General features: G+C 47.3%; 1 protein-coding gene across 2 annotated transcripts; it reads right to left on the reverse strand.

The window, feature by feature from the left end:
- Positions 1-5,820: 5,820 nt before the first annotated feature.
- RING1 (ring finger protein 1) lies at positions 5,821-42,397 on the reverse strand. Of its 2 annotated transcripts, none has more exons than XM_082264306.1 (7): positions 42,241-42,397; positions 21,649-21,738; positions 18,694-18,854; positions 18,261-18,476; positions 11,324-11,623; positions 11,056-11,233; positions 5,821-6,767 (listed from the first exon to the last, which is right to left on the reverse strand). In XM_082264306.1, the coding sequence occupies exons 2-7, from the start codon at positions 21,724-21,726 to the stop codon at positions 6,666-6,668; spliced, it is 1,035 nt and encodes a 344-aa protein (XP_082120432.1). In that variant the 5' UTR covers positions 21,727-21,738; positions 42,241-42,397; the 3' UTR covers positions 5,821-6,665. The 2 variants fall into 2 exon arrangements, with proteins under 2 accessions (XP_082120432.1, XP_082120431.1); XM_082264305.1 differs by having other exon boundaries at positions 21,637-21,738.
- Positions 42,398-72,089: the final 29,692 nt, after the last annotated feature.

Consider the following 72,089-nt stretch of genomic DNA (forward strand, 5'->3'; position numbering starts at 1 on the left):
CTTCTGACTTTTCATATTAGGACACTTACCTGTCCTGGAGTCCAGCGATGTTGGCACCGCAGCCGATGTTTCCATCGGATGTCGGGTGCTGCCGCCGCCATGGTAGGTAAGGGAGACCGGCAGTGAAGCCTTACGGCTTCACGGGTGGGTCCCTACTGAGCATGCGCGAAGTGCGCTGTGCATTCCAACTGGCTCGGCGGAGGGAGAAGCAGGAGGGGGCCAAACTTCCGAGGGACGGCGCAGGGCAAGATTACCTGTCAAAAACATGTACCCTTTCCCCCCTCCCCCCTGAAAGGTGCCAAATGTGACACCGGAGGAGGGGGGGAGCAAAAGAGCAGAAGTTCCACTTTTAGGTGGAACCCCACTTTAAATCAATTTATATAGCATGAATCTTCAATCCAGACAATCAGTCCTTAATGTGCTTGTGTCTTCTTATATTATTTCCACCACACCTAGTAAGATATCCACCACCAAATATGTTGGAAATCACTCACCGAACCTACAGATGTATCCCAGAAAAAAAAAATATCATCAAAAAGTTAATTTATTTCAGTAATTCAAACATGAACAGTCGTGTCATACCAGTGTAAACCCGGCCTTACACATGAGCACTGGCATACTTATTTGTTATCTACACACTTAAAGCGGAGTTCCAGCCATTTACTCACCTGTCCAACGGTCCAGCGATGCGGCCGCCGGAAGCCTCGATCCTCTCCCTCGGCGCCGGCATCACTGCTGTGGGCACCCGGCTGTTACAGTTTGCGGCTTCACAGCCGGGTACCCACTGCGCATGCGCGAGTCGCGCTGCGCGCCGTGATTGGCCGGCAATCTTCTGGGACCTCTGACGTGTCCCAGAAGATTGCAGGGAGGGAGGGGGAGAGGAGAACTTCCGCTCAGGGCGCCGCGGCGCTCCGAGCGGAAGTGGGAGCGGGTACCTGTCAAAACTAGGTACCCGCTCCCCCCCCCAAAAAATGACATGCCAAATGTGGCATGTCGGGGGGTCAGGACTCCCTAAAGCGGAAGTTCCACTTTTGGGTGGAACTCCGCTTTAAATGTTGAATAATATTTATGTATATCGCAGGTCAGCACTTTACTGTGATTGAAGCATTGTAAATATTTAATTTAAATTTTTTTCTGGATCATAGCATGTTAGCATTTTTTTAAGGAAAATACAGTATCTCACAAAAGCAATTACACCCCTCCCATTTTTGTAAATATTTTATTATAATACAATTTTATTGTAAAGTAGTGAGTGTACAGCTTGTATAACAGTGTAAATTTGCTGTCCCCTCAAAATAACTCGGCACACAGGCATCAATTTCTAAACAGCTGGCAACAAAAGTGAGTACACCCCTAAGTGAAAATGTTCAAATTGGGCCAAATTAGCCATTTTCCCTCCCCGGTGTCATGTGACACGTTAGTGTTACAAGGTCTCAGGTGTGAATGGGGAGCAGGTGTGTTAAATTTGGTGTCATCACTCTCACTCTCTCATACTGGTCACTGGAAGTTCAACATGGCACCTCATGGCAAAGAACTCTCTGAGGATCTGAAAAAAAAAATTGTTGCTGTACATAAAGATATGCTGGTAGGTTAATTGGATCCTGTATAAAAAAAAAAATTGGCCCTACTGTGAATGTATGTGAGTTAGGGACCTTAGATTGTAAGCTCCTTGAGGGCAGGGACTGATGTGAATGTGCAATGTATATGTAAAGCGCTGCGTAAATTGACAGTGCTATACAAGAACCTGAAAATAATAAATAAATAAATAAATAAATAAATAAAGATGGCTTAGGCTATAAGAAGATTGCCAAGACCCTGAAACTAAGCTGCAGCACGATGGCCAAGACCATACAGCGGTTTAACCGGACAGGTTCCACTCAGAACAGGCCTTGCCATGGTCGACTACAGAAGTTGAGTGCATGTGCTCAGCGTCATATCCAGAGGTTGTCTTTGGGAAATAGACGTATGAGTGCTGCCAGCATTGCTGCAGAGGCTGAAGGGGGGGGGTCAGCCTGTCAGTGCTCAGACCATACGCCGCACACTGCATCAAATTGGTCTGCATGGCTGTCGTCCCAGAAGGAAGCCTTTTCTAAAGATGATGCACAAGAAAGCCCACAAACAGTTTGCTGAAGACAAGAAGATTAGGACATGGATTACTGGAACCATGTTCTGTGGTCTGATGAGACCAAGATAAACTTATTTGGTTCAGATGGTGTCAAGCGTGTGTGGCGGCAACCAGGTGAGGGGGACAAAAGGCAAGTGTGTGTTGCCTACAGTCAAGCATGGTGGTGGGAGTGTCATGGTCTGGGGCTGCATGAGTGCTGCCAAAAACTGGGGAGCTACAGTTCATTGAGGGAACCATGAACAACAACATGTACTGTGACATACTGAAGAAGAGCATGAACCCCTCTCTTCGGAGACTGGGACACAGGGCAGTATTCCAACATCATAACGACTCCAAGATGACCACTGCCTTGCTAAAGAAGCTGAGGGTAAAGGTGATGGACTGGCCAAGCATGTCTCCAGACCAAACTCCAATTGAGCATCTGTGGGGCATCCTCAAACGGAAGGTGGAGGAGCGCAAGGTCTCCAACATTCACCAGCTCCGTGATGTCATCATGGAGGAGTAAAAGAGGACTCCAGTGGTAACTTGTGATGCTCTGGTGAACTCCATGCCCAAGAGGGTTAAGGCAGTGCTGGAAAATAATGGTGGCCACACAAAATATTGACACTTTGGGCCCAATTTGTACCTTTTCGTTTAGAGGTGTACTCACTTTTGTTGCCAGCGGTTTAGACATTAATGGCTGTGTGTCGAGTTATTTTGAGGGGACAGCAAATTTACACTGTTATACAAGCTGTACACTCACTACTTTACATTGTAGCAAAGTGTAATTTCTTTAGTGTTGTCACATGAAAAGGTATAATAAAATATTTACAAAAATGTGAGGGGTGTACTCACTTTTGTGAGATACTGTAGGTGTACATTTTTGAAAATATTGATTTGTACATTCGTTTGTTTTTTTTTTTTTAAATAAGAGCACGAGGGGTTTGGGTTCAACTCCGCTTATCGCATGTAACGGATTATATGCAGACAGCTGTGGCACGCATATCAGTGATTTTTACAGGTATCCTGTCTGCAGCTGACCACACACCCCCCGCTGCAGGATTACGCTGATTCTAGGTTCTGCATGGCCTCAACCCGCTAAATGAATTTGGCCTTATTTGTCAAGAACCATGCAAAAGTGAAACACTTTTTTGGTGGAGCGAACGCTAATGGTTACCATTGAGCCATGGTATAGTTAGTAGTAGTTATCACCTTCAACTGGACTTGTATAATGCTGAAGGCATTTTGGAGCTTACCCAAGGCGCTTCTTCAGTTCACTGGAACATTAGAGAACGAATACAGTTGATTGTGAGTAACTTCTGCTAGATTTTAATCCCTTCAACCCTTGAGCCTGTCCACATTAAGGAGGGAAGCTCCCTCTAGAACACATATGTCAAACACAAGTTCCACGAGGCCTTGTAATGTGGTCCTCCCACCCAGTTTTGCATGCTGAACGTGGCGGATTGCCATCCCACCGCCTACAACTCTTGCGCTCCTGCTCCCCGCTGTCACATGTAAGCACAGAAATCTTCAGCTATGCTCTCAGTGGCTCCCAGAACTATCAGATCCCTACACACACTCACGGTGGGGACAGATCTGAGAGGGAGAAGAAAATCTCCCTGTAAGGTGAGGCAAAGCCGCCTACACAGGAAGGTATTAGAGATGGGCAAGGTAGGAGAGAGATGCAAGGAAGCTTTGTGGGGGGGGGGGGGTTTAGTTGGGGTTGTACACTGTGCATAGCACACTCTTGTACTCTGTACACCCCTGCACTCTGCACGTAATGCAGTTCTGAACCCTGCACTCTGTACATAGTGCACCCCTTAACTCTGCACTCTGTGCATAGGACACTGCTGGACCCGCACTCTGTACATAACGCACCCCTGAACCCTGCACTCTGTACATAACACACTTCTGATCTCTGAACATATAGAGTGCAGAGTTCAACATTACACTACATACAGAGTGCAGGATTCAGGATTACACTACATACAGAGTGCAGAAGTGTGTTATGTAAAGAGTGCAGGGTTCAGGATTATACTACACACAGAATGCAGAGTTCTGGATTACACTACATACAGAATGCAGAGTTCAGGATTACACTACATACCGAATGCAGAGTTCAGGATTACACTACATACAGAGTGCAGTGTAATCCTGAACCCTGCACTCTGTACATAGCACACTTCTGAACTCTGCACTCTGTATGTAGTGTAATCCTGAACTCTGCATTCGGTATATAGTGTAATCCTGAACTCTGCATTCGGTATATAGTGTAATCCTGAACTCTGCATTCGGTATGTAGTGTAATCCTGAACTCTGCATTCGGTATGTAGTGTAATCCTGAACTCTGCATTCGGTATGTAGTGTAATCCTGAACTCTGCACTCTGTATGTAGTATAATCCTGAACCCTGCACTCTGTACATAACACACTTCTGAACTCTGCACTCTGTATGTAGTGTAATCCTGAACCCTGCACTCTGTATGTAGTGTAATGTTGAACTCTGCACTCTATATGTTCAGAGATCAGAAGTGTGTTATGTACAGAGTGCAGGGTTCAGGGGTGCGTTATGTACAGAGTGCGGGTCCAGCAGTGTCCTATGCACAGCACACTCCTGTACACTACACCCCTGCACTCTGCACGTAACGCAGTTCTGAACCCTGCACTCTGTACATAGTGCACCCCTTAACTCTGCACTCTGTGCATAGGACACTGCTGGACCCGCACTCTGTACATAACGCACCCCTGAACCCTGCACTCTGTACATAACACACTTCTGATCTCTGAACATATAGAGTGCAGAGTTCAACATTACACTACATACAGAGTGCAGGGTTCAGGATTACACTACATACAGAATGCAGAGTTCAGGATTACACTACATACAGAATGCAGAGTTCAGGATTACACTACATACAGAGTGCAGAGTTCAGGATTACACTACATGCAGAATGCAGAGTTCAGGATTACACTACATACAGAGTGCAGATTTCAGAATTACACTACATACAGAGTGCAGAGTTCAGGATTACGCTACATACAGAGTGCAGAGTTCAGGATTACACTACATACAGAGTGCAGAGTTCAGGATTACACTACATACAGAGTGCAGAGTTCAGGATTACGCTACATATAGAGTGCGGAGTTCAGGATTGCACAACATACAGAGTGCAGTGTAATCCTGAACCCTGCACTCTGCACATATCAAACTTCTGAACCCTGCACTCTGTACATAGCACACTTCTGAACCCTGCACTCTGCACATAGCACACTTCTGAACTCTGCACTCTATATGTAGTGTAATCCTGAACTCTGCACTCTGTATGTAGTGTAATCCTGAACACCGCACTCTGTACATAACACACTTCTGAACTCTGCATGTTGTGTAATGTTGAACTCTGCACTCTGCATGTAGTGTAATGTTGCACTCTGTATGTAGTGTAACCCTGAACCCTGCACTCTGTATGTAGTGTAATGTTGCACTCTGTATGTAGTGTAACCCTGAACCCATCACTCTGTATGTAGTGTAATGTTGCACTCTGTATGTAGTGTAACCCTGAACCCTGCACTCTGTATGTAGCGCACCCCAGATACAACCAGCCCTTTGAGAGAAGCCATATTACTGATGCGGCTCCTAAAGAAAATTGAGTTTGACACCCCTGCTCTAGAACAACCTTGACCATCATCAACTATAAAACAAACTGTGGTCTGATAGCATGCTGGAACATGTAGTCCTTCAAGCACTAAAAAAGGCATTAAGTTGCTTCGTCCTGCTGGAAGGAGTTCACAATATTATTTTCAATAAATGATTAGCTTATTCTTCTGGACACTGAACACAGACCTACATAACATTTCATGTCAAACAAAAATATGTATTTACTCAAAAGCATTGTAACCTGCACAGCTTACACAAAAAAATCCCCTGATTCCTACTAAGAAAAGACTTTCATTCCTGCGTAGGAAAAATAGAGAAACACAATATTTAGACTGAGTACAGAAAGTAGATATATTGCTGCTGTTTACGTTTTTCTTTTCTCCACCTCGGCATGAAAAGGCAAATAAAAACCTAAAAATTAAACTGTTCTAGTAAAAAAGACTGTTACAAGCTTAGGAAAATACCAGCGCAATATAGTGAACGGTATATAAATTATTATAATCCCACTAAGAACCGATGAGCTGCGGGGGTGAAAGAAGTTTGCAGGAGGCAAAACAAATTGTCTTCATGGGACTTTACCCCCATTAAACACGATTTATGGAGTAGCACTTGAAGCCTATAGCAGGGGGTCCGATGAATGGCTTGACTTCTGCCTAATTGTGCTCCTGAACTATGCAGAGTGAGGAGGACACCGCTTGCTTCTGGTCAATAACAGTAATCCACACAATGACGGGGAGCTGGCGAACCGTCTCCTAGGGTGGCCCCATTTTCCCCGTAGGTCCCTTTCTTGGTGCCTCTCCACAAAAGTTTGGCTGTAGAATCTTTCTACGGTGGGACTGTGTGTGAGGAGAACCGTCTCAAGGTTTCCAGTCAGTCTATCTTCTCACACCTTGAGGGGGTCACCCCCTTATTTCTGTTCCTTTGTGGGAGCATAATACAACTCCAGAGGCTTGCTCACCTTCCAGTACTTCTCATTAACAAGCTCCAGGGTTAATGATCCATTCAAAGTCTGAGGAAGAAATAAACATAAAAAAAGAGTTTGTGAAATAAGAAAATACCGCATTTGCGGCGTATAAGACGACTGGGCGTGTAAAACAACCGCCTAATTTTCAGGTTAAAATTAGGGATGCACCGATTCGACTTTTTTGGACCCGATACAGATATCTGCCGTTGTGAAATCGCCGATACCGGAACCGATCCAGAGCTACACACAAAGCAAGCGGCTGCAGTACAGAGAAAAGCTGCTGCTTCATGTGTACGGCTCCTCCATTCACAGGCGGAGTGCATCTGATATCACTCCGCCTGTGAGCCGGACCTATACAGGAAGTAGCGGCTCCCATCCCATACTACTACTGCACCTAGTAAGGGATGGCTGAGCCGTTACCAAGCAAAAACCGGATCGGCCAGTGGATCGGTCAATGTTACTGATCCCCTGATCCATTTAAAATGGCCATATCGGCGCCGATATCCGATTCGAATATCGGATTGGTGCATCCCTAGTTAAAAATATAGGTTTTGGGCTATACTCGCAGTATAAGAATACCCCCTTTCTGTACTTTAAAGGAGTATAAAATGTGAGGACTACTTTACATGGCCCCAAACGAACGTCCCTATTAATCTCTCAATCCGCTGGATGTGCGGTAATAATGGTTGTACCGTAGCCGAGTAAAAAATGTGAGGACTACTGTACTTTACATGGCCCGAAATAAACGTACCTATTAATCTCCAAGCAGGGTAAGTACACAGGGTGTAATCTCTCAACACGCTAGATGTGCGGGAATATTGTACCGGTATGTACCGTAGCTTCGGCTACATACAGGATACCGCGCTGAGCCAATCACAGTGAGCGATGTATTCTATTATTGAATACAAAGCCATCTCGGATTGGCGGAGTCAGAGAGAGTAACATCATCAGCCCGCCTCTCTGACTCCGCCAATCACAGTGAGTGATGTATTCTATTATTGAATACAAAGCCTGCTTAGATTGGCGGAGTCAGAGAGGCGGGCTGATGATGTTACTCTCTCTGACTCCGCCAATCCGAGATGGCTTTGTATTTATTAATAGAATACATCGCTCACTGTGATTGGCGGAGTCAGAGAGGCGGGCTGATGATGTTACTCTCCCTGACTCCGCCAATCACAGTGAGTGATGTATTCTATTATTGAATACAAAGCCTGCTTAGATTGGCGGAGTCAGAGAGGCGGGCTGATGATGTTACTCTCTCTGACTCCGCCAATCCGAGATGGCTTTGTATTTATTAATAGAATACATCGCTCACCGTGATTGGCACGGTATACTGTATGTGGCGGAAGCTACGGTACATACCGGTACAGTATTCCCGCACATCCAGCGTGTTGAGAGATTACACCCTGTGTACTTACCCTGCTTGGAGATTAATAGGTACGTTTTTTTCGGGCCATGTAAAGTACCGTAGTCCTCACATTTTTTACCCGGCTACGGTACAACATACATTATTACCGCACATCCAACGGGTTGAGAGATTATTAGGGATGTTCGTTTTGGGTCTCACATTTTATACTCTGCGTATAAGAGGACCCTCCTGTTTTTGGGGGATGAATTTAAGGTTAGAAAGTCATCTTATACGCTGGCAAATATGGTACGTGTCTGCAATGATGTGTAGTAGTTTAACCACTTGCCGATCGCACAATGTAGTTTTACTGCTACAGTGCAGACTGGCTACGCAGAATCAGGGATTCTGCTCTTCCTGGCAGGGGGCGATCACCAGCACGCACTGATTGCCAAGAACGATGACAGGACAGAGCTCTGTGTATGGAAACAAGGCAGAGCTCTGTCCTGTCAGCAGGGATGTGCTTGATTTTGTTTCCCTGCAAAGCAGGGAATAAAAACCAGAACATCCCTAAGTGAAAGCAGCACATACAGTACACATAAACACTGGTTAGGCACCCTAGATGTTTAGCCAGTTCCCAGCCACTGTCATTAGTACAGTGACCTTGCATATTTTAAGCTCTGATCACTGTATTAGTGTCACTGGTTCCCGCAAAGTGTCAGTTACTGTCCGATTGTCTGCTGCAATATCACAGTCCCACTGTCGATGATTGCCACCATTACTAGTATAAAGAATAAAAATTCCATAAATAATTTCCATAGTTTGTAGACGCTATAACTTTTGCGCAAACCAATCGATGTACATTTATTGGGATTTTTTTTATCAAAAATATGTAGCAGGATATATATTGGCCTAAATTTCTGACAAAATCTGATTTTTATTGGATAGGTTTCATAGTAGAAACTTTTTTCAAAATTTTGGGTCTTTTTTTGTGTATAGCGCAAAAAACAAACAAAAAAAAACATAGTGGTGATCACTAAAAGAAAGCTCCATTTGTGAGAAAAAAAATGACAAATTTAATTTATGAACAGTGTTGCATGACTGCGCAATTGTCAGTTAAGTAACGCAGTTCCATATAGCAAAAAATGGCAACCCCATGTGCATCAAAACAAAAAGCCTGTCCCTTGCCAGCAATGCTGCAGAGAAAGACTGTTGCTGATGTTCCTGCCAGTCCCTCTGCTTTCCTATTAAAAACTGACCACACTAAGTAAAGAGCACACCGTGGTCAGTTCTCTAGCTGTGCCTGCTCTCCTCCAATGATCAGGCTTGTCCTGACGCCCCTGATACGGTTTCTCCTCCCACAGCTCTTATGCAGCTGAGAACAGAGGGAATTTTGATCACTAATAAAAAAGGAAAAAGGTATTTATGTTTTTTTTAAAATCAATACAAAAATGTTTGCCTTTCATTTCTTTGTTAAATTGAATGGGTTGTTTTAGAAGGTGATCGTTTACAATCACTTTAACATACACATCACAAAAGTTGCAAGGATGACCGATTTCTACCAATTAGAGTGGTTGTAAAAGCTCAAGGTTTTTAGGTAAAAAACCTTCTGTGTGCAGTAGCAGCAGCAGCCCCCCCCCCCCCCATCTCAAAACAGCGATGTGCACGAGAGCCTCGGCTCTCCCAGGTCTCTCTCTCCCTATTGGTTGAGACAGCAGTGGTAGCCATTGGCTCCTGCTACTGTCAATCACAGCCAATGAGTCAATAAGGAGAGAGCAAGGGCGGGCCAAGCGGCGATCTGTGTGTGAATGGACACGCGGTGCAGCGGCTCGGGAGCCCCCATAGCAAGCTGCTTGCTATGGTGGCATTTAGCAGGAGCGCTGGCGGGGAAACTGAGGAGGATCAGGGCTGCTCTGTGCAAAACCATTGCACGGAGCAGTTAGGTATAACAGGTTTGGTATTTTTAAAAAATAAAAACAGAACCTTAAGAGCCCATTCACATTAGCGCGACTTGTCAGCCTGACAAGTCGCGGTATGTCGCGGTCCATTGAGTAGTACAGGACCCGTTCTAATAGGAGCGACACAAGTCGCTCCGACTTAGAAAAAGGGTCCTGTACTACTTTGGGGCGACCTCGGAGCGACTTGCATAGACTTCCATTATGTGAAGTCTCTGCAAGTCGCGCCGAAGTCACGGTGCACGCGACTTCACAGGTCACCCCCCGAAGTCGTGTCGCCTCAATGTGAATGGGCTCTTATGCTTAATGTACACGGGACGTTTTCAAAAGTCCTTTGAACGCTGGAATTTAAAGGACGTTTAAAACGTCCGTTGTGTCGCGTTTGCATGCCGCGTTTATCGGGCGTTTGCGCTCAGATCCGTTTTTTAGAGGTCAAAAGATCATTCCCCTTTAAACAGTAAAAACGCAAGCGCTAAACGCGGGTGACCGCGTTCGGTCACGTTTTGCATTTGAAACGCCGGTAAACAGACGTTCTGAACATCCTGAACGCAAATAATTGCTTTCCAAAAAATGACACTGAACTCAACTGCCTCTAAATGACTGTAAACGACCCTGTGTCCATGGACAGATAAGATAAGATAACATAGAGGAGGGTTTAGGGGCTTCTGAAAAAAATGCCCAATTGCTCCTAAACGTCCGTTTACAAGTAGCAGTGTACATGCGGCCTTAATGTCACTTGAAGGCCAGGTTCACATACGTGCGAACTGGATGCAGTGAAATTCGAATGACATGGGAGTGTGACCGGCTCTCAATGGAGCTGGTTCATAAATGTCCGGGGCGGCCATGGTGCGGTTTCCGAAAGGGTCCTGTGCGTTTTTGGGTACAGTTCAGGTGCGAATTCAGGCTACAATTTGGACCTGAATCACACCTGAACCGGTGAACAGAAACGCACCGGACCCCAGGCTGGAAACCACGGCTGCACATATGTGAACCCAACCTAAGCATTTCTCAACCACCAAATGCATATTCTTACCGTGTATTGTCCACCGGCAGCCCCCGCGCAGATATAAATTGTGTATTGCTTCTCGCTGACCTCTCCCAGTGACACGGCCTCTGTTCCTCCCTGCTGAGCCTGTTCCTCCAGAGCAATCCGAAGAGCCAGATACTTGGAAAGATGATCAACTGTGGCATTTGCTGTTGTCTTTACAAACCTGCAGAGAACCACCAGCCTGTTCAGATCTATACTGGTTAATGTCAGGATAATGCAGGAAAAAACAGTAACAGATTTTATGAGCTCTCACCTGGTTTGACTGTAACTGTCTTTCTCCACCAGCAATGGGTGGGCCCGGAACACCAGTTCTATTTCACTACCAGGCTCTCCCGTTCCCTGTGGGTCTGGACTTCGTACTCCACCTTCATGTGACAGATCTGGTTCTGCCCCAGAATCCTCTGAAGCTCGGGACCTCTTGCGGCTTGGCCCGGCCTCCTGGTTGCTATGTACCGATGGATTACTAACGTGAGAGCGACTGTCGCAGTTATCCTCTCCACCACTGAAAGTAGTGTTGTCTGACTCGTGTGGGTGTTTCCTGACCCTCTGTGCCCTTTACAAAGGAAGAAAGGAGATAAAAAACTTAAAGGAAAAGGAAATGGGGATTAAAATGAACCAAGATACAATATATATGAATTACTAGGTTTAGCATACATTGTGCAAATGATAACCACTTACTGACCACCCTATAGCAGATTTCCTGCTAGAGGGCAGTCGTTCTGCGCAATATCACTTATATATATATATATATACATATACACACACACGTGATTCCACACTCCTGCCTAGGGGGCATGCACATGCGCGCAGCTTCTGCTGTGATAAGTCATCTAGTGGGTGTCGGCCAATTGGATGTCCACCGGCACCCGCTGATCGTCAGGAAGACACACAGGACAGAGCTCTGCCTATGTAAACAAGGCAGAGCTCTGTTCTGACAGTGGGGATGTAATGGATTTTCCATCACATCTCTTTGTGAAAGCACCTCATAAAGTACACATAAACACTGGTTAGGCACACATTTAACCCTTTGATTGCCCTAGATGTTTAACCCCTTCCCAGCCAGCGTCATTAGTACAGTGTATATTTTTTAGCACTGATCACTGTATTAGCGTCACTGGTTTCCCCAGTGTCAGTTAGTGTCAGAATGTCCGCCACAATATTGCAGTCCCGCTATAAGTCGCCGATCGGCGTCATTGCTGGTTTAAAGTAAATAAATAAAAATTCCAGTATATGTACCATACATTTTAGACGCTATAACTTTTGCGCAAACCAATATACACTTATTGGGATTTTTTTTTTACCAAAAACATGTAGCAGAATACATATTGGAATACATTTAGGATCCTTTCACACGGGCGCAACCGCTGAGGGAGTCCGTTCTGCTCAGTGGGGGATAGACCTGCCGATCCCTGCTGAGCAGGCGGATGACCGCTTAGTCTCCGCTGTGTGTGCGGAGACGGAGCTGTCAGATCCCCACTCTCCTCTATGGGGAGATCGAATGAGAATGGACCGCATGTCCCCTCTCATCCGAACCGATCCATCAGACGGATGGAAAATAGGGTTTCCATCCGTTCGGATTTCACGGACAGGGTTGGAATCAGATAGCAGCGGGTATCAGCGGACATGTCTCCGCTGACATCCGCTGCCCTGTAGGGATGCATGGAGCACCCGATCCGGTTCGCCTGAAAATCTGACAGGCAGATCGGATCGTCCGTGTGAAAGGGGCCTTATGAGGAAATTCGTTTTTTTATTGGACGATTTATAGCAGAAAGTAAAAAATATTTTTTTTTTCTTCAAAATTGTCAGGCTTTTTTGTTTATAGAGATAAAAAGAAAAACCGCAGAAGTGATCAAATACCACCAAAAGAAAGCTCAATTTCTGGGAAAAAAAGGACATACATTTTGTTTGAGTAGAGTGTCACATGACTGCGCAATCGTATGGTAAAGTAACGCAGTGCCGTATCGCCAAAAAAATGGCCTGGTCATGAAGGAGGGTAAATCTTCCAGAGGTCAAGTGGATAAACTGGCAGTGAATTTGTAATAGTTGTGTAATCATTGTTCGGGTACAGGCTGAGGTTGTTTCTGGAGCAAGTCTAAAGGCCCGTACCCACGATAGGAAAATCGTAAGTAAAATTTCGTCCGACGAACGATCTGCTGATTTTTGGATTGTTAGTATATTGCTTTTGACAGCCGATAACAAATTTTTGTATGACAAAAACTGTATGTGCAGGCTACAACCATAGGTGTGCGCAGCCTATTGCATTAGGGTGTGCACCCCAAAGCTCAAACCTGTGTGTGTGTGTTTGTGTATTAACAGTATGTATATATATATATATATATATATATATATATATATATATATATATATATATATATATATATATATATATATATACACATATATATACACAAACCGACACACACACTTATGAATAAATGTGAACAAACATTTAATAATTTATAAAAACATGGACGGTGTCAGTAGGGCAGTGGGCCCTGGACAATAGGGGGAATCTGCGCCGCACTGGGTGATTAGGGTGTGCCCAGGCACACCTGGCACACCCCCTGCGCACGCCTATGGCTACAACATTTTTATCGTACACGAACAGACCGTCTGATTTCCATTTAATTAGTACAGTTTTTGGGGGAAAAAAAAAAATCTTAAGACCAAGATTAGACATGCTCAGAAACTAAAGAACACAAAACAATTCAACAGATGACATCACTTCTGAAGTTGAATTCTGCCGTACGGGAATTTTCGTATGACCGTAACCTCTTCACTTTCCATATGAGACCAGCATGCAACAAAAAACTAAAGAAAATTCGTCCGATAATCTGACTGTGTGTACGAGGCTTAAGTGTCCGACTGCAGTGTAGTTTGAAGAGAGGTCATTGAGCTAGCTGTGGTCTCTGCCAGGAGTATCTGGAACACCAAACTGGCTGAACTGTACTACTATGGCCTGACGAAGTGGCCAGAATTGCAATCTGCATTGAGTCGCTTACTACCAGCCATGCCGCCATACCTGTGCTAGCCAGGGGAGGCACCAGCTCACCTTCTTTACAGGCTGAAGTTGAGATTCAGGGTTTCCAGGAGAGTAATAAGGACCAGTATACATGTTGTGTATTACTTACCATGATAGTGCATGCTTGGTGGTCATCTTTTGGTTGTTGTTTATACTCGCCTGTACATCATTTGACCTGGGCCGCCAAGCTTGTGACTCAGAGAAGGCCCCTCAGTAGCAAATCATATGGCTTATCAGCAGACTGGTATTAGTTAACAATATGGGGTTTAATTTTAATAGGGTAAGGGGGGGGGGGGGGGGGGTAAACCTAGTTTTTTTTTTTTAATTTTTATTATTAAATAAAACAAATCATGATATACTTATCTGCTCTGTGTAATGGTTTTGCACAGAGCAGCCCCAATCTTCCTTCTTCTCAGGTCCCCTGCCAGCGCTCCTGGCTCCTCCCTCCTGTCAAGGTACCCCATAGCAAGCTGCTTGCTGTGGGGGTACTCGTGCGTACTTGCTCCCGAGCCCTGCTCTGTGTTTTCATTGACACACACAGCATGGCACAGGCTGCCCCCTTCTCTCTCCTCACTGGCTGTGATTGACATTGGCTCCTGCTGCTGTCTCTGAGCCAATCAGAATCAGAAATAAAGAGATTATTCTCCCACTCTACAAGACTCTGGTCCGGCCACATCTGGAGTATGCTGTCCAGTTCTGGGCACCGGTCCTCAGGAAGGATGTGCTGGAACTGGAAAGAGTCCAGAGAAGGGCAACAAAAATAATTAGGGGAATGGAGGACATCAGCTATGAGGAAAGACTACAAGCACTGAACCTATTCTCTCTGGAGAAGAGACGATTGAGGGATATGATATCAATGTACAAATACTGTACTGGAGACCCTAGCATAAGGAACAAACTATTCAGAGAGAGGAGATACAATAAGACACGTGGCCACTCACTAAAACTAGAGGAAAGGAGGTTTAACCTTAAAATGCGCAAGGGGTTCTTCACTGTAAGAGCGGTAGGGATGTGGAATTCTCTTCCACAAGCAGTCTGTCTTTTTTCAACCTCACTATGTAATAAAAGAGAGAGATGATACTCTTGTGCACGTCCCTGGATCAAGATCAGGCTCAGAGTGTGTATAAGGGATTGTTAGGAAAAGAGCAGACCACAGAGAGTTTTTTTTTCTTTAACCTCTTGCAGACCAGTCTTCTTATGCCACTTTTTGTTTACAAGTTTACCCACTTGCCTACTGGGCACTTTCACCCCCTTCCTGCCCAGGCCAATGTTCAGCTTTCAGTGCTGTCGCGCTTTGAATGACTATTGCGCGGTCATGCAACACTGTACCCAAACAAAATTTTAATAATTGTTTTTTTGCTAAACAAATGAAAAAAGACAGAAAGTTTTGAGAAAAAAAAAAAAAAGGTTTTCTTAGTTTCTGTTATAAAATTTTGTAAATAAGTAATTTTTCTCCTTCACAGATGTGCACTGATGAGGCTGCACTGATCGGCACTGATGTGCACCGATGAGGCTGCACTGATAATCACAACACTGATGATTAGAGCCCTGATTGTCAGTACAAATGTCCCCTCCCAGATACAATTCAACACTGCTACACATTTGTGGAAAGTTATGCTTGCTAAGTCTGATAAATTGCTGCACATTTTCACTGGTAAGTTGCACACTTGCAGAGCACTTGAAGCACAAGTTCTAGTTGACACTTCTCCAATTTGTAGCAATGTTGCGTGGCAAGTCTCTAGCAAGAGCAAAGTTGCAATTGGTGAGTCTACAGCAGGAGCTCTGCAAGTCTACAGCGTGAAAAATTGTGACCCCCTGTGGTGGGATGACTGTTCCAAAACATAACTGAACCAGAACTTTCAGCAGACCTGCAAAATGTTTGCAAACAAAGTTGATCTGGAGTCATGCAATGCGGAGTTGCTGCAATTGTGCAACAAACGCGTGAAGTCTGGCAAGTCTAACAATAGCTTAGCAAGTAATTTTCAAACATGCAGCACAATTGCTTGCTATCCGGGCTGTGTGGATTTGCCGATTATCAGCTCTCCTCCCCTCACGCTCTGTCAAAGAGAAGGGAGGATTGCCGATAACCAGCAAATCCTGTTGAAGTGGTTGTAAACCCACATTTTTTGACATTTACCTATAAGTAAGCTTATATTAGGGCTTACCTATAGGTGCTATAAATTTCTCCTAAACTTGCACCGTTTAGGAGATATTTACAGTGCATGCAGCCGATGACGTCATCGGCGCATGCACTCTGAAGGAACGGCCACCCGTGCCATTCCTTCAGAGCCCAGTGCCGTGACATCGGCTCCCGCGCCGGAGTGATGTAGTCGCGCCTCTGGCCAGTCTGATGGCCGTAGGACACGAACAAGGAAGCAGGGCGGCCGGACATGTCGGCCGCTCTGTCGCTGAGCGAGCGGCACTGCGGGGGATTCGTTTTAAGGTAAGTACTTCATAATGAGCTAGTGTGCGATGCATACTAGCTCATTATGCCTTTGTCTTTACAGGTTTTTTTTTTCTCATTTTTTTTAGGGCTTACTTACTCTTTAAATCTATGATCAGCTGTGATTGCCACAGCTGATCACATGGTAAAGAGCTGCTGTGATTGGCTCTTTACCCTGATCTGTGATGAGCTGGGTCCGAAGTAAGCAGCTGTCACAAATCACCGACGATGTGTGCCAGAGGGTGCACAGGCAGTGTGAGCATGTGAGGATGTCATGTGACATGCAACGTGCAGCTGTGCTGTAGCTGTCATTCCACTATAGTGCGGTTGCGAAGTAGTTAAATCAGTATTTTTTGCTAGAAAATTACGTAGAACATTATAAATTTTTTTAAGAAACCCTAGGGAATAAAATGGCGATTATACAATTTGTTTTTAGAAGAGACCCTAGGGAATAAAATGGGAATTATACAATTTGTTTTTAGCAAAGACCCTAGGAAATAAAATGGCGATTGTAACAATTTTTTAGGTCACACGGTGATTACTCTTTGATCACCTATGGGACCAGCCGGCCGCACCATCGGATCGTTTCTCGGGCGCACCGGAGGAAACTGTAAGCCCGAGAAACACAGTCAAGCAGTGGGAGAGGAAGGATGTCACCTCTCACCGCTTGGAAAGCTTTTATGAGAAAGCCAGCCGCTGGCTGCTAAAAAAAACGATACCGGGGGTTATGGCTGATATCTTCAGTCAAATTCACAGTAAACCACTTGCAAACCGCAAGGTATATAGAGGTATTGCGATCGGCAAGTGGTTAATGCAAAGAATGCATTAAGGTAAAAAAGCTTCTAGTTTTACAACCACTTTAACCGCTTGCCAACCACACGCCGCCTTTTTACTGCGGCAGTGTGGCTCTCCCAGGCAAACCGGCATAGGGCTACATCGGTAGCTTGGAGGCAGCTAGGGGACGAGCGTGCGCCGCCAGCGGCGTGCTCCCACCCCCACTCGGCAGTGGGGAAGCCAATGCACGGGTCAGATGGCTCCGATTGCCGCCTGACACCCGCGATCGTTCCCCGCTGAGAACCTGCAATGATCACAGAGCCCCTGTGATCCTGCTATATAGGATAACAGGTCTCTATGATCATTTCACAAGCCACGCCCCCCCCCACCGTTAGAATCACTCCCCTAAGCTCACATCTAACCCCTTGATCACCCACAATGTTAACCCCTTCCCTGCCAGTGTCATTATTACAGTAACAATGCATATTTTTAGCACTGATTACTGTAGTAATGTCATTGGTCCCCCCAAAAGTGTCTAAAATGTCAGTTAGGGGTCCGATCTGTCCGCCGCAGTCCCGCTAAAAATCGGAGATCGCCGTAAAATCACTAGTAAAAAAAAAAAAAAAAAAAACAATAGAAATTACATAAATCTTTTCCGTAGTTAGTAGACGCAATAAAACTTTTGCGCAAACCAATCAAAATAGGCTTAATGCGATTTTTTATACCAAAAATATGTAGCAGAAAACAAATTGGCCTAAGATGTTAAAAAATACAGCATCACACGACCACGCAATTGTCCGTTAAAGTAACGCAGTGCCAAAATGCAAAATATGGCCTGGTCATCAAGGGGGAAAACCTTCCGGTCCAGAAAGTTATTTGACAGCAGGACAAAGTCTTAGAACAATGAAAATACCCCTCCCCACCCCATAAAGTGCTCCTTCCATCATGTACCTGTTCATTGCTTGCATTTTAAGCCCCTCTTCAATGCTGCTGCTTAGGGCATGTGGATTATGCATCCGACTCAGCTTTGCCAGGACTCGATCCTGGTGGGCCTCATACTCGTCTCTGCTTGGGTAGATCTTGGAAATTAAAGCATCAAAGTTAGGGTCAGGGCGAAGGGAGCGTTTGGAGACCAGCTTCTTCCTGCATGTGGGGCATTCCTTGTTCCTGAAGGAAAGAGACATGTTGTCATGCTACTAATACAGATATCACATGGATTTGTTCTGCTATTTCCAACATACAGACGGTTTTTGTTCTGCTATTTCCAACATACAGAAAGCTAAAGCCATAAAACCAAACCGTCACTTTAATCACAAAGGTATAAAATTTCCAAGGTCATGAAGGAGCTCAACTGCAAGCTGAGTGTGGTTGTGAAGACACTGACCCGCTGCGTAGGGCAGTCACGATGCAATCTGAGCAGAAGCGGTGGAGGCACTCTTTGGTTGTCATTGTGTTCTTTAACATGTCCAGGCAGATAGGACACATGAGCTCACTATGAAGGCTGCGTGGGGACACGGCTATCTCTGTACCGTCCATGATGGCTTCCTAGGAGGACAGAGAGAAAATGGTAAATGCTCAGAGGCTGGCTCCCATGACTCCCATCCATAAGGTGTGGAAACCCAAGGGGGATCAGACCTGCTAAGTGTACAGGGAAACCCATATGGGAGGTGGTCATACTCCGTGTGTCTATCCTTTCCTGCCCCCCTGTCTCCTCATGATCCTTCCTCTTCCCCGTCTACTCTATACAGCCCCCCCCCCCCCTCTCACTAGCCAGACCATCAGTCTAAGGAAGCTGGAAAAGTCCCTGCTGCACTTAAATTAGTAGTCCACCTTAAGGCCCTGTTCACACTGGGGCGATCCGACTTCCAGGGGCGACCTCCGAGGTCGCGGTGCGAGCAGCGCGCCGCGACCTCGGAGTGGCCGGCACGGACTTCATAACATTGAAGTCTATGACGGTCGCTCCGGGTCGCCCCAAAGAAGCTCCGGACTGTTTTTCTAAGTCGGAGCGACTTGTGTCGCTCCTATTAGAACGGGTCCGCAGCTTCCCTATGGAAGGCGACCTACGGCCACCTGTGAGGTCGCCCCAGTGTGAACGGGGACTTACACTAAAATCCCTGGGTCAACAGATATCCACGATCTAACACTGACCTATCGAGCCCTGTAAAGAAGAAATCAGTATACTTACCTTTTTTGAAGCCGATCCGACCCGATCCCATGCTGAGCTGTCAGTCGCGGCTTCACTGTGGAGGCGGGTGCATAGGACACATCCGGCAACAGAAGCCCAATAGTAAGTCTATGGGTGACGCCACTCCCCATTCATTTCTCAGCCGTTGTCGGCCGTGTCCTCTGCAGAACTTCCCTCGCTGGCGACCGGATCGGATCGTTTTCAAAAAAGGTAAGTATACTGATTTCTTCGTTACAGGGCTAGATAGGTTACTGTTAGATCGTTGATGTCTACAGATGCAAAGGTTTTAGTTTCAAGATGGACACTTTAAGGTAAGAAAGCACCAGGGCTATAAGCCAGGATGCCACCCAGAGGGCCTGGCAATGACACCTGGCCAATGGGGACGTTATGACCAAGCCACTGCACCCTGGCTTTGGACGACCACGGGTTCCCCCATAAATAGAACCAGCTCTCTACCCAGCATTTTACAAGCCCAAAAATGTCTTTGGCAATAATTAACCTGCTGCTGACCGCCCGCCGCAGTTATACGGTGGCAGTCAGCCGCTCCTGGGCAAATCGCCGTAACTGTACAGCGCTCGCTCTCAGGAGGCGAGCGCGCGCCGCCGGCAGTGCGCTCCTGCCCCCGCTCATCAGCGGGGAAGCCGATGCAGCGAGCAGGCGGCTCTGATTGCCGCCTGACACCCGCGATCGCTCCCCGCTGAGAGAGAAGAACGGTCAGCAGTTGTAAACACAGCCGTCCGTTCTTCTACCTGGAATGATCACAGAGTGCCTGTGATCCTTCTATATAGGATCACATGTCTCTATGGTCATTTCACAAGCCACGCCCCCCACAGTTAGAATCACTCCCCTTGGCTCACATTTAACCCCTTGATCACCCCCAATGTTAACCTCTTCCCTGCCAGTGTCATTATTACAGTAACAGTGCATATTTATAGCACTGATTACTGTAGTAATGTCACTGGTACCCCCAAAAGTGTCAAAAATGTCAGTTAGGGGTCCGATCTGTCCGCCGCAATGTCGCAGTCCCGCTAAAAATCGCAGATTGCCGTCATTACTAGTAAAAAAAAAAAAAAAAAAAAAAAAAAAAAAGACAAATCTTTCCCGTAGTTAGTAGATGCGATAACTTTTGCGCAAACCAATCAAAATATGCTTATTGCGATTTATTTTTTTACCAAAAATATGTAGCAGAAAACAAATTGGCCTAAAATGTTAAAAAATTTAGATTTTTTTATTTTATTTTTTTGAGAATGTGAAAAATATTGTTTTTTTTTTCAAAATTGTTGCTATTTTTTTGTTAATAGCGCAAAAAATAAAAAAAATAAAAATCGCACAGGTGATCAAATACCATCACAAGAAAGCTCTATTTGTAGGAAAAAAAGGACATCAAATTTTATTTGGGTACAGCGTCGCACGACCGCGCAATTGTCTGTTAAAGTAACGCAGTGACGAATCGCAAAATAGGGCCTGGTCATTAAGGGGGCAAATCCTTCCGGTCTTAAAGTGGTTAAAATACTTGCAGCATGGGACCATTTACACACTCTTTAAACTCACTAAACCTCTCCCTTTGATTGTTTATAAGTTATTATAGAGGTTAGCCTAACTATCGTCCATACCATATACGTGTTTGAGTGCCGGTTCACATTTGTGCGATCACAGAGATCGCATGTAATTCGGAGCGCACTGCTCCTAAAATTACATGCGATCTCTGTGCAGTGCAAATTCAGCCATACAGTTTGTATGGCTGAATTTGCACAGCAATCGCACTAAACACGCACAGGACCCTTTTTTTTGTCCGCAGCAGAATCGGAACGCATGGTGGTTCACACTAGTGCGATCCGATTCTGTGCGAACTTACAGATCGCACTGCGATATGCGATCTGATCTGGGGGTGTCGTTAACTTTGAATTGAAACCCCCAGCGTATAGCATATGGCAGTGTGAACTGCCAGGGGTGCGGATGTGATGCGGGAAGACGCTGTATATTCGCAGCGTTCCCACATTGCCGATATGTGAACCGGGACTGAATATACATTTTTGATATTTACATACACGTATAAAACTCAATAAAATCTTTATAGGGAAAAGAAAAGAGCTGACAAGGTCAGAAGAAAAGCAAAGAATCTGAGGATATATTGTTACGCACACATTGTGGTACCTGTGGGGTACGGTGCAGCTCATACAGACTCAGCTCCCATGTTTTACTGGAGCACTGTGCGCTCACAGGGGTCGCCATCTTGTCGCCAGTCTACAAAAGAAAAGAGACCACATTACACTGCAGTAAGCAACAGTTTTAAAAACAAACTAAATTTATTGTTAAAAAAAAAACGAAATATATGTTCATCATTCCTGTGGTTGGGTGACAGTTTTCTAACCACTTGCCGACTGCCGCACGACTATTTACGGCGGCAGTCAGCCCCTCACAGGCAAAGCGACGTAGGTCTACGTCGCTAGCCTGTGAGGGTCTAGGGAGCGAGCACGCGCCGATCCCGCTCAGTCACGGACCCCCCCCCCCCCCCGCGCCTGTGCCCGGCAGACCCGACGTCCGCTGGGCACTCGAGATCGTCCGTTACACCGGGAGAAAGGCAGGCAGCTAATGTAAACAAAGAAGCCTGTCATTCTCCCCTGTGTATGAATGGAGATCATACGGTTCTGCTATGTAGGACCGTTGATCTCTATTCTTACACATCAAGCCACATCCAATCACAGTAAGAAACACGCCCCTAGGGACACACATAACCCCTCCCTCTCAAAAAAAGTTAACTCCTTCACTGCCAGTGTCATTTTTACAGTAACAGTACATATGTATAGCACTGATTACTGTAATAATGTTACTGGTAAACCCAAAAGTGTCAAAAATGTCAGTCAAGGGTCCGATCTGTCCGCCGCAATGTCGCAGTCCCGCAAAAAAAAAAAAAAAAAAAAATCGCAGATCGCCGCCATTATTAGTTAAAAAAAAAACAACAAAAATGACAAAAATCTTTCCCTTTGTTAGTAAACGCAATACCTTTTGCGCAAACCAATCAAAATACGCTTTTTGCGATTTTTTTTTTTACCAAACATATGTAGCATAAAACAAATTGGCCGAAAATGTTAAAAAATTTAGATTTTTACATTTTTGTTTTGGGAATTTCATATAATAAAATGTGAAAAATATTGTTATTTTTGCAAAATTTACGCACTTTTTTTGTTTATAGCGCATGATCAAAAAAATCGCACAGGTGATCAAATACCACCAAAAGAAAGCTCTGTTTGTGGGAAAAAAAAAGGACGTCAAAAAACGTTTAGGTACAGCGTCGCACGACCGCGCAATTGTCCGTTAAAGTCACGCAGTGCCGAATCACAAAATAGGCCCTGGTCAGGAAGGGGGTAAAATCTTCTGGGGCTTAAGTGGTTTACAATGGAGTGTTTGTCACCTGGACTACAATGGAAACGTTATATCTGTACATTAATATCAAACAAACTATGCGGGGGAAGGAATCCCCTGTGCAATCGCTCTCCTAAAGCCCAACTCCAGCGAAAACTTTCCTGTTTCTAGTATTGGAAAGAGCCGGAAACATTGACCAGGTTTTTAGCATCATCTGTGGGGCCCCACTGGAGGCATCTCCTCAGTTGGTAGACATTGATGCAGAATTCTTTGTTTAGTAGAATTAGGAAAGGTTAGAATGTTGAATCAAATGTTGTTTTCTATAAAAAATAAGTAAACGTGAACACAGTGCCTTGAAAAAGTATTCATACCCCTTGAAATCTTCCATATTTTGTCATGTTACAACCAAAAACGTAAATGTAACTTATTGGGATTTTATGTGATAGACCGACACAAAGTAGCACATAATTGTGAAGTGGAAGGAAAATGATAAATGGTTTTCAAAATGTTTTACAAATAAATATGTGAAAAGTGTGGCGTGCATTTGTATTCAGCCCCCTTTACTCGGATACCCCCTAACTAAAATCTAGTGGAACCAATTACCTTCAGAAGTCACCTAATTAGTAAATAGAGCCCATCTGTGTAATTTATTCTCAATATAAATACAGCTGTCCTGTGAAGCCCTCAGAGGTTTGTTAGAGAACCTTAGTGAAAAAACAGCATCATGAAGGCCAAGGAACACACCAGACAGGTCAGGGATAAAGTTGTGGAGAAGTTTAGAGGAGGGTTAAGGCCCGTACACACGTACCGATCGTCGGCATACAAACGTCGGTGGACGAAGGATCTGCCGATTGTACGCGTGTTAGTATGGTGCCTCCGACAGATGTCTGCGCACAATCCGCGGACAAAAGTCTTTCTTGCAAACATGAAAATGTTTGTATGCCGACACCAGAACGGACGATTGTTCGCCTGTCAGTACACAATTCGGCCGACAGACCGCAGATTTGCAAGACTGGGCATGCTCAGAAAATAGAAAACACAGGGAAAGTTAACCATTACATGACATCACTTCTGCAGTCGGCGGACAAAATTCTTGTGCTGTCCTTGTGCTGTCTTTGCACTTTTCAGCAGACACCGACATCCCGGGGAGAAAAGAGGAACATTTGTATGCCGACCATCGGTACGTGTGTACGGGCCTTTAGGGTATAAAAAATATCCCAAGCTTTGAACATCTCAATCCATCATCGGAAAATGGAAAGAGTACGGCACAACTGCAAACCTACCAAGACATGGCCGTCCACCTAAACTGACCGGCCGGGCAAGGAGAGCATTCATCAGAGAAGCAGCCAAGAGGCCCATGGTAACTCTGAAGGAGCTGCAGAGATCCACAGCTGAGGTGGGAGAATCTGTCCACAGGACAACTATTAGTCGTGCACTCCACAAATCTGCCCTTTATGGAAGAGTGGGAAGAAGAAAGCCATTGCTGAAAGAAAGCCATAAGAAGTCCTATTTGCAGTTTGCGAGAAGTCATGTGGGGGACACAGCAAACATGTGGAAGAAGGTGCTCTGGTCAGGTGAGACCAAAATATAACTTTTTGGCCTAAAAGGAAAACGCTATATGTGGCGGAAAACTAACACTGCACATCACTCTGAACACACCATCCCCACTGTGAAACATGGTGGTGGCAGCATTATGTTGTGGGGATACTTTTCTTCAGCAGGGACAGAAAAGCTGGTCAGAGTTTATGGGAAGATGGATGGAGCCAAATACAGGACAATCTTAGAAGAAAACCTGTTAGAGTCCGCAAAAGACTTGAGACTGGGGTGGAGGTTCACCTTGCAGCAGGACAACGACCCTAAACATACAGCCAGAGCTACAATGGAATGGATTAGATCAAAGCATATTCATGTGTTAAAATGGCGCAGTCAAAGTCCAGACTAAAATCAAATTGAGAATCTGTGGCAAGACTTGAAAATTTCTGTTCACAGACGCTCTCCATCCAATCTGACTGAGCTTGAGATATTTTGCAGAAGAATGGGCAGAAATGTCCCTCTCTAGATGGGCAAAGCTGGTAGAGACATCCCCAAAAAGACTTGCAGCTGTAATTGCAGGGAAAGGCGGTTCTACAAAGTATTGACTCAGGGGGGTGAATACAAATGCAGCCACACTTTTCACATATTTAAAATATTTGTAAAACATTTTGAAAACCATTTATCATTTTCCTTCCAGTTCACAATTATGTACCACTTTGTGTCGGTCTATCACATAAAATCCCAATAAAATACATTTACGTTTTTGGTTGGAACATGACAAAATGTGGAAAATACTTTTTTTTAATAAAGGTACCCCAGCTGGTTTAAAAGATAAATACACTTCTCAAAGTGCACTTCTCCTTTTTGCCCCTTCACCCTGACCTAATAAAATTACATAGTTTGCGAGGTCGAAAAAAGACATCCGTCCATCCAGTTCAACCTATGATGTGTGTTTGCTGCTAACCGTACATTGTATACCCCTGTATGTTGTACATTGTATATCCCTGTATGTTGTACATTGTATACCCCTGTATGTTGTACATTGTATACCCCTGTATGTTGTACATTGTATACCCCTGTATGTTGTACATTGTATACCCCTGTATGTTGTACATTGTATACCCCTGTATGTTGTACATTGAATACCCCTGTATGTTGTACATTGTATACCCCTGTATGTTGTACATTGTATACCCCTGTATGTTGTACATTGTACACCCCCTGTATGTTGTACATTGTATACCCCTGTATGTTGTACATTGTATACCCCCTGTATGTTGTAAATTGTATACCCCTGTATGTTGTACATTGTATACCCCTGTATGTTGTACATTGTATACCCCTGTATGTTGTACATTGTATACCCCTGTATGTTGTACATTGTATACCCCTGTATGTTGTACATTGTATACCCCTGTATGTTGTGGTCTTTAAAGTGCCCATCTAATAGTTTTTTGAAACTATCGATGCTCCCTGCTGATACGACTACTTGTGGATATTAAGGCCCCTTTCAAATGTGTGTGACTTGTCCTACAATTTGGGGCTGCAAGGTCACATGACAAGTCGTACTCCATGATTTCCAATGAGTACCTTTCATATCTGTGCGACTTCAAGTTGCAACAACTTTAAAGTAGTCCCTGCACTACTTTGCTCCAAATTTGATGCATTTTGAAGTCCATAGACATAGGCATTGCTTCAAGTCCAGTCAAAATCGCAGCGAAAAAAAATTGCAGTACAATTGCTGCAAAATCGCGCAACTTTTAGGTTACACAAGTGTGAAAGGGGCCTAAGAGTCGGTTCACACTATGGCGACACGACTTCGGGGGCGACTAGTGAAGTCGCCGTGCACCGCATTTTCGGCGCGACTTGCACAGACTTCACATAATGGAAGTCAATGCAAGTCGCTCCGACTTCGATCAAAAGTAGTGCAGGAACCTTTTTCTAAGTCGGAGCGACTTGAGTCGCTCCTATTAGAACGGTTCCCATAGCACAGAATGGAGCACGACTTGTCAGGCGACCAAGTCACCTGACAAGTCGCGGTAGTGTAAACCGGCAGTTAAGCTTCATTTTTTTTTTTATTAAAATACCAAACTTGTTATATTTACCCGCTCTGTGCAATTCTAAATACTTTGGGCTGTCTACTTTCCAAAAAGGGGTCATATGTACTGTTCTGGTATTTTAGGGCCTCAAGAAATGAGATAGGCCGTCGGTACATCAGGATTGATCAATTTTCAGATTACACCATAGTTTGTGGACTCTAACTTTCACACAAGCCAATTATTATACACTTATTGGAATTTTTTTTTTTACCAAAGACATGTAGCAGAATACATTTTCGTTTACATTTATGAATAATTTTATTCGTATTGAATATGTTTTATAATAGAAACTAGAATTTTTTTTTTTTTTTTTATAAAAAAGGCAGTCTTTTTTTTGTTTATAGTGTAAAAAACACTACACGCAACACGCAACAGGAGAGCAGACAGTACAGTTACAATACAATTCAATACAGAGATATCAGGGACCTCTGCACATTGCAGCTTACAATCTAAAAGCCAGGATAGTACAACTACAACCCCAAAAATGACCCCTTTTTTTGGAAACTGAATACTCTAAGGCAGTGTTTCCCAACTCCGGTCCTCAGGGCACACTAACAGGCCAGATTTTAAGTATTGGGGAGATGCAGACTAGTATACTGCAATCACTGAGCAGCAAATTATATCACCTGTGATGTATTTCAGTTTTCTTGCAAACCTGGCCTGTTAGTGTGCCCTGAGGACTGGAGTTGAAAAACACTGCTCTAAGGCATGGGTGTCCAACCTTTTGGCATCTCTGGGCCACATTGAGTGTAGAGAAATTTTCTCGGGCCGCATATAAAATATAAACTATAGTTAAGGTATATATAATAAAACGCCGCCGTGCCCTTCCCGCGCTGCTGCCCCCCCCCCCCCCAGGCACTAATTTAACACAACTAGAGGATGATCCCTTCTGAGGCAGCCTCTGCCTACAGTTAGTTGGAAGCCGTTGTGGCCGTGCCCCCGACCCGACTTCCTTCTTCCCCATCAAAAAAAAATAAATTGTCAGGGGGCAGTGGGCCGCATTGCCTGGGGCTCTGGGCCGCAGGTTGGACATGCCTGCTCTAAGGCATACTTGCCAACTGTCCCAGTTTTGCCGGGACAGTCCCGGCAAATAGGAGCCTGTATCGGGTAATTTACATTGTCCCAGCAATGTAAATATTTACACTTTGCACTTTATTTATATTTACATTTTTTTGTATGGTCACACCTGAGCACATTTCACACTTTAGAATTGCAGGGAATTGTGATGAGAATGTTAAACTTTAGGCAGAAGTAGTGCAGCTGAATGAGAGAATTATTCCAACTCTGCTACTTTGGCCTTAAGTTTGAAATTCCCTTTTCCATTTCCTGTAATTCTCTCTTTATTGAGTAGACCCTATAATCTGATGATAAGTAGGCGGAGATTAGTTATGTGGAGTGGGCGGAGCTTCAGGGAAGTGGGTAAGTAATTGATAGCTGTGCTGCAAAGTGTCACTGGAAATTTTTTTCAAATGTTGGCAACTATGCTAAGGTAATCTCAATTTTTGCCACATTTTTTGGGGGGAAATGAGGCCAAATGCCGGTATTGAGGGGGTTACAATAAAAGGCAGGTCATACACAGAGAGAGGAGAGGATGAATGTGCTGCTTGTGCTCTAAACTAATGATTCATTCATTGGTTCCTCCGTCCTCTGCCGTGACAGGAAGGGGCGGGGCTCTTCAATGTAAACACTCACTGGAATATGAACGGGATGATCTTTGTTTTTTGGTGATCACAGGGAAAGTACAACCCCATTCCAAAAAAGTTGGGACACTGTGTAAAATCTACATGAAAACAGAATGTAATGATTTGCAGATCTAGTAAACACATTTTTTTTTCACAATAGAAAACATCAAATTTTGAAATGTATGGCAGCAACAGCCAGGTCTCAAGAAAGTTGGGACAGGGCAACAAAAGCTGGCAGGGTAGGTGCTACTAACAAGGAAGAGCTGGAAGAACATTTTGCAACTAATTAGGTTCATTGGCAACAGGTCAGTAACATGATTGGGTATAAAAAGAGCATGTCAGAGAGTAAGAGTGCCTCAGAAGGAAAGATAGGCAGAGGGTCACCAATTTGTCTACGTCTGCAATTGTGTACATTTATTCTTTTATTTTATTTCAGGAACTTCTATAGTGCTGACAATTTACACACATATACAGTATCTCACAAAAGTAAGTACACCCCTCACATTTTTGTAAATATTTTATTCTAACTTTTCATGTGACAACACTGAAGAAATTACACTTTTGCTACAATGTAAAGTAGTGAGTCTACAGCTTGTATAACAGTGTAAATTTGCTCTCCCCTCAAAATAGCTCAACACACAGCCATTAATGTCTAAACCGCTAGCAACAAAAGTGAGTGCACCCCTAAGTGAAAATGTCCAAACTGGGCCCAATTAGCCATTTTCCCTCCCGGGTGTCATGTGACTCATTAGTGTTACAAGGTCTCAGGTGTGAATGGGGAGCAGGTGTGTTAAATTTGGTGTTATCGCTCTCACTCTCTCATAATGGTCACTGGAAGTTCAACATGGCACCTCATGGCAAAGAACTCTCTGAGGATCTGAAAAAAAGAATTATTGCTCTACATAAAGATGGCCTAGGCCAGTGATGGCAAACCTTGGCACCCCCAGATGTTTTGGAACTACATTTTCCATGATGCTCATGCACTCTGCAGTGTAGTTTAGCATCATGGGAAATGTAGTTCCAAAACATCTGGGGTGCCAAGGTTCGCCATCACTGGCCTAGGCTATAAGATTGCCAAGACCCTGAAACTGAGCTGCAGCATGGTGGCCAAGACCATACAGCGGTTTAACAGGACAGGTTCCGCTCCGAACAGGCCTCGTCATATCCACAGGTTGTCTTTGGGAAAAAGATGTACGAGTGCTGCCAGCATTGCTCTGCATCAAATTGGTCTGCATGGCTGTCGTCCCAGAAGGAAGCCTCTTCTAAAGATGATGCACAAGAAAGTCCGCAAACAGTTTGCTGAAGACAAGCAGACTAAGGACATGGATTACTGGAACCATGTGCTGTGGTCTGATGAGACCAAGATAAACTAATTTGGTTCAGATGGTGTCAAGCGTGAGTAGCAGCAACCAGGTGAGGAGTACAAAGACAAGTGTGTCTTGCCTACAGTCAAGCATGGTGGTGGGAGTGTCATGGTCTGGGGCTGCATGAGTGCTGCCGGCACTGGGAAGCTACAGTTCATTGAGGGAACCATGAATGCCAACATGTACTGTGACATACTGAAGCAGAGCATGATCCCCTCTCTTCAGAAACTGGGCCGCAGGGCAGTATTCCAACATGATACCGACGCCAAACACACCTCCAAAATGACCACCGCCTTGCTAAAGAAGCTGAGGGTAAAGGTGATGGACTGGCCAGGCATGTCTCCAGACCTAAACCCTATTGAGCATCTGTGGGGCATCCTCAAACAAAAGGTGGAGGAGCACAAGGTCTCTAACATCCACCAGCTCAGTGATGTCATCATGGAGGAGTGGAAGAGGACTCCAATGGCAATCTGTGAAGCTCTGGTGAACTCCATGCCCAGGAGGGTTAAGGCAGTGCTGGAAAATAATGGTCGCAACTTTGGGCCCAATTTGGACATTTTCACCTAGGGGTGTACTCACTTTTGTTGCCAGTGGTTTAGACATCAATGGCTGTGTGTTGAGTTAATTTCAGGGGTCACCAAATTTACACTGTTATACTTACTACTTTACATTGTAGCAAAGGTGTAATTTCTTCGGTGTTGTCACATGAAAAGATATAATAAAATATTTACAAAAATGTGAGGGGTGTACTCACTTTTGTAAAATACTGTAAATTGTCCATTCACATTAGTCCCTGCCCTCAAGGAGCTTACAATCTAAGGTCCCTAACTCACATTCATACATATACATACTAGGGCCAATTTAGATAGGAGCCAATTAACCTACCAGCATGTCTTTGGAGTGTGGGAGGAAACCGGAGTACGCGGAAGAAACCCACACAGGCACAGGGAGAACATGCAAACTCCATGCAGGTGGTGCCTGTGGTTGGGATTCAAACCGATGACCGAAGTGCTGCTAGGTGGAAGTGCTAACCACTTAGCCACCGTGCTGCCCCTAATATCAAAAGATTCAAAGGATCTGGAGAAATCTCTGTGTGGAAGGGACAGGGCGAAAAACGCAATATTAGATTCCTGTGATTTTCAGGCCCTCAGGCGCAGTGCAATAAAATCAGGCATTAATCTGTGATGGTGTATATCAGGGGTCTCCACACTATGGACCTCGAGTTGTTCAGGAACTACAATTCCCATCATGCCTTGTCATGACTGTAAATGCCAGTTTTACGAAGCATCATGAAACGCGTAGTTCGGCAAAAGCTGGAGGTCCGTAGTTTGGAGATCCCTGGTGTATATATTCTCTAGCACTCCATGGATCTACAATCACTGTCCATAGCATTTTTATTGGAGAGAGATCACATCATAAAGACAAGTACGACAGTTCGGAGTCGTGCAGGACCTGAAAAAGGGGTCCTGGGCGACTCCGAACTGTTGTACTTAAGTGTTTATGATGTGATATCTCTCCAATAAAAATGCTATGGACAGTGATTGTAGGTCCATGGAGTGCTGGCGAATATATACAACTATCTTGACGTTTCCAGGATCCAGATGGTAATCGCTACAGCACCGACCATTGATGAGCCTTGTTTTCCAGGAATATAGACATGACTCAGAAATACTTCCAAAAATCACTGCTTATGAACACAGTCCACTGTGCCATCCAAAAATGCAGGTTACAGCTCTATTATGCAAAGAAGAAGCCATATCTAAACAAGATCCAGAAACGCCACCATCTCCTCTGAGCCAAAAGCTCATTTAAAATGGTCTGTTACAAAGTGGAAAAAGTGTTCTGTGGTCAGACAAATCAAAATCTGACATTCTTTTTTTGGCAACCATGGGTGCTGCATCCTCCGGACTAAAGCAGGTCATACATGTTGCAAATTTCTTTGGTTGCAGGATTTGATTCCCCCATCAACACAGTGTTGACAGGGGAATCCCTCCTGCTGAGTCATTGTATTCTCCCGGCAGGGGAAGCCATCCCAGCTGGGAAAAGACAGAGATTTTATTGCTAGCAGCTATACAAGTCACTAGTGATAATTGCATGCAGGATCCTACAGGCTGGTTGTACCCAAGTTTTTCAATTGGTCAACTTGGTACATTTAGCCTGCCCATACATGGATGGAATCTTCCTGCAGAACCAGCCGAGATTTGAACCGTCTACGGCCAACCTAAAGAGAAGAGGGACCTTCTGGCTTGTAATCAGCGGTCAATTCAAAAGCCTGCATCTCTGAGGATATGGGGGGGATAAGTGTGTACAGAATGGGAAACTTGCACATCTGGAAAGGAACCCTCAATGCTTAGAAATATATCCAGGTTTTAGAACAGGATATGCTCCCATCCAGATGACGTCTTTTTCAGGGAAGGTCTTGTATACTTCAGCAGGACAATGCTAAGCCGCATACTGCATCTATGACAACAGCATGGCTTTTCAGTGGAAGAGTCCGGGGGCTTAACTGGCCTGCCTGCAGTCCAAACCTTTCACCAATTGAAAATATTTGGCTTATCTTGAAGCATAAAATATGACAAAGACGACACAGGGCTGTTGAGTATTTCTCAATCAGGCAAGAATGGGACAACATTCCTCTCCCACAACTCCAGCAACTGTTCTCCAGAGTTTTCAGATGTTTACAGAGTGTTGGTAAAAGAAAAAAGGCTGCTCTACTGTGCTAAACACGGCCGACCCAACTTTTTTGAGATGTCTTGCTGCCATCAATTTTAAAATTACCTTTTTTTCCCCTAAAGTGATATTAGACCCCGTTCAGACTGGGGCGACTTGTCAGGCGACTTGGTCACCTGACAAGTCGCGGTGGGTCGCCTGCCATAGATTAGCACAGGACCCGTTCTAACAGGAGCGACACAAGTCGCTCCGACTTAGAAAAAGGGTCCTGTACTATTTCGGGGGCGACCTGGAGCGACCTGCATTAACTTCAATGATATGAAGTCCGTGCATGTCGCGCCGAGGTCGCGGTGCACAGGTCGCCCCGGCAAGTCGGGTCGCCCCAGTGTGAACGGGGTCCTAAAGTCTTGTTTTTTGTTTTTTTTTCTATAAAAATAACAAACATGTTATACTTACCTGCTCTGTGCAGTGGTTTTACAGAGCCCTAATCCTCCTCTTCTCAGGTCCTCCGCCGATGCTCCTGGTCCCTCCCTCCTGTTGGGTACCCACACAGCAAGCCGCTTGCTATGGGGGCACCCGAACCAAGCCATTCAGACACAGAGCCGAGGCTCGGCCCTGACCCCTCTCTCTACTGATTGGCCCACTGACAGGCGCAGCAGGAGCCAATGGCGTAGCGCTGCTGTTTTAGCCAATGAGGAGGGAGAGATATGCACAGTCAAGGCTCTTGTGCAACATCATTGGATTGAGATGGACCTCAGATAAGTATTAGGGGGGCTGCTGCACACAGAAGGTTTTTTTTTATCTTAATATATAGAATGCATTAAATTAAAAACCTTCTGACTTTACAACCTTTTTAAAATATTCCATTGTCTCAATTTAAACACTTGATGTTTTCTATTTTCTATTGTAAATAAAATAGGAGTTTATATGATTTGCAGATGTTACACAACGTCCCAACTTTTCTGGAATTGGGGTTGTATACTGAGCCACTCAGATGGCCTCTGTACACGGAATTACTAAAACTGGAGTGCACAAAATCTGCTGCAGCTCAGCATAGAAACCAATCAGCTTCCAGGTTATTTTGTCAAAGCTTAACCACTTCACGCCCGCGCTATAGCCAAAAGGCGGCTACAGCGCAGGCCTAAAATGCCAGGACGACGTACCTGGACGTCCTCCTATTCTCGGGCTTAGACGATTTGTACCATCCTGCAGCAGGGAGACGGTTATCAGGATTAATGTAGCAATGTCACACAGAACTGATAATGTTCAAACTCATCCGTTCATCACATCACTGGACTGATCTGTGTATGGGTGGCGCTATGGAGATTGTACTATATTCAGATTGTATTGGCTGCTCTCAGCAGATTGTAACATGTATGTAGGGAAAAGAGCAAACTGTGTGCTCAGCAATAAACACAATGTAATGTATACATTCAGCAGACTGTACAGTCAGATTGCAGGGTGTACTCTCAGCAGACTGTACAATCAGATTGCACCCTGTATTCTCAGCAGACTGTACAGATTGTACGGTGTACTCTCGGCAGACTGTACACTCAGATTGTACAGTGTACTCTAGGCAGACTGTACAGTCAGATTGTATGGTGTACTCTCGGCAGACTGTACAGTCAGATTGTACGGTGTACCCTAGGCAGACTGTACAGTCAGATTGTATGGTGTACTCTCGGTAGACTGTATGGTCAGATTGTACGGTATACTCAGAAGACTATACGGTCATATTGTACGGTGTACTCTCAGCAGACTGTACAGTCAGATTGCACCTTGTACTCTCAGCAGACTGTACGGTGTACTCTCAGCAGACTGTACAGTCAGATTGTACGGTGTACTCTCGGCAGACTGTACAGTGTACTCTCGGCAGACTGTACAGTGTACTCTCGGCAGACTGTACAGTGTACTCTCGGCAGACTGTACAGTGTACTCTCGGCAGACTGTACAGTCAGATTGTACAGTGTACTCTCAGCAGACTGTACAGATTGTACGGTGTACTCTCGGCAGACTGTACAGATTGTACGGTGTACTCTCAGCAGACTGTACAGATTGTACGGTGTACTCTCAGCAGACTGTACAGATTGTACAGTGTACTCTCGGCAGACTGTACAGTGTACTCTCGGCAGACTGTACAGTGTACTCTCGGCAGACTGTACAGTGTACTCTCGGCAGACTGTACAGTCAGATTGTACAGTGTACTCTCAGCAGACTGTACAGATTGTACGGTGTACTCTCGGCAGACTGTACAGATTGTACGGTGTACTCTCGGCAGACTGTACAGATTGTACGGTGTACTCTCGGCAGACTGTACAGATTGTACAGTGTACTCTCGGCAGACTGTACAGTGTACTCTCGGCAGACTGTACAGTGTACTCTCGGCAGACTGTACAGTGTACTCTCGGCAGACTGTACAGTCAGATTGTACAGTGTACTCTCAGCAGACTGTACAGATTGTACGGTGTACTCTCGGCAGACTGTACGGTGTACTCTCGGCAGACTGTACAGATTGTACGGAGTACTCTCAGCAGACTGTACAGATTGTACGGTGTACTCTCGGCAGACTGTATGGTGTACTCTCGGCAGACTGTACAGATTGTACGGAGTACTCTCTGCAGACTGTACAGTCAGATTGTCGGTGTACTCTCGGCAGACTGTACAGATTGTACGGTGTACTCTCGGCAGACTGTACAGTCAGATTGTACGGTGTACTCTCGGCAGACTGTACAGATTGTACGGTGTACTCTCAGCAGACTGTACAGATTGTACGGTGTACTCTCAGCAGACTGTACGGTGTACTCTCAGCAGACTGTACAGATTGTGCAGTGCACTCTCGGCAGACTACAATCAGATTGTACGGTCAGACTGTACCGTGTACTCTCAGCAGACTGTATGGTCAGATTGTACGGTGTACTCAGCAGACTGTACGGTCAGATTGCACAGTGTACTCTTAGCAGACTGTACAGTGTACTCTCGGCAGACTGTATGATCAGATTGTACGGTGTACTCAGAAGATTGTACGGTCAGACTGTACGGTGTACTCTCAGCAGACTGTACGGTCAGACTGTACGGTGTACTCTCAGCAGACTGTACAGTCAGATTGCACCCTGTACTCTCAGCAGACTGTACAGTCAGATTGTGCGGTGTGCTCGCGGCAGACTGTACAGTTAAACTGTATGGTGTACTCTTGGCGGACTGTACAATCAGATTGCACCCTGTATTCTCAGCAGACTGTACAGATTGTACGGTGTACTCTCGGCAGACTGTACAGTCAGATTGTACGGTGTACTCTCGGCAGACTGTACAGATTGTACGGTGTACTCTCGGCAGACTGTACAGTCAGATTGTATGGTGTACTCTCGGCAGACTTACGGTGTACTCTCGGCAGACTGTACAATCAGATTGCACCCTGTATTCTCAGCAGACTGTACAGATTGTACGGTGTACTCTCGGCAGACTGTACGGTGTACTCTCGGCAGACTGTACAGATTGTACGGTGTACTCTCGGCAGACTGTACAGATTGTACGGTGTACTCTCGGCAGACTGTACAGATTGTACGGTGTACTCTCGGCAGACTGTACAGATTGTACGGTGTACTCTCGGCAGACTGTACAGATTGTACGGTGTACTCTCGGCAGACTGTACAGATTGTACGGTGTACTCTCGGCAGACTGTACAGATTGTACGGTGTACTCTCAGCAGACTGTACAGATTGTACGGTGTACTCTCAGCAGACTGTACAGATTGTACGGTGTACTCTCAGCAGACTGTACAGATTGTACGGTGTACTCTCGGCAGACTGTACAGATTGTACGGTGTACTCTCAGCAGACTGTACAGATTGTACGGTGTACTCTCGGCAGACTGTACGGTGTACTCTCGGCAGACTGTACAGATTGTACGGTGTACTCTCGGCAGACTGTACAGATTGTACGGTGTACTCTCGGCAGACTGTACAGATTGTACGGTGTACTCTCGGCAGACTGTACAGATTGTACGGTGTACTCTCGGCAGACTGTACAGATTGTACGGTGTACTCTCAGCAGACTGTACAGATTGTACGGTGTACTCTCGGCAGACTGTACGGTGTACTCTCAGCAGACTGTACAGATTGTACGGTGTACTCTCGGCAGACTGTACAGATTGTACGGTGTACTCTCGGCAGACTGTACAGATTGCACGGTGTACTCTCGGCAGACTGTACAGATTGTACGGTGTACTCTCGGCAGACTGTACGGTGTACTCTCGGCAGACTGTACAGATTGTACGGTGTACTCTCGGCAGACTGTACAGATTGTACGGTGTACTCTCGGCAGACTGTACAGATTGTACGGTGTACTCTCGGCAGACTGTACGGTGTACTCTCGGCAGACTGTACAGATTGTACGGTGTACTCTCGGCAGACTGTACAGATTGTACGGTGTACTCTCAGCAGACTGTACAGATTGTACGGTGTACTCTCGGCAGACTGTACAGATTGTACGGTGTACTCTCGGCAGACTGTACAGATTGTACGGTGTACTCTCGGCAGACTGTACAGATTGTACGGTGTACTCTCAGCAGACTGTACAGATTGTACGGTGTACTCTCAGCAGACTGTACAGATTGTACGGTGTACTCTCAGCAGACTGTACAGATTGTACGGTGTACTCTCGGCAGACTGTACAGATTGTACGGTGTACTCTCAGCAGACTGTACAGATTGTACGGTGTACTCTCGGCAGACTGTACGGTGTACTCTCGGCAGACTGTACGGATTGTACGGTGTACTCTCGGCAGACTGTACAGATTGTACGGTGTACTCTCGGCAGACTGTACAGATTGTACGGTGTACTCTCGGCAGACTGTACAGATTGTACGGTGTACTCTCGGCAGACTGTACAGATTGTACGGTGTACTCTCGGCAGACTGTACAGATTGTACGGTGTACTCTCAGCAGACTGTACAGATTGTACGGTGTACTCTCGGCAGACTGTACGGTGTACTCTCAGCAGACTGTACAGATTGTACGGTGTACTCTCAGCAGACTGTACAGATTGTACGGTGTACTCTCGGCAGACTGTACAGATTGCACGGTGTACTCTCGGCAGACTGTACAGATTGTACGGTGTACTCTCGGCAGACTGTACGGTGTACTCTCGGCAGACTGTACAGATTGTACGGTGTACTCTCGGCAGACTGTACAGATTGTACGGTGTACTCTCGGCAGACTGTACAGATTGTACAGTGTACTCTCGGCAGACTGTACAGATTGTACGGTGTACTCTCGGCAGACTGTACAGATTGTACGGTGTACTCTCGGCAGACTGTACAGATTGTACGGTGTACTCTCGGCAGACTGTACAGATTGTACGGTGTACTCTCAGCAGACTGTACAGATTGTACGGTGTACTCTCGGCAGACTGTACAGATTGCACGGTGTACTCTCGGCAGACTGTACAGATTGTACGGTGTACTCTCGGCAGACTGTACGGTGTACTCTCGGCAGACTGTACAGATTGTACGGTGTACTCTCGGCAGACTGTACAGATTGTACGGTGTACTCTCGGCAGACTGTACAGATTGTACGGTGTACTCTCGGCAGACTGTACGGTGTACTCTCGGCAGACTGTACAGATTGTACGGTGTACTCTCGGCAGACTGTACAGATTGTACGGTGTACTCTCAGCAGACTGTACAGATTGTACGGTGTACTCTCGGCAGACTGTACAGATTGTACGGTGTACTCTCGGCAGACTGTACAGATTGTACGGTGTACTCTCGGCAGACTGTACAGATTGTACGGTGTACTCTCGGCAGACTGTACAGATTGTACGGTGTACTCTCAGCAGACTGTACAGATTGTACGGTGTACTCTCAGCAGACTGTACAGATTGTACGGTGTACTCTCAGCAGACTGTACAGATTGTACGGTGTACTCTCGGCAGACTGTACAGATTGTACGGTGTACTCTCAGCAGACTGTACAGATTGTACGGTGTACTCTCGGCAGACTGTACGGTCAGACTGTACGGTGTACTCTCAGCAGACTGTACAGTCAGATTGCACCCTGTACTCTCAGCAGACTGTACAGTCAGATTGTGCGGTGTGCTCGCGGCAGACTGTACAGTTAAACTGTATGGTGTACTCTTGGCGGACTGTACAATCAGATTGCACCCTGTATTCTCAGCAGACTGTACAGATTGTACGGTGTACTCTCGGCAGACTGTACAGTCAGATTGTACGGTGTACTCTCGGCAGACTGTACAGATTGTACGGTGTACTCTCGGCAGACTGTACAGTCAGATTGTATGGTGTACTCTCGGCAGACTTACGGTGTACTCTCGGCAGACTGTACAATCAGATTGCACCCTGTATTCTCAGCAGACTGTACAGATTGTACGGTGTACTCTCGGCAGACTGTACGGTGTACTCTCGGCAGACTGTACAGATTGTACGGTGTACTCTCGGCAGACTGTACAGATTGTACGGTGTACTCTCGGCAGACTGTACAGATTGTACGGTGTACTCTCGGCAGACTGTACAGATTGTACGGTGTACTCTCGGCAGACTGTACAGATTGTACGGTGTACTCTCGGCAGACTGTACAGATTGTACGGTGTACTCTCGGCAGACTGTACAGATTGTACGGTGTACTCTAAGCAGACTGTACAGATTGTACGGTGTACTCTCAGCAGACTGTACAGATTGTACGGTGTACTCTCAGCAGACTGTACAGATTGTACGGTGTACTCTCGGCAGACTGTACAGATTGTACGGTGTACTCTCAGCAGACTGTACAGATTGTACGGTGTACTCTCGGCAGACTGTACGGTGTACTCTCGGCAGACTGTACAGATTGTACGGTGTACTCTCGGCAGACTGTACAGATTGTACGGTGTACTCTCGGCAGACTGTACAGATTGTACGGTGTACTCTCGGCAGACTGTACAGATTGTACGGTGTACTCTCGGCAGACTGTACAGATTGTACGGTGTACTCTCAGCAGACTGTACAGATTGTACGGTGTACTCTCGGCAGACTGTACGGTGTACTCTCAGCAGACTGTACAGATTGTACGGTGTACTCTCGGCAGACTGTACAGATTGTACGGTGTACTCTCGGCAGACTGTACAGATTGCACGGTGTACTCTCGGCAGACTGTACAGATTGTACGGTGTACTCTCGGCAGACTGTACGGTGTACTCTCGGCAGACTGTACAGATTGTACGGTGTACTCTCGGCAGACTGTACAGATTGTACGGTGTACTCTCGGCAGACTGTACAGATTGTACGGTGTACTCTCGGCAGACTGTACGGTGTACTCTCGGCAGACTGTACAGATTGTACGGTGTACTCTCGGCAGACTGTACAGATTGTACGGTGTACTCTCAGCAGACTGTACAGATTGTACGGTGTACTCTCGGCAGACTGTACAGATTGTACGGTGTACTCTCGGCAGACTGTACAGATTGTACGGTGTACTCTCGGCAGACTGTACAGATTGTACGGTGTACTCTCAGCAGACTGTACAGATTGTACGGTGTACTCTCAGCAGACTGTACAGATTGTACGGTGTACTCTCAGCAGACTGTACAGATTGTACGGTGTACTCTCGGCAGACTGTACAGATTGTACGGTGTACTCTCAGCAGACTGTACAGATTGTACGGTGTACTCTCGGCAGACTGTACGGTGTACTCTCGGCAGACTGTACAGATTGTACGGTGTACTCTCGGCAGACTGTACAGATTGTACGGTGTACTCTCGGCAGACTGTACAGATTGTACGGTGTACTCTCGGCAGACTGTACAGATTGTACGGTGTACTCTCGGCAGACTGTACAGATTGTACGGTGTACTCTCGGCAGACTGTACAGATTGTACGGTGTACTCTCAGCAGACTGTACAGATTGTACGGTGTACTCTCGGCAGACTGTACGGTGTACTCTCAGCAGACTGTACAGATTGTACGGTGTACTCTCAGCAGACTGTACAGATTGTACGGTGTACTCTCGGCAGACTGTACAGATTGCACGGTGTACTCTCGGCAGACTGTACAGATTGTACGGTGTACTCTCGGCAGACTGTACGGTGTACTCTCGGCAGACTGTACAGATTGTACGGTGTACTCTCGGCAGACTGTACAGATTGTACGGTGTACTCTCGGCAGACTGTACAGATTGTACAGTGTACTCTCGGCAGACTGTACAGATTGTACGGTGTACTCTCGGCAGACTGTACAGATTGTACGGTGTACTCTCGGCAGACTGTACAGATTGTACGGTGTACTCTCGGCAGACTGTACAGATTGTACGGTGTACTCTCAGCAGACTGTACAGATTGTACGGTGTACTCTCGGCAGACTGTACAGATTGCACGGTGTACTCTCGGCAGACTGTACAGATTGTACGGTGTACTCTCGGCAGACTGTACGGTGTACTCTCGGCAGACTGTACAGATTGTACGGTGTACTCTCGGCAGACTGTACAGATTGTACGGTGTACTCTCGGCAGACTGTACAGATTGTACGGTGTACTCTCGGCAGACTGTACGGTGTACTCTCGGCAGACTGTACAGATTGTACGGTGTACTCTCGGCAGACTGTACAGATTGTACGGTGTACTCTCAGCAGACTGTACAGATTGTACGGTGTACTCTCGGCAGACTGTACAGATTGTACGGTGTACTCTCGGCAGACTGTACAGATTGTACGGTGTACTCTCGGCAGACTGTACAGATTGTACGGTGTACTCTCGGCAGACTGTACAGATTGTACGGTGTACTCTCGGCAGACTGTACAGATTGTACGGTGTACTCTCAGCAGACTGTACAGATTGTACGGTGTACTCTCAGCAGACTGTACAGATTGTACGGTGTACTCTCAGCAGACTGTACAGATTGTACGGTGTACTCTCGGCAGACTGTACAGATTGTACGGTGTACTCTCAGCAGACTGTACAGATTGTACGGTGTACTCTCGGCAGACTGTACGGTGTACTCTCGGCAGACTGTACAGATTGTACGGTGTACTCTCGGCAGACTGTACAGATTGTACGGCGTACTCTCGGCAGACTGTACAGATTGTACGGTGTACTCTCGGCAGACTGTACAGATTGTACGGTGTACTCTCGGCAGACTGTACAGATTGTACGGTGTACTCTCGGCAGACTGTACAGATTGTACGGTGTACTCTCAGCAGACTGTACAGATTGTACGGTGTACTCTCGGCAGACTGTACGGTGTACTCTCAGCAGACTGTACAGATTGTACGGTGTACTCTCAGCAGACTGTACAGATTGTACGGTGTACTCTCGGCAGACTGTACAGATTGCACGGTGTACTCTCGGCAGACTGTACAGATTGTACGGTGTACTCTCGGCAGACTGTACGGTGTACTCTCGGCAGACTGTACAGATTGTACGGTGTACTCTCGGCAGACTGTACAGATTGTACGGTGTACTCTCGGCAGACTGTACAGATTGTACGGTGTACTCTCGGCAGACTGTACAGATTGTACGGTGTACTCTCGGCAGACTGTACAGATTGTACGGTGTACTCTCGGCAGACTGTACAGATTGTACGGTGTACTCTCGGCAGACTGTACAGATTGTACGGTGTACTCTCAGCAGACTGTACAGATTGTACGGTGTACTCTCGGCAGACTGTACAGATTGTACGGTGTACTCTCGGCAGACTGTACAGATTGTACGGTGTACTCTCAGCAGACTGTACAGATTGTACGGTGTACTCTCAGCAGACTGTACAGATTGTACGGTGTACTCTCGGCAGACTGTACAGATTGTACGGTGTACTCTCAGCAGACTGTAATCAGATCAGTAGGTGTATATAGTCATGGTTCTGGTTTCCAGGCCCCAGCAGCGCCCCTCCCCCACATGTACAGTCCTCGGTGGTGTCTCCGGTAGTAGTGAACACCGGCTAGCTCCTCTCCCTATTGGAGCACAGAATTCCCGGTGCAGCCCTCCCCCTGGCACCACACACACACGCCAGGCCTGCAGCCACCACAACGTCCCCCGTCCCTCTCTGGACCACTTACGTCACGTTAACCCCGGTACTCGGTGCTGAACGGCGATAAAAACAGGAAACGCGCCGTCTTCCGGCCGCACGTCACTTCCGGCGGGCCGCGACAGACAGGCGAAGAACAGGGCTAGCAACAGCGGCCCGGTCAACCACGCCCATTGGTTGATGACAGCCAATCGGTAGGCGGTAGTGGGCAGCCACGTGTAACACGCCCACTCCGCTATCTCAGCGTCACAATCCCGCCTGTGGAGGCGTGTCTTATCATAAAAAGGCGGGAACTGAATATAGGGAATGAGTGTAAAGAGAATCTGTCACCGGTGATCTTTACTTCAGTCACATAAATAGCGTTGAATGATCAGAAGTCTGATCTCCCTTATATATCTCCTGTCATATAATGGCCACTTCACTCATCTATAATAAAGAATACTGATATAAGTCTGATCTTCCTCATGCCCTCCTGTCAGATAAGCATAACTCCCACCTGTTCCTTATTTGGAACAAAGTCCCTTTTTCCTCCTCATTTTGGTCTGATCTATATAGTTACTAGGCCTGCGGAATATAATCGCCGAATCGATGCATCGCGATTCTGCATCGATTCGGGGTGACTGCAAAATCGATTAGCTAATGACGTCGGGGGGGGGGGGGGTTGTCTGTCAGTGAAGAAGTGTCATGGCGGTGCAGGCGCTTGATGAGAGTGGCGGCGGCGGTCGGGCTTGTAGAACACGGAGCTCTTCGCGGGAGAGGAGGAGAGCGGAGCTATCAGTGCTCTGGCTCCGGGAGGGTTCGGGCGGCCGCGGCCTTCCCAGCCGGAGATGTGACGGTGGAGGATGAGGAGGCCATGTCCAAACCGGAGGAGAAGTGGGAAAGCGGCAGAGGCAGGTGAGGGGGCGGACAAGGGGAGCACACTGAGGGAGAGGGGGAGCACCGGAGATTCTCCAACCCGGCTATCCCTGAGGGGACCCCCATCCAGTGCCATGTATATAATATACTGTATATCACATCCCTGATATCCCTGAGGAGACCTCCATACACCAGTGGTGTATGGAGGTCTCCTCAGGGATATCCAGGATGTGATATATACATGGCGGTGTATGGGGGTCTCCTCAGGGATGTGATATATACATGGTGGTGTATGGGGGTCTCCTCAGGGATGTGATATATACAAGGTGGTGTATGGGGGTCTCCTCAGGGATGTGATATATACATGGTGGTGTATGGAGGTCTCCTCAGGGATGTGATATATACATGGCGGTGTATGGGAGTCTCTTCAGGGATGTGATATATACATGGTGGTGTATGGGGGTCTCCTCAGGGATGTGATATATACATGGCGGTGTATGGGGGTCTCCTCAGGGATGTGATATATACATGGCGGTGTATGGGGGTCTCCTCAGGGATGTGATATATACATGGCGGTGTATGGGAGTCTCTTCAGGGATGTGATATATACATGGTGGTGTATGGGGGTCTCCTCAGGGATGTGATATATACATGGCGGTGTATGGGGGTCTCCTCAGGGATGTGATATATACATGGTGGTGTATGGGGGTCTCCTCAGGGATGTGATATATACATGGTGGTGTATGGGAGTCTCCTCAGGGATGTGATATATACATGGTGGTGTATGGGGGTCTCCTCAGGGATGTGATATATACATGGCGGTGTATGGAGGTCTCCTCAGGGATGTGATATATACATGGCAGTGTATGGGAGTCTCCTTAGGGATGTGATATATACATGGTGGTGTATGGGAGTCTCCTTAGGGATGTGATATATACATGGTGGTGTATGGGGGTCTCCTCAGGGATGTGATATATACATGGCGGTGTATGGGGGTCTCCTCAGGGATGTGATATATACATGGCGGTGTATGGAGGTCTCCTCAGGGATGTGATATATACATGGCGGTGTATGGGAGTCTCTTCAGGGATGTGATATATACATGGTGGTGTATGGGGGTCTCCTCAGGGATGTGATATATACAAGGTGGTGTATGGGGGTCTCCTCAGGGATGTGATATATACATGGTGGTGTATGGAGGTCTCCTCAGGGATGTGATATATACATGGCGGTGTATGGGAGTCTCTTCAGGGATGTGATATATACATGGTGGTGTATGGGGGTCTCCTCAGGGATGTGATATATACATGGCGGTGTATGGGGGTCTCCTCAGGGATGTGATATATACATGGCGGTGTATGGGGGTCTCCTCAGGGATGTGATATATACATGGCGGTGTATGGGAGTCTCCTCAGGGATGTGATATATACATGGCGGTGTATGGGGGTCTCCTCAGGGATGTGATATATACATGGCGGTGTATGGGAGTCTCCTCAGGGATGTGATATATACATGGCGGTGTATGGGAGTCTCTTCAGGGATGTGATATATACATGGTGGTGTATGGAGGTCTCCTCAGGGATATGATATATACATGGTGGTGTATGGGAGTCTCCTCAGGGATGTGATATATACATGGTGGTGTATGGGGGTCTCCTCAGGGATGTGATATATACATGGCGGTGTATGGAGGTCTCCTCAGGGATGTGATATATACATGGCGGTGTATGGGAGTCTCCTCAGGGATGTGATATATACATGGTGGTGTATGGGGGTCTCCTCAGGGATGTGATATATACATGGCGGTGTATGGAGGTCTCCTCAGGGATGTGATATATACATGGCGGTGTATGGGAGTCTCTTCAGGGATGTGATATATACATGGTGGTGTATGGAGGTCTCCTCAGGGATATGATATATACATGGTGGTGTATGGGAGTCTCCTCAGGGATGTGATATATACATGGCGGTGTATGGAGGTCTCCTCAGGGATGTGATATATACATGGCGGTGTATGGGAGTCTCTTCAGGGATGTGATATATACATGGTGGTGTATGGAGGTCTCCTCAGGGATATGATATATACATGGCGGTGTATGGGGGTCTCCTCAGGGATGTGATATATACATGGTGGTGTATGGGGGTCTCCTCAGGGATGTGATATATACATGGCGGTGTATGGGAGTCTCCTCAGGGATGTGATATATACATGGTGGTGTATGGGGGTCTTCTCAGGGATGTGATATATACAAGGTGGTGTATGGGGGTCTCCTCAGGGATGTGATATATACATGGCGGTGTATGGGGGTCTCCTCAGGGATGTGATATATACATGGCGGTGTATGGAGGTCTCCTCAGGGATGTGATATATACATGGCGGTGTATGGGGGTCTCCTCAGGGATGTGATATATACATGGTGGTGTATGGGGGTCTTCTCAGGGATGTGATATATACAAGGTGGTGTATGGGGGTCTCCTCAGGGATGTGATATATACATGGCGGTGTATGGGGGTCTCCTCAGGGATGTGATATATACATGGCGGTGTATGGAGGTCTCCTCAGGGATGTGATATATACATGGCGGTGTATGGGGGTCTCCTCAGGGATGTGATATATACATGGCGGTGTATGGGAGTCTCTTCAGGGATGTGATATATACATGGTGGTGTATGGAGGTCTCCTCAGGGATATGATATATACATGGTGGTGTATGGGAGTCTCCTCAGGGATGTGATATATACATGGCGGTGTATGGAGGTCTCCTCAGGGATGTGATATATATACATGGCAGTGTATGGGAGTCTCCTCAGGGATGTGATATATACATGGTGGTGTATGGGGGTCTCCTCAGGGATGTGATATATATACATGGCAGTGTATGGGAGTCTCCTCAGGGATGTGATATATACATGGTGGTGTATGGGGGTCTTCTCAGGGATGTGATATATACAAGGTGGTGTATGGGGGTCTCCTCAGGGATGTGATATATACATGGCGGTGTATGGGGGTCTCCTCAGGGATGTGATATATACATGGCGGTGTATGGAGGTCTCCTCAGGGATGTGATATATACATGGCGGTGTATGGGAGTCTCCTCAGGGATGTGATATATACATGGTGGTGTATGGAGGTCTCCTCAGGGATGTGATATATACATGGCGGTGTATGGGAGTCTCCTCAGGGATGTGATATATACATGGCGGTGTATGGAGGTCTCCTCAGGGATGTGATATATACATGGCGGTGTATGGGAGTCTCCTCAGGGATGTGATATATACATGGTGGTGTATGGAGGTCTCCTCAGGGATGTGATATATACATGGTGGTGTATGGGGGTCTCCTCAGGGATATGATATATACATGGTGGTGTATGGGGGTCTCCTCAGGGATATCCAGGATGTGATATATACATGGCGGTGTATGGGGGTTTCCTCAGGGATGTGATAACATGGCCATCCCGGATATCCCTGAGGAGACCTCCATACACCGCCATGTATTTATCACATCCCTGAGGAGACCCCCATACACCACCATGTATTTATCTTTAAAAGCAAATGAAAATAAAAATGATTCTCTAATGTGACTGCTTGATTGTTTGTTTGTTTTGATAAAGTTTTGAAAACCATAGGGCAGTGGGCTGGGCATGGGCATTGGGTAGTAATCGTGATGCATCGCGGAATCGAATCGTTGCCCTAATAATCGTAATCGAATCGTGAGGTAAGTGAAGATGCCCAGCCCTAATAGTTACAAATAAAATGCACTTTTAAGTTTCAAAAAGTGTTTCCCGTTGCAAAACCTTTTATCCAATTTCTAAATTGTTGCATTTGTAAATTGCAAACGTCAATATTCAGTGGGTACGGAAAGTATTCAGACCCCCTTAAATTTTTCACTCTTTGTTATATTGCAGCCATTTGCTAAAATCATTTAGGTTCATTCTTCTTCCTCATGAATGTACACATAGCACCCCATACTGACAGAAAAACACAGAATTGTTGACATTGTTGCAGATTTATTAAAAAAGAAAAACTGAAATATCACATGGTCCTAAGTATTCAGACCCTTTGCTCAGTATTCATTAGAAGCCCCCTTTTGATCTAATACAGCCAGGAGTCTTTTTGGGAAAGATGCAACAAGTCTTTCACACCTGGATTTGGGGATCCTCTGCCATTCCTCCTTGCAGATCCTCTCCAGTTCTGTCAGGTTGGATGGTAAACGTTGGTGGACAGCCATTTTTAGGTCTCTCCAGAGATGCTCAATTGGGTTTAAGTCAGGGCTCTGGCTGGGCCATTCGAGAACAGTCACGGAGTTGTTGTGAAGCCACTCCTTCGTTATTTTAGCTGTGTGCTTAGGGTCATTGTCTTGTTGGAAGGTAAACCTTCGGCCCAGTCTGAGGTCCAGAGCACTCTGGAGAAGGTTTTTATCCAGGATATCCCTGTACTTGGCTGCATTCATCTTTCCCTCGATTGCAACCAGTCGTCCTGTCCCTGCAGCTGAAAAACACCCCAACAGCATGATGCTGCCACCACCATGCTTCACTGTTGGGACTGTATTGGACAGGTGATGAGCAGTGCCTGGTTTTCTCCACACATACCGCTTAGAATTAAGGCCAAAAAGTTATATTTTGGTCTCATCAGACCAGAGAATCTTATTTCTCACCATCTTGGAGTCCTTCAGGTGTTTTTTAGCAAACTCCATGCGGGCTTTCATGTGTCTTACACTGAGGAGAGGCTTCCATCGGGCCACTCTGCCATAAAGCCCCGACTGGTGGAGGGCTGCAGTGATGGTTGACTTTCTACAACTTTCTCCCATCTCCTGACTGCATCTCTGGAGCTCAGCCACAGTGATCTTTGGGTTCTTCTTTACCTCTCTCACCAAGGCTCTTCTCCCCCGATAGCTCAGTTTGGCCGGACGGCCAACTCTAGGAAGGGTTCTGATCGTCCCAAACGTCTTCCATTTGAGGATTATGGAGGCCACTGTGCTCTTAGGAACCTTAAGTGCAGCAGAAATCTTTTTGTAACCTTGGCCAGATCTGTGCCTTGCCACAATTCTGTCTCTGAGCTCTTCAGGCAGTTCCTTTGACCTCATGATTCTCATTTGCTCTGACATGCATTGTGATCTGGAAGGTCTTATATAGACAGGTGTGTGGCTTTCCTAATCAAGTCCAATCAGTATAATCAAACACAGCTGGACTCAAATGTAGGTGTAGAACCATCTCAAGGATGATCAGAAGAAATGGAAAGCACCTGAGTTAAATATATGAGTGTCACAGCAAAGGGTCTGAATACTTAGGACCATGTGATATTTCAGTTTTTCTTTTTTAATAAATCTGCAACAATGTCAACAATTCTGTGTTTTTCTGTCAGTATGGGGTGCTATGTGTACATTCATGAGGAAGAAGAATGAACCTAAATGATTTTAGCAAATGGCTGCAATATAACAAAGAGTGAAAAATTTAAGGGGGTCTGAATACTTTCCGTACCCACTGTAAAGGAATAACAGTGGTAAAAAGGCACTTCAACCACTTTTAGTCCCAGTTCACACTGATGTGGTGCGGGAAACCCTGCGCTTCAGTGCGGGTTCCCACATTGCATCCTGAATCGCCAGCGGTTCACACTGACATCTGTGAACTGCCTCAGGTGTCCATGTAAAGTTAGTGACACTCCCAGATAGGTTCGCAGTGCGAACTGTGAAATGGTGCAGGAATCAGATAAAGGTGTGAACATCCATGTGATCCAATTCCAGTCTGGACCAAAAAAAGGGTCCTGCACCCTTTTGGTGTGAATGCGATGCGATTTCAGCCAGTTTGCAAGGCTGAATTTGCATCGCACAGACATCACATTTGATCTGCACAGCAATGTGGTGCGAATCACATGCAATATCAGGCATCGCAATAGTGTAAATCAGCACTAAGAGCAGGCCTTTTCTACCATTTGTTGTTTACAAGTAAAAATCTGTATTTTTTGATAGAAAATTACTTAGAACCACCAAACATTTATATTTTTAGCAGAGACCCTAAGCAGTGATGGCGAACCTTGGCACCCCAGATGTTTTGGAACTACATTTCCCATGATGCTCAACTACGTTGCAGAGTGCATGAGCATCCCGGGAAATGTAGTTCCAAAACATCTGGGGTGCCAAGGTTCGCCATCACTGCCCTAGAGCAAGGGTACTCAAATGTAAACTTGAAAGGTCCGCTTACAAATTTTCCATTCAGTCCGAGGTCCGGAAAAGTGACCGTCAAATTCCAAATACAGAACGCCAACAACAAAAAAAGGCATTACCCAAAACTTGCCCCCATCCAATGCAGAGTGATCAGCGTGCGTGCCCCCATTAAAGCAGAGCGACCATGTGCGTGCCCCCATTAATGCAGAGCGACCATGTGCATGCCCCCATTAATGCAGAGCGACCATGTGCATGCCCCCATTAATGCAGAGCGACCATGTGCGTGCCCCCATTAATGCAGAGCGACCATGTGCATGCCCCCATTAATGCAGAGCGACCATGTGCGTGCCCCCATTAATGCAGAGCGACCATGTGCGTGCCCCCATTAATGCAGAGCGACCATGTGCGTGCCCCCATTAATGCATAGCGACCATGTGCGTGCCCCCATTAATGCAGAGCGACCATGTGCGTGCCCCCATTAATGCATAGCGACCATGTGCGTGCCCCCATTAATGCAGAGCGACCATGTGCGTGCCCCCATTAATGCAGAGCGACCAGTGTGCGTGCCCCCATTAATGCAGATTGACCAGTGTGCGTACCCCCATAAATCTGGACCGCCGAATCGGTCTGCTTCCTTCTGTCATCAGGGGGGGGGGCAGAATTGAGAGGATCGGAGTGGCTGTGTCTTACACTTGCAGCGCTGCATGATTACAAAAAGCCGAGTACAAGTTCTTACCTGGCGGAGAGGATGTCCTACAAAGTCCCGCCTCCTGGACACCGCCTCCTATGATAGACGTCACCAGTGTTCTGTCTATCATAGGTAAGAGCCGGCCCAGGAGGCGGGACTTTGTAGGACAGCCTCTCCGCCGGGTAAGAACTTGTACTCGGCTTTTTGTAATCATGCAGCGCTGCAAGTGTAAGACACAGCCACTCCGATCCTCTCAATTCTGCCCCCCCCCCCCCCCCCCCGCTGATGACAGAAGGAAGCAGACCGCTTCGGCGGTCTAGATTTAAGTCCGTGTGGGTCCGGAGGCGGCCTGGAGTCCGCCTATTGAGGACCCCGGCCCTACAGAATAAAATGGCGATATCTTATGTCACACTTTTTGTGCACAGCGGTCTTTCAAACGCAATTTGTAAAAAAATACAATTTAATGAATTTCAAAAGAAAAAAAGAACAATAAAGTTAGGCCAATGTTTTTGTATAATGTAAAAGATTTTACGCCGAGTAAATCGATACCTAACATGTCATGCTTTAAAATGCGCACACTACAGTACTTATAAATCTCCATAGGCGACGCTTTTAAATCGTTTACAGGTTACCAGTTTAGGGTTATAGAGGAGGTCTAGGACTAGAAATATTGCTCTTGCTCCAATGATCACAGCGATACCTCACATGTGTGGTTTGAACACCATTTATATATGCAGGCGTGACTTACGTATGCGTTCGCTTCTGCGTGCGAGCACGGAGCGATGGTGTTTTTTTATACTTTTTTTTTTCTTATTTTACTTTTTATTTTTACACTGTTCTTTCATTTTGTGATCACTTTTATTCCTCTATAAGGGAATGTAAACATCCCTTGTAATAAAAATAAGCAGGACAGGTCCTCTTTATTGCGCGATCTGGGGTCAAAAATACCTCAGATCTCTCATTTACCCTAAAAAACCAAATTATCTGCCCGCGATACGGAAATCATTGCAAATCGCGGGACACCTGTGCATTGCCCGTGATTTGCAATAGCACCCCAAACGCTGTGCGATGTTGCCGCGATTTCCACCTGCCGAATCACTGTAACATCGCGCAAAAAAAATCGAAGGACGCATTACGCCCCAAAGAAGCTCTTGTATCTTTTTTCTGCATCATGCATCCCGCGTTTTTTTTTGCGCGATTTTACCGCGATTCGGCAGGCGGAAATCGCGGCAACATCGCACAGAGTTTGGGGTGCTATTGCAAATCACGGGCAACGCACAGGCGTCCCGCGATTTGCAATGATTTCCGGATCGCGGGCAGAATCGTGGTGATTCTGCCCATGATCGCTACGCTGAGTTGCACTTCGGTTTGTCAAAAAGCAGTATTTCTGTTTATGAAACTTGGTTTTATTTGTAAAGATGTTATATATCACAATGGCTAAATCTGTGTCTGTAGTGCGTGTTCAAACCTTATAATAATATATTATGAGATTTTTACTCCAGGAGTATACAATTCATTTGGAAATGCTAGAGAAATGTTTAAATAATGCATTACAATTAACCTAAACCTATTTGATTTGTAGTTGACTAAAATGTATGAGATTTTATTTGACTAAAGTGTACTGGAGATTTTAGTCTACTAAAATATGACTAAAACCAAAACAATTCAGATGACTAAAATACGACTAAAACTAAAATCGCATTTCAGTCAAAAGACTAAAATACAACTAAAACTAAAATGACATTTTAGTTAAAAGACTATAACTAAAACTAAATCGAAATTTGCTGCCAAAATTGCTTTAAGCCTGAGAAACGGAAGTGACTTTGGAGCTCACTCTGGTCCTCCAAGGGCATAGAGCCGAGTGGGGGGCTATCTTGCCCTCACTCGGCTTCCTGTCCAGCCATCGGGCCACATCAGATTGGCTCCGGTAAGCTCGGAAACGACTAGGAAGCGGCAGGGGCTCCTTTCCCGCTCTCAGGACTGTACCTGCAATATACATAGACCCGGCGATATAAAGAGACCAGGCTCAGGACTGTACCTGCAATATACATAGACCCGGCGATATAAAGAGACCAGGCTCAGGACTGTACCTGCGATATACATAGACCCGGCTCAGGACTGAACTTGCGATATACAGACACCCGGCGATATACAGAGACCTGGCTCAGGACTGTACCTGTGATATACATAGACCCGGCTTAGGACTGTGCCTGCGATATACATAGACCCGGCTCAGGACTGTACCTGCAATATACAGAGACCCGGCTCAGGACTGAACCTGCGATATACAGACACCCCACTGATATACAGAGACCTGGCTCAGGACTGTACCTGCGATGTACAGACACCCGGCTCAGGACTGTACCTGCGATATACAGAGACCCGGCTCAGGACTGTACCTGCGATATACAGACACCCGGCTCAGGACTGTACCTGCAATATACAGAGACCCTGCTCAGGACTGAACCTGCGATATACAGAGACCCGGTGATATACAGAGACCCGGCTCAGGACTGTACCTGCGATATACAGAGACCCGGCTCAGGACTGTACCTGCGATATACATAGACCTGGCGATATACAGAGACCAAGCTCAGGACTGTACCTGCGATATACATAGACCCGGCTCAGGACTGTACCTGCGATATACATAGACCCGGCTTAGGACTGTGCCTGCGATATACAGAGACCCGGCTCAGTACTGTACCTGCAATATACAGAGACCCGGCTCAGGACTGTACCTGCGATATACAGAGACCCAGGTCAGGACTGTACCTGCGATATACAGAGACCCGGCTCAGGACTGTACCTGCGATATACATAGACCCGGCGATATACAGAGACCAAGCTCAGGACTGTACCTGCGATATACATAGACCCGGCTTAGGACTGTGCCTGCGATATACAGAGACCCGGCTCAGGACTGTACCTGCAATATACAGAGACCCGGCTCAGGACTGAACCTGCGATATACAGAGACCCGGTGATATACAGAGACCTGGCTCAGGACTGTACCTGCGATGTACAGACACCCGGCTCAGGACTGTACCTGCGATATACAGAGACCCGGCTCAGGACTGTACCTGCGATACACAGAGACCCGGCTCAGGACTGTACCTGCGATATACAGAGACCCGGCTCAGGACTGTACCTGCGATATACAGAGACCCAGGTCAGGACTGTACCTGCGATATACAGAGACCCGGCTCAGGACTGTACCTGCGATATACAGAGACCCGGCGATATACAGAGACAAAGCTCAGGACTGTACCTGCGATATACAGAGACCCGGCTCAGGACTGTACCTGCGATATACAGAGACTCGGCTCAGGACTGAACCTGCGATATACAGACACCTGGATCAGGACTGTACCTGCAATATACAGACACCCGGCTCAGGACTGTACCTGCGATATACAGACACCCGGCTCAGGACTGTGGCTGCGATATACAGAGACCCGGCTCAGGACTGTACCTGCGATATACAGACACCCGGTGATATACAGAGACCTGGCTCAGGACTGTACCTGCGATGTACAGACACCCGGCTCAGGACTGTACCTGCGATATACAGAGACCCGGCTCAGGACTGTACCTGCGATACACAGAGACCCGGCTCAGGACTGTACCTGCGATATACAGACACCCGGCTCAGGACTGTACCTGCAATATACAGAGACCCGGCTCAGGACTGAACCTGCGATATACAGAGACCCGGTGATATACAGAGACCCGGCTCAGGACTGTACCTGCGATACACAGAGACCCGGCTCAGGACTGTACCTGCGATATACAGACACCCGGCTCAGGACTGTACCTGCGATATACAGAGACCCAGGTCAGGACTGTACCTGCGATATACAGAGACCCGGCTCAGGACTGTACCTGCGATATACATAGACCCGGCGATATACAGAGACCAAGCTCAGGACTGTACCTGCGATATACATAGACCCGGCTCAGGACTGTACCTGCGATATACATAGACCCGGTTTAGGACTGTGCTTGCGATATACAGAGACCCGGCTCAGGACTGTACCTGCAATATACAGAGACCCGGCTCAGGACTGAACCTGCGATATACAGAGACCCGGTGATATACATAGACCTGGCTCAGGACTGTACCTGCGATGTACAGACACCCGGCTCAGGACTGTACCTGCGATATACATAAACCCGGCTTAGGACTGTGCCTGCGATGTACAGACACCCGGCTCAGGACTGTACCTGCGATATACAGAGACCCGGCTCAGGACTGTACCTGCGATATACAGACACCCGGCTCAGGACTGTACCTGCGATATACAGAGACCCAGGTCAGGACTGTACCTGCGATATACAGACACCTGGATCAGGACTGTACCTGCAATATACAGACACCCGGCTCAGGACTGTGGCTGCGATATACAGAGACCCGGCTCAGGACTGTAGCTGCAATATACATAGACCCGGCAATATACAGAGACCAGGCTCAGGACTGTACCTGCGATATACATAGACCCGGCTCAGGACTGTACCTGCGATAAACATAGACCCGGCTCAGGACTGTACCTGCGATATACAGACACCCGGCTTAGGACTGTACCTGCGATATACAGAGACCCAGCTCAGGACTGAACCTGCGATATACATAGACCCGGCGATATACAGAGACCAGGCTCAGGACTGTACCTGCGATATACAGACACCCGGCTCAGGACTGTACCTGCAATATACAGACACCCGGCTCAGGACTGTACCTGCGATATACAGAGACTCGGCTCAGGACTGTACCTGCGATATACAGACACCCGGCTCAGGACTGTACCTGCGATATACATAGACCCGGCGATATACAGAGACCTGGCTCAGGACTGTACCTGCGATATACATAGACCCGGCTCAGGACTGTACCTGCGATATACAGACACCCGGCTCAGGACTGTACCTGCAATATACAGACAGCCGGCTCAGGACTGTACCTGCGATATACAGACACCCGGCTCAGGACTGTACCTGCGATATACAGAGACCGGCTCAGGACTGTACCTGGGATATACAGACACCTGGCTCAGGACTGTACCTGCGATATACATAGACCCGGCGATATACAGAGACCAGGCTCAGGACTGTACCTGCGATATACATAGACTCGGCTCAGGACTGAACCTGCGATATACAGACACCTGGATCAGGACTGTACCTACGATATAAAGACACCCGGCTCAGGACTGTACCTGCAATATACAGACACCCGGCTCAGGACTGTACCTGCAATATACAGAGACCCGGCTCAGGACTGAACCTGCGATATACAGAGACCCGGTGATATACAGAGACCCGGCTCAGGACTGTACCTGCGATACACAGACACCCGGCTCAGGACTGTACCTGCGATATACAGAGACCCAGGTCAGGACTGTACCTGCGATATACAGAGACCCGGCTCAGGACTGTACCTGCGATATACATAGACCCGGCGATATACAGAGACCAAGCTCAGGACTGTACCTGCGATATACATAGACCCGGCTCAGGACTGTACCTGCGATATACATAGACCCGGCTTAGGACTGTGCCTGCGATATACAGAGACCCGGCTCAGGACTGTACCTGCGATATACAGAGACCCGGCTCAGGACTGTACCTGGGATATACAGACACCTGGCTCAGGACTGTACCTGCGATATACATAGACCCGGCGATATACAGAGACCAGGCTCAGGACTGTACCTGCGATATACATAGACTCGGCTCAGGACTGAACCTGCGATATACAGACACCTGGATCAGGACTGTACCTACGATATAAAGACACCCGGCTCAGGACTGTACCTGCAATATACAGACACCCGGCTCAGGACTGTACCTGCAATATACAGAGACCCGGCTCAGGACTGAACCTGCGATATACAGAGACCCGGTGATATACAGAGACCCGGCTCAGGACTGTACCTGCGATACACAGAGACCCGGCTCAGGACTGTACCTGCGATATACAGACACCCGGCTCAGGACTGTACCTGCGATATACAGAGACCCAGGTCAGGACTGTACCTGCGATATACAGAGACCCGGCTCAGGACTGTACCTGCGATATACATAGACCCGGCGATATACAGAGACCAAGCTCAGGACTGTACCTGCAATATACATAGACCCGGCTCAGGACTGTACCTGCGATATACATAGACCCGGCTTAGGACTGTGCCTGCGATATACAGAGACCCGGCTCAGGTCTGTACCTGCAATATACAGAGACCCGGCTCAGGACTGAACCTGCGATATACAGAGACCCGGTGATATACAGAGACCTGGCTCAGGACTGTACCTGCGATGTACAGACACCCGGCTCAGGACTGTACCTGCGATATACAGAGACCCGGCTCAGGACTGTACCTGCGATACACAGAGACCCGGCTCAGGACTGTACCTGCGATATACAGACACCCGGCTCAGGACTGTACCTGCGATATACAGAGACCCAGGTCAGGACTGTACCTGCGATATACAGAGACCCGGCTCAGGACTGTACCTGCGATATACATAGACCCGGCGATATACAGAGACCAAGCTCAGGACTGTACCTGCGATACACAGAGACCCGGCTCAGGACTGTACCTGCGATATACAGACACCTGGATCAGGACTGTACCTGCAATATACAGACACCCGGCTCAGGACTGTACCTGCGATATACAGACACCCGGCTCAGGACTGTGGCTGCGATATACAGAGACCCGGCTCAGGACTGTACCTGCAATATACATAGACCCGGCAATATACAGAGACCAGGCTCAGGACTGTACCTGCGATATACATAGACCCGGCTCAGGACTGTACCTGCGATATACAGACATCCGGCCTAGGACTGTACCTGCGATATACAGAGACCCGGCTCAGGACTGTACCTCCGATATACAGACATCCGGCCTAGGACTGTACCTGCGATATACAGAGACCCGGCTCAGGACTGAACCTGCGATATACATAGACCCGGCGATATACAGAGACCAGGCTCAGGACTGTACCTGCGATATACAGAGACCCGGCTCAGGACTGTACCTGCAATATACAGACACCCGGCTCAGGACTGTACCTGCGATATACAGAGACCCGGCTCAGGACTGTACCTGCGATATACAGACACCCGGCTCAGGACTGTACCTGCGATATACATAGACCCGGCGATATACAGAGACCTGGCTCATGACTGTACCTGCGATATACAGACACCCGGCTCAGGACTGTACCTGCAATATACAGACACCCGGCTCAGGACTGTACCTGCGATATACAGACACCCGGCTCAGGACTGTACCTGCGATATACAGAGACCCGGCTCAGGACTGTACCTGCGTTATACAGACACCCGGCTCAGGACTGTACCTGCGATATACATAGACCCGGCGATATACAGAGACCAGGCTCAGGACTGTACCTGCGATATACATAGACTCGGCTCAGGACTGAACCTGCGATATACAGACACCTGGATCAGGACTGTACCTACGATATAAAGACACCTGGCTCAGGACTGTACCTGCAATATACAGAGACGCGGCTCAGGACTGTACCTGCGATATACAGACACCCGGCTCAGGACTGTACCTGCGATATACAGACACCCGGCTCAGGACTGTACCTGCGATATACAGACACCCGGCTCAGGACTGTACCTGCGATATACAGACACCCGGCTCAGGACTGTACCTGCGATATACAGACACCCGGCGATATACAGAGACCTGGCTCAGGACTGTACCTGTGATATACATAGTCCCGGCTCAGGACTGTATCTGCGATATACAGACACCCGGCTCAGGACTGTACCTGCGATATACAGACACCCGGCTCAGGACTGTACCTGCGATATACAGACACCCGGCTCAGGACTGTACCTGCGATATACATAGACCCGGCGATATACAGAGACCAGGCTCAGGACTGAACCTGCGATATACAGACACCTGGATCAGGACTGTACCTACGATATAAAGACACCCGGCTCAGGACTGTACCTGCAATATACAGACACCCGGCTCAGGACTGTCCCTGCGATATACAGACACCCGGCCCAGGACTGTACCTGCGATATACATAGACCCGGCTCAGGACTGTACCTGCGATATACAGAGACCCGGCTCAGGACTGTACCTGCAATATACATAGACCCGGCTCAGGACTGAACCTGCGATATACAGAGACCAGGCTCAGGACTGTACCTGCGATATACAGACATTCGGCTCAGGACTGTACCTGCGATATACAGACACTCGGCTCAGGACTGTACCTGCGATATACAGACATTCGGCTCAGGACTGTACCTGCGATATACAGACATTCGGCTCAGGACTGTACCTGCGATATACAGAGACCCGGCTCAGGACTGAACCTGCGATATACAGAGACCTGGCTCAGGACTGTACCTGCGATATACATAGACCCGGCTCAGGACTGTACCTGCGATATACAGACACCCGGCTCAGGACTGTACCTGCGATATACAGACACTCGGCTCAGGACTGTACCTGCGATATACAGACACTCGGCTCAGGACTGTACCTGCGATATACAGAGACCCGGCTCAGGACTGAACCTGCGATATACAGAGACCTGGCTCAGGACTGTACCTGCGATATACATAGACCCGGCTCAGGACTGTACCTGCGATATACAGACACTCGGCTCAGGACTGTACCTGCGATATACAGAGACCCGGCTCAGGACTGAACCTGCGATATACAGAGACCCGGCTCAGGACTGTACCTGCGATATACATAGACCCGGCTCAGGACTGTACCTGCGATATACAGACACCCGGCTCAGGACTGTACCTGCAATAAACAGACACCCGGCTCAGGACTGTACCTGCGATATACAGACACCCGGCTCAGGACTGTACCTGCGATATACAGAGACCCGGCTCAGGACTGTACCTGCGATATACATAGACCCGGCGATATACAGAGACCAGGCTCAGGACTGTACCTGCGATATACATAGAATCGGCTCAGGACTGAACCTGCGATATACAGACACCTGGATCAGGACTGTACCTACGATATAAAGACACCCGGCTCAGGACTGTACCTGCAATATACAGACACCCGGCTCAGGACTGTACCTGCGATATACAGACACCCGGCTCAGGACTGTACCTGCGATATACAGACACCCGGCTCAGGACTGTACCTGCGATATACAGACACCCGGCTCAGGACTGTACCTGCGATATACAGACACCCAGCTCAGGACTGTACCTGCGATATACATAGACCCGGCGATATACAGAGACCAGGCTCAGGACTGAACCTGCGATATACAGACACCTGGATCAGGACTGTACCTGCGATATACAGACACCCGGCCCAGGACTGTACCTGCGATATACAGACACCCGGCTCAGGACTGTACCTGCGATATACAGACACCCGGCTCAGGACTGTACCTGCGATATACATAGACCTGGCGATATACAGAGACCCGGCTCAGGACTGTACCTGCGATGTACAGAGACCCGGCTCAGGACTGTACCTGGGATATACAGACACCCGGCTCAGGACTGTACCTGCGATATACATAGACCCGGCGATATACAGAGACCAGGCTCAGGACTGTACCTGCGATATACATAGACTCGGCTCAGGACTGAACCTGCGATATACAGACACCTGGATCAGGACTGTACCTACGATATAAAGACACCCGGCTCAGGACTGTACCTGCAATATACAGACACCCGGCTCAGGACTGTACCTGCGATATACAGACACCCGGCTCAGGACTGTACCTGCGATATACAGACACCCGGCTCAGGACTGTACCTGCGATATACAGACACCCGGCTCAGGACTGTACCTGCGATATACAGACACCCGGCGATATACAGAGACCTGGCTCAGGACTGTACCTGCGATATACAGACACCCGGCTCAGGACTGTACCTGCGATATACAGACACCCGGCTCAGGACTGTACCTGCGATATACAGACACCCGGCTCAGGACTGTACCTGCGATATACAGACACCCGGCTCAGGACTGTACCTGCGATATACATAGACCCTGCTCAGGACTGTGGCTGCGATATACAGAGACCCGGCTCAGGACTGTACCTGCAATATACATAGACCCGGCAATATACAGAGACCAGGCTCAGGACTGTGCCTGCGATATACATAGACCCGGCTCAGGACTGTACCTGCGATATACATAGACCCGGCTCAGGACTGTACCTGCGATATACAGACACCCGGCTTAGGACTGTACCTGCAATATACAGAGACCCGGCTCAGGACTGAACCTGCGATATACATAGACCCGGCGATATACAGAGACCAGGCTCAGGACTGTACCTGCGATATACAGAGACCCGGCTCAGGACTGTACCTGCAATATACAGACACCCGGCTCAGGACTGTACCTGCGATATACAGAGACCCGGCTCAGGACTGTACCTGCGATATACAGACACCCGGCTCAGGACTGTACCTGCGATATACATAGACCCTGCGATATACAGAGACCTGGCTCAGGACTGTACCTGCGATATACATAGACCCGGCTCAGGACTGTACCTGCGATATACAGACACCCGGCTCAGGACTGTACCTGCAATATACAGACACCCGGCTCAGGACTGTACCTGCGATATACAGACACCCGGCTCAGGACTGTACCTGCGATATACAGAGACCCAGGTCAGGACTGTACCTGGGATATACAGACACCCGGCTCAGGACTGTACCTGCGATATACATAGACCCGGCGATATACAGAGACCAGGCTCAGGACTGTACCTGCGATATACATAGACTCGGCTCAGGACTGAACCTGCGATATACAGACACCTGGATCAGGACTGTACCTACGATATAAAGACACCTGGCTCAGGACTGTACCTGCAATATACAGACACCCGGCTCAGGACTGTACCTGCGATATACAGACACCCGGCTCAGGACTGTACCTGCGATATACAGACACCCGGCTCAGGACTGTACCTGCGATATACAGACACCCGGCTCAGGACTGTACCTGCGATATACAGACACCCGGCTCAGGACTGTACCTGCGATATACAGACACCCGGCGATATACAGAGACCTGGCTCAGGACTGTACCTGTGATATACATAGACCCGGCTCAGGACTGTACCTGCGATATACAGACACCCGGCTCAGGACTGTACCTGCGATATACAGACACCCGGCTCAGGACTGTACCTGCGATATACAGACACCCGGCTCAGGACTGTACCTGCGATATACATAGACCCGGCGATATACAGAGACCAGGCTCAGGACTGAACCTGCGATATACAGACACCTGGATCAGGACTGTACCTACGATATAAAGACACCCGGCTCAGGACTGTACCTGCAATATACAGACACCCGGCTCAGGACTGTCCCTGCGATATACAGACACCCGGCCCAGGACTGTACCTGCGATATACATAGACCCGGCTCAGGACTGTACCTGCGATATACAGAGACCCGGCTCAGGACTGTACCTGCAATATACATAGACCCGGCTCAGGACTGAACCTGCGATATACAGAGACCAGGCTCAGGACTGTACCTGCGATATACATATACTCGGCTCAGGACTGTACCTGCGATATACAGACACTCGGCTCAGGACTGTACCTGCGATATACAGACATTCGGCTCAGGACTGTACCTGCGATATACAGAGACCCGGCTCAGGACTGAACCTGCGATATACAGAGACCTGGCTCAGGACTGTACCTGCGATATACATAGACCCGGCTCAAGACTGTACCTGCGATATACAGACACCCGGCTCAGGACTGTACCTGCGATATACAGACACTCGGCTCAGGACTGTACCTGCGATATACAGACACTCGGCTCAGGACTGTACCTGCGATATACAGAGACCCGGCTCAGGACTGAACCTGCGATATACAGAGACCTGGCTCAGGACTGTACCTGCGATATACATAGACCCGGCTCAGGACTGTACCTGCGATATACAGACACTCGGCTCAGGACTGTACCTGCGATATACAGAGACCCGGCTCAGGACTGAACCTGCGATATACAGAGACCCGGCTCAGGACTGTACCTGCGATATACATAGACCCGGCTCAGGACTGTACCTGCGATATACAGACACCCGGCTCAGGACTGTACCTGCAATAAACAGACACCCGGCTCAGGACTGTACCTGCGATATACAGACACCCGGCTCAGGACTGTACCTGCGATATACAGAGACCCGGCTCAGGACTGTACCTGCGATATACATAGACCCGGCGATATACAGAGACCAGGCTCAGGACTGTACCTGCGATATACATAGAATCGGCTCAGGACTGAACCTGCGATATACAGACACCTGGATCAGGACTGTACCTACGATATAAAGACACCCGGCTCAGGACTGTACCTGCAATATACAGACACCCGGCTCAGGACTGTACCTGCGATATACAGACACCCGGCTCAGGACTGTACCTGCGATATACAGACACCCGGCTCAGGACTGTACCTGCGATATACAGACACCCGGCTCAGGACTGTACCTGCGATATACAGACACCCAGCTCAGGACTGTACCTGCGATATACATAGACCCGGCGATATACAGAGACCAGGCTCAGGACTGAACCTGCGATATACAGACACCTGGATCAGGACTGTACCTGCGATATACAGACACCCGGCCCAGGACTGTACCTGCGATATACAGACACCCGGCTCAGGACTGTACCTGCGATATACAGACACCCGGCTCAGGACTGTACCTGCGATATACATAGACCTGGCGATATACAGAGACCCGGCTCAGGACTGTACCTGCGATGTACAGAGACCCGGCTCAGGACTGTACCTGGGATATACAGACACCCGGCTCAGGACTGTACCTGCGATATACATAGACCCGGCGATATACAGAGACCAGGCTCAGGACTGTACCTGCGATATACATAGACTCGGCTCAGGACTGAACCTGCGATATACAGACACCTGGATCAGGACTGTACCTACGATATAAAGACACCCGGCTCAGGACTGTACCTGCAATATACAGACACCCGGCTCAGGACTGTACCTGCGATATACAGACACCCGGCTCAGGACTGTACCTGCGATATACAGACACCCGGCTCAGGACTGTACCTGCGATATACAGACACCCGGCTCAGGACTGTACCTGCGATATACAGACACCCGGCGATATACAGAGACCTGGCTCAGGACTGTACCTGCGATATACAGACACCCGGCTCAGGACTGTACCTGCGATATACAGACACCCGGCTCAGGACTGTACCTGCGATATACAGACACCCGGCTCAGGACTGTACCTGCGATATACAGACACCCGGCTCAGGACTGTACCTGCGATATACATAGACCCTGCTCAGGACTGTGGCTGCGATATACAGAGACCCGGCTCAGGACTGTACCTGCAATATACATAGACCCGGCAATATACAGAGACCAGGCTCAGGACTGTGCCTGCGATATACATAGACCCGGCTCAGGACTGTACCTGCGATATACATAGACCCGGCTCAGGACTGTACCTGCGATATACAGACACCCGGCTTAGGACTGTACCTGCAATATACAGAGACCCGGCTCAGGACTGAACCTGCGATATACATAGACCCGGCGATATACAGAGACCAGGCTCAGGACTGTACCTGCGATATACAGAGACCCGGCTCAGGACTGTACCTGCAATATACAGACACCCGGCTCAGGACTGTACCTGCGATATACAGAGACCCGGCTCAGGACTGTACCTGCGATATACAGACACCCGGCTCAGGACTGTACCTGCGATATACATAGACCCTGCGATATACAGAGACCTGGCTCAGGACTGTACCTGCGATATACATAGACCCGGCTCAGGACTGTACCTGCGATATACAGACACCCGGCTCAGGACTGTACCTGCAATATACAGACACCCGGCTCAGGACTGTACCTGCGATATACAGACACCCGGCTCAGGACTGTACCTGCGATATACAGAGACCCAGGTCAGGACTGTACCTGGGATATACAGACACCCGGCTCAGGACTGTACCTGCGATATACATAGACCCGGCGATATACAGAGACCAGGCTCAGGACTGTACCTGCGATATACATAGACTCGGCTCAGGACTGAACCTGCGATATACAGACACCTGGATCAGGACTGTACCTACGATATAAAGACACCTGGCTCAGGACTGTACCTGCAATATACAGACACCCGGCTCAGGACTGTACCTGCGATATACAGACACCCGGCTCAGGACTGTACCTGCGATATACAGACACCCGGCTCAGGACTGTACCTGCGATATACAGACACCCGGCTCAGGACTGTACCTGCGATATACAGACACCCGGCTCAGGACTGTACCTGCGATATACAGACACCCGGCGATATACAGAGACCTGGCTCAGGACTGTACCTGTGATATACATAGACCCGGCTCAGGACTGTACCTGCGATATACAGACACCCGGCTCAGGACTGTACCTGCGATATACAGACACCCGGCTCAGGACTGTACCTGCGATATACAGACACCCGGCTCAGGACTGTACCTGCGATATACATAGACCCGGCGATATACAGAGACCAGGCTCAGGACTGAACCTGCGATATACAGACACCTGGATCAGGACTGTACCTACGATATAAAGACACCCGGCTCAGGACTGTACCTGCAATATACAGACACCCGGCCCAGGACTGTACCTGCGATATACATAGACCCGGCTCAGGACTGTACCTGCGATATACAGAGACCCGGCTCAGGACTGTACCTGCAATATACATAGACCCGGCTCAGGACTGAACCTGCGATATACAGAGACCAGGCTCAGGACTGTACCTGCGATATACATATACTCGGCTCAGGACTGTACCTGCGATATACAGACACTCGGCTCAGGACTGTACCTGCGATATACAGACACTCGGCTCAGGACTGTACCTGCGATATACAGAGACCCGGCTCAGGACTGTACCTGCGATATACAGAGACCCGGCTCAGGACTGTACCTGCAATATACATAGACCCGGCTCAGGACTGAACCTGCGATATACAGAGACCAGGCTCAGGACTGTACCTGCGATATACATATACTCGGCTCAGGACTGTACCTGCGATATACAGACACTCGGCTCAGGACTGTACCTGCGATATACAGACACTCGGCTCAGGACTGTACCTGCGATATACAGAGACCTGGCTCAGGACTGTACCTGCGATATACAGAGACCCGGCTCAGGACTGTACCTGCGATATACATAGACCCGGCTCAGGACTGTACCTGCGATATACAGACACCCGGCTCAGGACTGTACCTGCAATATACAGACACCCGGCTCAGGACTGTACCTGCGATATACAGACACCCGGCTCAGGACTGTACCTGCGATATACAGAGACCCGGCTCAGGACTGTACCTGCGATATACATAGACCCGGCGATATACAGAGACCAGGCTCAGGACTGTACCTGCGATATACATAGACTCGGCTCAGGACTGAACCTGCGATATACAGACACCTGGATCAGGACTGTACCTACGATATAAAGACACCCGGCTCAGGACTGTACCTGCAATATACAGACACCCGGCTCAGGACTGTACCTGCGATATACAGACACCCGGCTCAGGACTGTACCTGCGATATACAGACACCCGGCTCAGGACTGTACCTGCGATATACAGACACCCGGCTCAGGACTGTACCTGCGATATACAGACACCCGGCTCAGGACTGTACCTGCGATATACAGACACCCGGCGATATACAGAGACCAGGCTCAGGACTGAACCTGCGATATACAGACACCTGGATCAGGACTGTACCTGCGATATACAGACACCCGGCCCAGGACTGTACCTGCGATATACAGACACCCGGCTCAGGACTGTACCTGCGATATACAGACACCCGGCTCAGGACTGTACCTGCGATATACATAGACCCGGCGATATACAGAGACCCGGCTCAGGACTGTACCTGCGATATACAGAGACCCGGCTCAGGACTGTACCTGGGATATACAGACACCTGGCTCAGGACTGTACCTGCGATATACATAGACCCGGCGATATACAGAGACCAGGCTCAGGACTGTACCTGCGATATACATAGACTCGGCTCAGGACTGAACCTGCGATATACAGACACCTGGATCAGGACTGTACCTACGATATAAAGACACCCGGCTCAGGACTGTACCTGCAATATACAGACACCCGGCTCAGGACTGTCCCTGCGATATACAGACACCCGGCTCAGGACTGTACCTGCGATATACAGAGACCCGGCTCAGGACTGTACCTGCAATATACATATACTTGGCTCAGGACTGTACCTGCGATATACAGACACTCGGCTCAGGACTGTACCTGCGATATACAGAGACCCGGCTCAGGACTGTACATGCGATATACAGAGACTCAGCTCAGGACCCTGTATTGGGACTGCACCTATGATATACAGTATCTCACAAAAGTGAGTACACCCCTGACATTTTTGTAAATATTTTATTATATCTTTTCATGTGACAACAGTGAAGAAATGACACTTTGCTACAATGTAAAGTAGTGAGTGTACAGTTTTTATAATCCCCCTTTCACACAGGGGAGTCCGTCAGGCGGACTCCGTTTTTCTCAGCAGGGGATCGGCAGGCGGATGACAGCACTGTGCGCGGAGACACAGCTGTCAGGTCCCCATTCTTCTCTATGGGGGAATCGGATGGAATCGGATGGAAACGGACCGTCTGTCCATTCTCATCCGATGCCCCATAGAGATGCATGGGGCGTCCGTTCACATCCGCCAAAAAAAACTGACAGGCGTTTCTGAACGGACTCCTTGTGTGAAAGGGGCCTTACAGTGTAAATTTGCTGTCCCTTCAAAATAACTCAACACACAGCCATTAATGTCTAAACCACTGGCAACAAAAGTGAGTACACCCCTAAGTGAAAATGTCCAAACTGGGCCCAAAGTGTCAATATTTTGTGTGGCCACCATTTTTGGGGGGACCAGTGACATTACTACAGTAATCAGTGCTAAAAATATGCACTGTTACTGTAATAATGACACTGGCAGGGAAGGGGTTAACCCAGGGGCAATCAAAGGGTTAAATGTGAGCCTTGGGGGGGGGGTTCTAACTGTGAGGGGAATGGGCTTATTGGATCACCATAGGATCAACAATAGGAGGAACACAGGAGCCCTGTGATGATAACTGACAGAACAACGGTCTGCTGTGTTTACAATGGCAGACTGCCGTTCTGTCTCCCCGGGTAGTAATCGCGGGTGCCCAGCGGCAATCGTGGCCGCTGGCCCCGCAGATCAGCTTCCCCTCTCGCGGATCGCCACAGATGCGCCCATCTTCACCCGTCTTGCTCCTGGGAATCGGGGACTCCGGCTCTGTGACTGGCCGGAGCCGAATGGGCGTGGGAACCGCCGATTACACACAGGGCGGCTGTTCCTTCAGGGCGCATATGCCAGTAATGTCACTGGCTGCATGCACAGTAAATATCTCCTAAACTGTGCCCGTTTAGGAGATATTTACACTATCTATAGGTAAGACTTATTATAGGCTTACCTATAGGTAAAAGTTACTTATGGAAGTTTACTTCCTCTTTAATTTGCAGGGATTTCCCCTCACTTCCTGTTTGGCTATGGGACAAGAAAGTGAGACAGATGGCGGAAAAAAAAAATCTGACAGGGTTTATGAAACTTTTTTATTCTATCCAAAATAAAAAAAATAAAGTTTTGCCTATAGTTCTACTTTAAGACATACAGCATCTCACAAAAATAAATACACCCCTCACATTTGTGTAAATATTTTATTCTATCTTTTCATGTGACAACAATGAAGAAATGACACTTTGCTACAATGTAAAGTAGTGAGTGTACAGCTTGTATAACAGTGTAAATTTGCTGTCCCCTTAAAAATAACTCAAAACAAAGTCATTGATGTCTAAACCGCTGGCAACAAAAGTGAGTACACCCCTAAGTGAAAATGTCCAAATTGTGACCAAAGTGTCAATATTTTGTGTCGCCACCATTATTTTCCAGCACTGCCTTAACCCTCTTGGGCATGGAGTTCACCAGAGCTTCACAGGTTGCCACTGGAGTCCTCTTCCACCCCTCCATGACGACATCACAGAGCTGGTGGATGTTAGAGACCTTGCGCTCCTCCACCTTCTGTTTGAGGATGCTCCACAGATCCTTAAAAGGGTTTAGGTCTGGAGACATGCTTGGCCAGTCCATCACCTTTACCCTCAGCTTCTTTAGCAAGGCAGTGGTCGTCTTAGAGGTGTGTTTGGGGGTCGTTTTTTTTTTTAGCAGAGACCCTAGAGAATAAAATAGAGATCGTTGTAATATTTTTTTATCACACTGTATTTGCGCAGCGGTCTTCCAAATGCAATTTTTTTGGGGAAAAAATTCACTTTTTATAATTGAAAAATAAGAAAACTGTAAAATTAGCTCAATTTATATTTGTTATAAAAATTTGATTGGTAGGAAGACAATCAATTAAAAGAATGTTGGGACTTTGAATGAAGCACTCTCCACTAGGGAAAAAATGCTTCCATCCCTATTGTTTGAAAAAAGGGGGAAAGGGGAATAGGAAGAGTAATTACAGATACCATTGACAGCTGGCATGTGTATACAGTTGTGTTCAAAATTATTCAACCCCCACTGAAATTGATTGTTTTGGCCAGTTTGACATTGATTTTGATCATTCAGTCATCCTGCTTACAATTAAATCAAAGAGGCACGTGTAGGTCAGACAAATATAACATAACATTTATAATGAAATAACCACAAATGTCTTTTCTATGTTCACATCATTATCAGTTTTATTCAACCCCCAAGTGACATTCAATCTTAGTACTTAGTACAACATCCTTTTACAGTTATAAGAGCTTTTAAACGTGAAGCATAGCTTGTCACAAGTGTCTTGCAGCGATCTACGGGTATCTTCGCCCATTCGTCATGGACAAAAGCCTCCAGTTCAGTCACATTCTTAGGCTTGTGCACTGCAACTGCTTTCTTTAAGTCCCACCAGTAGTGTTGAGCGAACACGGACTGTATTATTCGTGTTCGTACCGAATAATTGGATTTTTTGTACCCGAACACGGACACGGACACTTTACTGTATGTTCGGGTAAAAATCCGTGTTCGGTCGTTTTATTTCCGGGTTTTGCATGCTTTGGCGCTCTTTTCATGGCGGGCTTTCAACAGCCAATCAACAATCGTTTAACTGGTGTGCCTTAAGCCATCCCAGCCATGCCTGCAAATGTCTCAGTAGCTGTGATTGGCCGTCTGAAGCATGTGACCAAGTCTTTATAAGTTCGAGGCAGCCGCAGCGGCGTCATTATGCTGCTTAGATTCAGGGACAGAGAGCACACATCAACGTGCTGGCTGCTGATTAGGGAAAGATAGGCAGGAAAAAACCATTTGTGTCCGGATAGAATTGAGGGACAGGTCGGAGTGTTTAGGCAGGGCGAGTTGTAGGCATTTTAGGGATAGAGTCTGCTGAATTATATAGGGTCAGTGTCTTCTACAAACTACAATCGATATTGCTGTGTGGGGGGTGGGGTGAATCTGCACTCAATCCTGATCTACGATCTCTTCTCAATCCTGTTAGGGACAGAGTCTGCTGAATTTTAGGGAAACTGTGTTCTACAAACTACAATCGATATTGCTGTGTGGGGGGTGGGGTGAATCTGCACTCAATCCTGATCTACGATCTCTTCTCAATCCTGTTAGGGACAGAGTCTGCTGAATTTTAGGGAAACTGTGTTCTACAAACTACAATCGATATTGCTGTGTGGTGTGGGATTGGAGATAGGCAGGTGTCAGTGATCCACATCCATTTTTCTGTGTGTGAGCTGCAGTGAACACAATCTTTTTGGGCTGCAGTGAACACAATCTTTTTGGGCTGCAGTGAACACAATCTTTTTGGGCTGCAGTGAACACAATCTTTTTGGGGTGCAGTGAACAAAATCTTTTTGGGGTGCAGTGAACACAATCCTTTTTGGTGTGCAGTGAACACAATCTTTGTGGGGTGCAGTGAACAAAATCCTTTGTGGGGTGCAGTGAACACAATCTTTTTGGGGTGCAGTGAACAAAATCCTTTTTGGGGTGCAGTGAACAACATCCTTTTTGGGGTGCAGTGAACACAATCTTTTTGGGGTGCAGTGAACAAAATCCTTTGTGGGGTGCAGTGAACACAATCTTTTTGGGGTGCAGTGAACACAATCTTTTTGGGGTGGAGTGAACAACATCCTTTTTGGGGTGCAGTGAACAAAATCCTTTTTGGGGTGCAGTGAACAAAATCATTTTTGGGGTGCAGTGAACACAATCTTTGTGGGGTGCAGTGAACACAATCTTTTTGGGGTGGAGTGAACAACATCCTTTTTGGGGTGCAGTGAACAACATCCTTTTTGGGGTGCAGTGAACACAATCTTTTTGGGGTGCAGTGAACACAATCTTTGTGGGGTACAGTGAACAGAATCTTTGTGGGGTGCAGTGAACAAAATCTTTGGGGGGTACAGTGAACACAATCTTTGTGAGGTGCAGTGAACACAATCTTTGTGGGGTGCAGTGAACACAATCATTGTGGGGTGCAGTGAACTCAATCTTTGTGGGGTACAGTGAACACAATCTCATACTGAAGGTTTGAGGGTGCTGCCTGTTCCATACTCCCCCTACTCCTCATCTAGCCTTTTAGGGGTACAAACAATAGTAATTGGGGCCTAGTGTGGTTGTGTACGTGTGATATACATACACTTTTTTGGGATCATATTTTCTATTCCGCTATTTAATCAAAAACCTTTGGGGATCAGTTAAATTGGGGGATAGTCTGTGTTGGTACGTGTGAGAGAGATCCACCTTTCCAAGTTGTTGGGGTTCATCTCATACTTCTGAAGGTTTGAGGGTGCTGCCTGTTCCATACTCCCCCCTACTCCTAGCCTTTTAGGGGTACAAACAATAGTAATTGGGGCCTAGTGTGGTTGTGTACGTGTGATATACATACACTTTTTTGGGATCATATTTTCTATTCCGCTATTTAATCAAAAACCTTTGGGGATCAGTTAAATTGGGGGATAGTCTGTGTTGGTACGTGTGAGAGAGATCCACCTTTCCAAGTTGTTGAGGTTCATCTCATACTTCTGAAGGTTTGAGGGTGCTGCCTGTTCCATACTCCCCCTACTCCTAGCCTTTTAGGGGTACAAACAATAGTAATTGGGGCCTAGTGTGGTTGTGTACGTGTGATATACATACACTTTTTTGGGATCATATTTTCTATTCCGCTATTTAATCAAAAACCTCTGGGGATCAGTTAAATTGGGGGATAGTCTGTGTTGGTACGTGTGAGAGAGATCCACCTTTCCAAGTTGTTGGGGTTCATCTCATACTTCTGAAGGTTTGAGGGTGCTGCCTGTTCCATACTCCCCCTACTCCTAGCCTTTTAGGGGTACAAACAATAGTAATTGGGGCCTAGTGTGGTTGTGTACGTGTGATATACATACACTTTTTTGGGATCATATTTTCTATTCCGCTATTTAATCAAAAACCTTTGGGGATCAGTTAAATTGGGGGATAGTCTGTGTTGGTACGTGTGAGAGAGATCCACCTTTCCAAGTTGTTGGGGTTCATCTCATACTTCTGAAGGTTTGAGGGTGCTGCCTGTTCCATACTCCCCCTACTCCTAGCCTTTTAGGGGTACAAACAATAGTAATTGGGGCCTAGTGTGGTTGTGTACGTGTGATATACATACACTTTTTTTGGATCATATTTTCTATTCCGCTATTTAATCAAAAACCTTTGGGGATCAGTTAAATTGGGGGATAGTCTGTGTTGGTACGTGTGAGAGAGATCCACCTTTCCAAGTTGTTGGGGTTCATCTCATACTTCTGAAGGTTTGAGGGTGCTGCCTGTTCCATACTCCCCCTACTCCTAGCCTTTTAGGGGTACAAACAATAGTAATTGGGGCCTAGTGTGGTTGTGTACGTGTGATATACATACACTTTTTTGGGATCATATTTTCTATTCCGCTATTTAATCAAAAACCTTTGGGGATCAGTTAAATTGGGGGATAGTCTGTGTTGGTACGTGTGAGAGAGATCCACCTTTCCAAGTTGTTGGGGTTCATCTCATACTTCTGAAGGTTT

The sequence above is a fragment of the Pelophylax lessonae genome, assembly GCF_965119305.1.
Source record: "Pelophylax lessonae genome assembly, chromosome: 7".
NCBI classification, from domain to species: domain Eukaryota; kingdom Metazoa; phylum Chordata; class Amphibia; order Anura; family Ranidae; genus Pelophylax; species Pelophylax lessonae.

What these genes read in the sequence shown, in the direction of transcription:
- RING1 (XM_082264305.1), bottom strand. Translation starts at nt 21,726, where the DNA reads ATGGCGACCCCTGTGAGCGCACAGTGCTCCAGTAAAACATGGGAGCTG. An exon ending in AAAATGCAAGCAATGAACAG is followed by an intron (nt 11,624 to 18,260) that starts GTACATGATGGA and finishes TCCTTTGTAAAG; the next exon opens with GGCACAGAGGGTCAGGAAAC. An exon ending in CTGCCGGTGGACAATACACG is followed by an intron (nt 6,768 to 11,055) that starts GTAAGAATATGC and finishes TTTCTTCCTCAG; the next exon opens with ACTTTGAATGGATCATTAAC.